A 72,089-nucleotide genomic window follows, 5' to 3' on the forward strand; every position below is an offset into this window, starting at 1 on the left:
GATGGGCGATGTTAAGTCACATTGCTTCCTTTCTGACAATTATGCTTACTCACTAGCTACAAGGGCGTTGTGATTGGATTCATGAATCCCCCGCATTACAGCTACAGTGGTGGTTAGGTTATTTATGGCCTCTTCTAGCTGCAGCTCAGCAAAAGAACACATGATGTACACTACAAATGATGGCTTGATGGAAACGTGAAAGAACGGAAGGTTAAAAGAAAGGATGTGGTAAAAAGAATTAAAGGAAAGGATGTGTGGATGGATGAAAACGGATGAGTGGGTGAGAATTGGTATTGGGTAAATGGATGGATTGGTGAAAGGATAATTGAAAAAAATGGTGGATAGCGTGGGTACTGAATGGATGAATAGGGGATTGTGAATTTGGGTGAAAGACTGGATAAGAAAAAGTAAAGCTTAAATCATGGTGGCTATGGGTGTATATAGGGGAAGAATCAAAGGACGATTGAATAATTGCCTGGAATAATAGCTTGGATGATTAAAGAAGGGAGCTCTTGTGCTGTAAAGAGAGCAGTGATGCCCCTCTAATCTTCTATAGCAAAAGCTCTACCTACCTGCCTAATCTATCTGCCTTACTCTGCAGTAGAGAAAGTCATGTTTCTTTACTTTCCTTATTGCACAGCGAATCAATTTGTTGGAAAGAATTTGGGATGGTGGGCGAGACTAGTGAGTAAAGTGGGACTAGTAATTGCCCGGTTTGATTTCAAGTTTGGTGTAAGGGATACTATGTTACTAACTTGCCAGATACAACCTATATAGCTCATTCCTTTCCTGTAGTGAAGTGCATCATTTTCTCCTTGTCTACCTACAGCAGACAGGATAAATATATCTGCATTTTATACATGATGTGTGATGTATCTTATTTATTCATCTGCCTCTGTGGAGTCAGGGTAGAAACTAAACTAAGTGAAAGGCATGTGCTCCAAAGTGCATAATGCCTTACTTGTCATAATGAGAGGTAATTCATTTTTATTTTTCCACTAAATGTGTCTGTTTCATTACTAGAAGAGCCTTTAAAAGAAAAAACAATGAAATCACTTTTTTAATCTGGCCTTATTCTGCCTTAATTCTTTTGTACTAGACAGTCAGTGTGGTTTATGTGAGACATGTGTAGGTAAACATATAAAATATTGGCCCTGTGACTATCCTAATCATAATCACATCAAATTCCAGTGTCGCTAGGAGACCAGCAATGTAGTGCTACTGTGCAACCCACTACCTATCATTTGAAGACGCGTTTGTGCAGAACATTGTTTACAATGTGTCTTTTGTTATTCTTCTTTTTCTCAATATAGCTACTCCTGCCTGATGATCAGCACCAACAAGGCAGGAGATAGTGGCCCGTCTTTGGCAGCAGAGGATGGGGAACATTCAGACAGAATACCAGCCTGGTGATGCTGGAGTAGGAGGAGGTTAAAACAGTTGCCTCGGACCCAGGACCCTGCAGAGCAGCATGCCAGCCCTCAGCCTACCAGCCAGTACATTGCTGGTGCTGCAGTCAGCAGTCAGGATCCCTGACTGCACCTGCTGCTGCGCCCCCCCACTCCAAGAAGGGCATTGCTACGATGCATACTACAGCGGATGGACGGAACAGAGAGCTGGCTCGCAAGTATTGAGAAGAGCCTTGACCAGCTCTGGACCCATATTGACAGTGAACTTTTTAAATACCTTTTCTTAATTTTTTTGTTTTGGTGGGAATGGCTTGTTGTGGGTGGAGAGGATAGAGAGGGATTTGGGCTGGACTTTTCAATGGACTTTTTTGGGGACTGGGTTATTTGTTCGGGAGAGGGGTGGGACTGTTGTAGTTGGAGAGGGAGGGTTTTCTATTTGTAAATAATTAAGGGGATACTTATTTTTACTTCATTTGCTTCTCAAATCTTTATTTTGCTGTCTTAGACTTTTAGTTTGTACTGCTATCTTTTAGTGTAGCCTGTTATTTTTAATCTGCTAAAAAAAGTGTATGTCATTTACTTAGGCCTTTGCTCTATTTCCCTCTGCAACTATCATTGACCACTAGGGTATGATTGCCCTCACCTATTTTACCTACAAAAGCCCAGTACAGCAGTAAAAGTTAATCACTAGCTAAACAAGTTCACTTCAATCCATAGTTCTTCGATTACCTGGATAGATGAAGCGAGGGAGTCTTCTTACTGCAGGTTTATTCTTAAGGTGGCAATTTAAGGGGGTGGTAGGGGTATAATTAGCAGGCTAGCACACTAACAGGGAAGACAGAAGGTGCCTCTCCCACCTATGTTAACTCCAACTGCAGGATTAATTAAAGGGTTATCTGTCACTGCCAACTAGATTGAAAGAAAACAGTAGGTTTGTGGGTCATATGTCATAACTTTAGGAAGACTGAGACCAGACTACCAAAATGACAGCATTGGACACACAACAAAGAAGGCCACATGATAATAAAATCTTGCAATATCAATTTCTTCTGAGCAGTTGTGGAGAGCTATACAACTAAGCTTAGGAAATGAAATCATGGAGTCAGGAGGAGTGGGCTCAGGTTCATGAGTGTTTGGACCAGGTTAAGCATTTACAGACACACACACAAGGCATGAATGAAGATGTTGATGGGGCCGGTGTGGAATATTGCTCAGGTAATAGAAGGTAGAAGGTCATGAAGTGAGTTGGTATTGCTTGCTCCACATCCGCTCCAGCAAGTAGGTGATTCATTTAGGGTGTAAAATTAGGTCACATCTCAATAAATCACACAGCCCTGGGGAAGAGGGATAGAGGCTCAATGAATGGATGGGAAAGGTGTGACAAAGACAAATACTACACAAAATAAACCACAACAATATTTGTTGGGCCACTGAGCAGTACACCATCATCAATCTGTTGTGGAAGGAAATTAAGGGATAAATAAGTATGACACAGTTCAGTAAATTAATTGGAAACAGTCCTTCTGCCCCAGAAAGACCCCAGATAGTATATCCTAAGTAGTATGTCCTCTAGTTTTGAAATGTGGAAGATTGAAAACAACCCACCCAGTTCTAAAACTTATAATTATTAAAAGGAAAATGATACTGTATTGCAAAATTGGGTGATGCATCTCCATTCTTCTTGGAATGTCCATCACCCTGGTGCTTGCTTGTCTGAACCTGTCTGATAGGTAAGATGGAGTCTTGAGCTTTCTAAGTTTTGTTTGTGCAGGAGATGACTGGGAGAAGGTATGTGTATTGGAAAAAAACAGTAGCTGTATTAAAGAGTAAAGGAAAAGGACAAAAGAAAGAAAGGTAAGCTTCATGAGGAGTCAGGAGTGTACCAAGAAGACTCAGAGGCAGAGCAAGAACATAAGAGGAGTTTCACGTTTGAGATGACAATGCAGCAAGCACATACTCAGCAACATTTCCAAATCAACACACCTCTCTCCAGTTCAGAGAGCTGAGTGAATACTAGGCCTCGGAGTCTTCACCATCATCATGGGTTCTCTTTGAAGTCGATAACTTTTTCCTTTCTAGCTGTTGAGGTAGTCCAGCTCTGAGTCCTTCATCTTCCTCCTCTAAATTCAGAGTAACACCGTCCCAGTCCCAAACCAAGCAAGGTAGACCTCTGAAGTGCACTGCTATTAAAGAACAAATAGATAAACAGAACTGGAGAATTTTTGTGTACATTTGTGTTTGGTAACAAAAGTGGCTGCTTTTTTATGAGGAACCAAAAAAAAAGGATTAAACCCTGCAGGTAAATTTCACTACATTTCAAAGGCCAATCACTTTCATCAAGAAAAAACAATCACCCATCAACCCCCAAACATTGCAAATCATCAGAAATGTGTTGAACTCCCGCCCTCATTCTCAGCCACCACATCAGTCATCACTCACAAATTCACAATCACAATCAATCAATATATCACCACTCATTGGTGCAATACTTACTTCGTTACCTCTTCCATTCCATGGACGGTGGTTGAACAAAATATCTCCTCTTTGATGGTATCCACACATTGGAATTAGGCATTGGCACTGGCAGTCTTTTAATCATTGATCTTCTAGGGCAGCCCTGCTAGGTGATGTAGAAAAATAGGATAGGCAATGGCATATGAGGGTGGCAGACATCATCTCCAACATCCTGAAGGGTATGTGGGGACTTTTTCACTTTATCCAGGTCCAACTCCAATCCGATCTTATATGTGACTATAAAATCAGTGATAGGACAGCATAAATTTGACACAAACATAATGCTGCACTAGCATATTTTTCTTTGGTGGCACTGGCATACTCAATCAGGGAAGTAGAGTTTGTCCTCAAACTCTGGTGGTTCTCACAGCTAACACACTTGGGCCCGTATTTATACTTTTTTAGCGCAGCATTTGCGTCATTTTCTGATGCAAAAACGGCACAAACTTGCAAAATAAAATTGTATTTTGTAAGTTTACGCCGTTTTTGCGTAAAAAAGCGGCGTAAATGTGGCACTAAAAAAGTATAAATATGGGCCTTGATTCTGAATAATCATCCTCTTCCTCTTTCTATGGTGTTTCCTGTGGAATAAAATGCTGGTTCATTTTGATCATGTTCAATCTCTCCACATGTTGAGGTGAGAGACTGCTCCTTTTCATTGTAACAACTGCACCAGCTGTACTGAACACACGTTCAGCAGATACACTGGCTACAGGACAAGGCAGAATCTTTATTGCCATCCTGCTGAGCTCTGGCCATTGGCTCATCTTCCCATACCAATGCACCAAAAGGTTTTGATCCACATACACCTCTTCCGGGTCATCCAGATACTCCTGATCATTCTCTGAATGGTCATTAGTGCTGCTACCTGCTTGACCGCTTTTTCCTTCACCTCTGCACTGGACTTAAGACCTGCCACTTGAAATCAAGCCAATACAGTGGTTGAGTCGATTCTTCTGTTGCAGTAGTCACTGGTTTTCTTGTTAGTGGGGTTGGCAGATCTGAGACAAAACTGCCCTCTCTGGAAGTTGAAGGCAATACCCCAGACTTGCTGAGTGGGACTCTAAGTTCCAGCTGTTCTTCTTCCAGTTCTCCTGATTGCTCAACAATCCACCCCTTGTATTGTGAAACATCCCCTTCAGAAAAAGGAATGATAGTGGAAAGACCTTTTTTGTAGCGTGGATCAAGTAGGCTGTCACATATGTACTCTTTGGATGAGATGATGTAATTTTTCAGCCTTGCATTACAAGTCTAGCAATAGCTTAGGCTATTAACCAAGGCATGCACTTCTGGGTTTCCTTTTGCACCTCCGAATGCGAACCTTTCAGACATCTCCTTTAGCTGCTCCTGCAGCAGATGCAATAAAGGGATAGCTTGAACCATTGTACTATCCTCCTTGCTAATATCTTGCATGAAAACCTGAAAAGGGAGAAGCATCTGTGTGAAGCATTTGACTAGGCCCCATTTGTCCGCATCCGTGGTCATAGCTTTCCCGATTGAATCAGCTCCTCTTTGAATGACATAGTTATTGATTTGTTTGTGCCACTCAAACAGACATTGCAACATGTAATAGGTTGAGATCCAATGTATTGGCACCTCCTGTATCAGTGCTTTAACTGGTACTCTGTTATCACACTGAATAATCCACAACTGTTTCTGAGTTTTAAAAGAATGGCTGAGATGAGTGCAGATGCATCTACAGGTGGTCATTATGTTGTTGACTATAGGGGTCATTGCAACCCGGTTGGACCGCTGCCAATGTGGTAGCCTGACAGCCACATTACGACCAGCACCACCAGTTTTCCTTCACAGGAGGGACTGGCGGTGCTGGTGGTCCTAATCCGCCAGGGCCGCGCTGCATGCAGCGCTGTCCTGGGGATTATGAGTCCCATCTCCGACGGTGGTTACATGGCAGTAGCACTGCCATGTACCTGCTGGCAGACACAGGGTGCAGGGTGCCCAGGCCAACCCCGTTGTGATAGACAGTGAACATCGCAATGGATGTTGGTGCACCCTATGCACTACAGCATTGCCACTGGCTCTATTTTGAGCAGGCATCAATGTTGTAGGTGATTTCCCGGTGACCCAGCAGGAAACTCTTAATGGGGCCGGTGGGAAGGCGGCTGCACTGGTGGCAACCTGACTGTTGGGTCTTCAGTGGACGGCCTTCTCCATTCGCTGAAGTCCTAATCGACCACTATTTCTTCTTTTTAAGAAAGTCTTGCCCAACCAGGTGGATGCAGTGCACCAAACACAGGACCTTGAAATAGCCACCATCTGCCATGGCCTTTACTAACGTACCGCCATTATCCATACAACTAATCCAACTCGAAGACCTATGGGCCGCAGCCATTCAGACACCTTGCTATTAAATTCCTCCAAGATGTTTGAAGCTGTGTGTTTTCTCAATGGCGAAGATGGCTACTATTGCATGCCGCCAAATGCTTTTAATAATTCCTTCAGGACCAAGACCTGTAGCTAGCTTTTGCTTTACCCACAGAAAAGAGATCCAGTGTGCAGTGATGCACATGTAATCAGTCACCTGACAACTGGTCCACATGTCTGTCGTCAGGTGGATAGTGTGGACAACACTTTGCTGCAAGGCTTGTCCAATCTATTGCACCACATTGTGATGTAGTGCTGAAACAGCAATTCTGGCAAAAAAGGTCCAGCTTGGAACCTTCCATTTCATGCTGAGGGCTGCCACAAACTCTAAGAATCCCACTAACGCCTTTCACAAAAGAAAAAGGGACGATGTCCAGCGCTAGCATTTCTGCCAGCTTCCCATTGTACAAATGTGCCATTGGGTGGTTGCAGTCTTAGGGCCCCTCCTGCCTAAACATGCCCGTAATTGTAGCCTGGAATTTCTTCTTTTGTGGTGCCACTGACATGGGCGACTTTTAAGATGTAGGTGGTGGTAGACTCAATGTGCGTTGTGGTGCAGTATGTCCCACATGGGTCCTGGGCTCACTGTCCCAGTGGAACTAAGCTTAACTTGGCTGAAGAAACCTAACTAGGGCAATACTGGACCTAAGTTGCTTTTGTGCCAGTTCAGGGAGGCGTTGGCCTGGCAGTTGGGCTGTTCCCATGAGGACTCAGGTCAAGACTGATTGCATATGGCTGGATCCAAACTTAGGTGTCGTGGTGGGTGACAAACAATGGATTGGGATGCAGCCAGATCTATTTCCTGTGGCTAAAATTAATTCAAGTATTCCATTCCTTGCTGTTTTTGTGATCACCATTAGACAGGCAAAACCTACAGTGTCATCACAATGTGTCCCCAGCGTGGAAGATTCTAGTTGTCTGGGCAAGCAGATGCAAGTGACACAACTGACAACTCACTCTGAGCAAACAAATAAATATAGTCTCAATGAAAATCATCAGTAGGAACAGGAAACAGCTGGAGGGAGGTGACAGTTGTACAAATGCAAACCAGTTAATGAAGACAGGAGCCTATATTTGATAGTGCCCCCTGGTTCTGCAGCTGCAACAAGTGTGATTGAGCATGTGTGGTGGGAGACACTGTTTCTTTGCACATATGTGACATGAGGGAAGATGACATCCTCAGTGATCCGTTATTACCATTGTAGACACCATTCAGTATGGAACTGAAGGCTAAAAGAATGCTGGTGATCCTTGGTGATGACTGTTTCTTATGATTATCGTGCTGTCAGACTGGTCAGTACTTGATACTAGTATATGTGAGGGGTTTCTAAATTCTGTATTTTTTTTGTTGTGTGTGATTTATGATCCACATCAAAAATATGTTTTTTTTTCCAAGGTTCAACCTTTTTCCTAATTTAGTGCATTTTGCGCAGTGTGGCAAAGCGAATAGCTCATCTCTCTTTCTTTTTGATCAAGATGTAATCATGATGCTTAAAATGAAGACCAGTATATTGCAAAACAATGGGCCTGATTCACAATCTGCATTCTGTAGTATGTAACTAGTACTGCAGTAGGATCACTCATGTAATACAAAATGTAATTCAGGCACCTATTGCTGGAGGCCTCTGCCTCTCCTATCTTTTCTGAGCGAAGGGCTGCACTATTATGGCAGAGATATCTCTACACACAGATGTACATTTTAGTAGTAAATATGGGAAGGGTAGCAGAAGTAGTGGGAAAATGGGGAATAATTGGGAGGAGTTTAGGAAAATATAAGGAAGAGTTTGGGAGGAACACGCTAGTACAAAACACACAAAAAACCAAGACAAATGCAATTCACAAGACACTTCAAATGTTACTTCAGCCCCAAATGTACAAAACAGGCTCAAGTGTACTGCAGCCCAGATGTGAAGTACGCCAAGGACCACAGAAGCCCATCCACTGGTACTGCAACATACTCCCATAGAAAACAATGGAGATACATATGGTGAAATTTTCATCTAACTTTAAGCCTCTGGGATCGGGCAGGGTTTGGGGAGTCAGTGCACTTTATGTTTTTGGGATGGGGGCATGCAGCTCCCTTCCCAGAGCCTTTTTAAGGCCCTGAGACCCCATCCTCCAGAACTATTTTTATAATTAAGGGAGAGGGGCAAGTGCCCTTTATGAGGCTTTGGGGAGCTTATCCCTGGGAACGTTGTCAAATTTAGGGGAAGGGGTGTGGGACCCTACATCCTTTGCCTTCATGAGGCACTGCGGACCCCAACCTCCAGATAATTTTCAAGTTTAAGGGAGGGGGCATGCTGCCCCCTTCCCAGAGCCACAGTGTGGCTGTGGTGATACCATCCCCTGGGCCAGTGTACTAACCACTTCACGGAGTGCAATGCTGTTTCTTTAGAGAAATATTGACCTGTAGTCTGCGGCCTACCACCCTGCATGCACCAGCTGTTGAGCGCGCCGTCAGACACCTTACTGGCGAATCCACTAGGTAGTTATAGTTAGGAGTTAGGGCCATGTTTCCATAGAAAAAAGTGTTTTTTGACTTGCCAATATCTTTGGTGCTGTTTGACAAATCCACTAAATTTTCTAAAAAAACGTGTTGCTGTGATTCTTGTTATGCACAGAAAGTTGTGGGGTGATCTGTGAAGCGGGAGCTGAGAAAAAGGGTGCTTGTGAAAAAAGTTGCATTTCCAATGTTTTTTCGCATAGTACCTTTAGACACATCTACAGCCCGAACCTCTGGACTGAATTACACCAAATTTGGCGGAAAGCTAGCTTTTGGTATACAGGTTGATCTTTTGCTTATTTGGAGTAAATCCAACCAGTAGTTTTTGAGATATTTAAGGAAATCTAAATTTGTATATCTGTGTCCGAGATGACTTAGCGAATAATGACAAGCTTGTGCAGGGAAATGCACAACTCTGATTGGCTGCCACCACTTCAAATCAGGAAGTGTTGGCAGTCATTTTGGGACTCGGCTTCAGCTGAGTCCCACTAAAAAATAACAAAAGAAAAGGGACCAAGGTAGAGAAAACCTGACCCCTGTAGCTCTGGTGGTGGGGTCAAAAATGGACCCCCAAGGGCAAAAAAGCATTTTCTTTTAAATGTTTGCAACGATTCTCGGCTGATCTACAGATCCAGCTAAAAAAATGTTTTAAACTGAAGCGTGGTATCCCGCATGTTAGAAATTTGGTCTCTAGTTGGCAGAGGTATACACCCTTGTCCAAGTAGGGACCACAATCCTAGTCAGGGTAAGTCACAACACAACCCAAATTATCCTGTGCTCACCCTCTGGTAGCTTGGCACAGGGCAGACAGACTTAGCTTAGAAATCAATGTGTAAAGTATTTGTGCAATAACTCATACAGTAACACAGTGAAAACACCACAAAAATACATCACACAGGTTTAGAAAAATAGTTAATATGTATCTGAATAAAATAAGGTCAAAACGACAATAATCCAGTAAGCACAAGTTGAAATATCACTTTTTAAAGATCTAAAAGAGTCTCAATCCTTAAGAATCAGTTGTGGTTTCTTTGTAACACACAGTACCTGGGATGCGTCAAAAATAACGATGCACATGGACTACAGAGGAGGAGATGCGTGGAAAAATAAGGTGTTGCATTGGATTTTACGGCGCAGTACTGACAATACATCATTTCTTTCCACACTGCAAGGTGATACGTCCATTACCAGGAGTGCAGCCTTGGTTCCTCACTACGATGCAGGGATATTTTGATGCCCAGGGATGATGTGTTGAAAATCCTTAACACGCTGGGAGAAGGAGCAGGTGCTACGCCAATCTGGTTAGTGATGAGGTGAAATTTCAGCTATAAGGCAGGCGCTGCATCAGATTTCCAGTTGCGAAGCCAGCGTTGCATCATTTCGGTTGGCGGTGCAGCGATTTTCCAGCTGTGATGCAGGTACGGCATCGATTTCTACAGGTGTTGCATCAATTTTCTGACGCACAAGGAGTTCTTGAAGAAGTAAAGTCTTTGTTGGCCCTGAGACTTCAGTAACAGGAGGCAAGCTCAATCCACACCTTTGGAGAGCACTTGAGGAGGAAGGCAGAGTCCTTCCAGCAGAGTCAGGAGCACCAGGCAGCAGGGCAACAAACAGGACAGCAGTCCTTCAGCAAAGCAGTCCAGATGAGTCTTTTGAGCAGCCAGACAGTTTATCTGACAGAGTCCAGGTATAGGTCAAGAAGTGTCTGATTTGTTGGGGTCAGAGACCCAGTTTATATACCCAAAAATGCCTTTGAATTGGGGAAACTTCAAAGAGTGGTTTTGAAGTGCCCAAGTTCCTCTTTCAAACCAGTTCTGTCTGCCGGGATCCCTGTGGGGGTTATCAGTCCTTTGTGTGAGGGCAGCCCACTCGCCTTTGAAATATAAGAGAGAGCTCCTCCTCCCTTCCTCCCCAGGGAGACCCATTCAGTATGAAGATGAATGCAGATTGACTGGGTGTCCTGTGTTTATGGTTGTCTGGGTGAAATGCACAAGGGAAGCTGTCAACCAGCACAGACCAGACATGGTTTGGAGGCATGCTGTAAGGCACAGATAGCAGTAAGTGCAGAGAAATGCCTACTTTCTAAAAGTGGCATTTCACATTTTTTTAATATTAACTCCAATTTCATCAGTAAGCAGGATTATCTGACAATACTAAACATGACAGACCTACTCCTTCCAGAACAGAATCTACCACTATATCAGGGCAGGTCTAATGCTAGTCTGTGAGAGGCGCAGGCCTCACAGTAGTGGAAAACAAATTTATGAGTCATTCACTACCAGGACATGCAAACCACATAAGTACATGCCCTACCTTTTATCTACATAGCACTCTGACTTATGGGTTGCCTTGAGCCTACCTTAGGGGTGACTTATAGGTAGAAAAAGAGGAGTTTAAGGCTTGGCAAGTACTTTTAAATGCCAAGTCGAAGTGGCAGTGAACTCTACACACAGGCCTACCAATGTCAGGCCTGAGACCTGGTTAAGGGACTACGTATGTGGGTGGCACAATAAGTGCTACAGACCTACTAGAAGCTTTTAATTTACAGGCCCTGGGCACATGTGATGCACTTTGCAAGGGACTCACAAGTAAATTAAATATGCCAATTGGGTAGGAGCCAATGTTACCATGTTTTTAGGGAGAGAGCACATGCACTTAAGCACTGGTTAGCATTAGCAAAGTGTCCAGAGTCCTCAAGCCAGCCAAAATGAGATTAGAAAAGGAAGAGGAAGGCAAAACGTTTGGGGTGACCCTTAAGAGAGGCCATTTGCTTGATCTTTTTCAAGTCCCCGGGTGGGCCAAGTCCTGCGGTCAATGTTTATTAGTAACAGGGGCAGTGCCCCCTCCATAGCCCCGGGGATTACCACATCCCGAGGCAATGTTCCACATTAAGAGGGGGCACATGCCCCCACTTGCCCCCGTGCTGCCCCGGGGACCACCACCTCCTCGGGCTGCATTTAAATTATGAGGGAGATGCCCGTCATCCTCCTACACCATCACAGGGATCGCCACCTCTGTGGGGCTTCATTCAACATTAATGTGGGGCCGCACTGCTCCCCCACAGCCCCTAGGACCACCATCTCACCTGGGCATTCTTTATATTGTGTTTGTGGGGTGCGTGGCTGCCTGCAGCCCTGGGGACCACCACCTCCCCAGGACAAATAGTAAATAATGTAAAGGGGGTCCATTTTGGACCCCAAACCATGGGGACCACCACCTCCCTGGGGCTTCTTCTACATTGGAGAGGAACCACGCGGCCCCACTCGAGTAGCCCTGGAGACAGTCATCCCCGAGGGCTGACTCCTGCCTATGCCCTGGGGTGTCCACCCCCAGGACATAGCTATTTGCTGTGGCTTGGCTGCAGCTTTAACAGCTGCAGCCAAGTCACATCAAACACTCCATAGAAATGTACTGAAAAAAAACAAAGGTTGCAGGGGCGTTATAGTTAGGAAATAGAATTAAAATAAAAAAACATATTAACTTACTGAAAAAAAGAAAGGTTCCAGGGATGGTATAGTTAGGAAATAGAATTTTTTTAAAACCTGGAATTCACTGAAAAAAACTAAAGGTTACAGGGTCGTTATAGTTAGGTTCTGAATTAACTTGTATGAAGTCATAGACATTCACCTTAACCATAACTCGTGCCCTAAGGTAACTACAACTCACTTCTTCGCCATGCACAGCTAATTACTCCACATCTTATATAATTGATGAGATCTTGAATGGCATCTTTGATATTATCACTGCAACATTTGCAATTGAATTATTGTTAAGAAAACTGTGCATGGCAAGGGTGCAGGTTATAGTTACCGTAGGGTGCAGGTTATAGTTACTTAAAAGAACGATGACTATAACTGCTGAATTTCTATGGTTTTGTATGAGTAAATTCAGAACCTTAGTATAATGTCCCTGTAACCTTTGGTTGTTTCAGTGAGTCAGTGAAAAAAAAAATATATATATATATATATATATATATATATATATATATATATCGAGAGAGAGAGAGAGAGATATCTCTCTCTCTATATATATATCTATATATGTATATATATCTATATATATGTATATATATAGATATATATACATATATTTGTATATATATCTATAGATAGATAGATAGATAGATAGATAGATAGATAGATAGATAGATAGATATAGATATAGATATAGATAGATGTTAGAAATGGGGTCTTTGGTTGACAGTCAGGTTACCCCTTGTTCAAACAAGGACCCTCACTCTAGTCAGGGTAAAAGAGAATCACCCTAGCTAACCCCTGCTTACCCCCTTGGTAGCTTGGCAGAGCAGTAGGCTTAACTTCAGAGTGCTAGGTGTAAAGTATTTGTGCCAATACACACAGTAACTTAATGAAAACTCTACAAGATGACACAACACAGGTTTAGAAAAATAGGAAATATTTATCTAAACAAAACAAGACAAATACGACGAAAATCCACAATCCACAAGTCAAGTTATCAATACAAATGCAAAAAGAGTCTTTAAGTAGTTTTAAACACACACTAACACTGTTAGCGTGAAAATGTACCTTGGGTGCATCAAAAATAACCCTGCACGGGCGAGTGTGCGTCAAAAACAGCTTGCGATGCGTCGATTTTACTCACGAGTGGGACCTTGTGTCGTTTCTCCTTTCATCGGGTCGGGCCTGTCATTCCTTCTCTCCGCAGGAGAGCGATGCATCAATCCGGTCAGCACTCTCAGGTCCGGGCAGGCCCTCCGTTGTTTTTACACGCCCAGCGGTACTTGCGTCGGAAATCCAGCCGCACGATGATCCGAAAACCACGCAGCGCGGGTTGCGATCTCCCAGCCTCCATCAGCGATGCTGCGTGTCATTTCTCCTGCTCCGTCCGTCGATTCCTCGGTCGCGTTTCCGGAGAACGTCGATTTTCAGCCGTGGAGCCGGCGGCACATTGTTTCTTCAGCCACAGATTGGAGTTGCGTTTATCTTTTCCCCGCACAACGCTCTGTGCATGGATTTCCTCCTCTTAGGCTGCCAGCTTCTCCTTTCAGGGTCCCAGGAACTGGATGGGCACCACAGGACAGAGTAGGAGCCTCTCCAGAGACTCCAGGTGCTGGCAGAGAGAAGTCTTTGCTGTCCCTAAGACTTCAAACAACAGGAGGCAAGCTCTAAATCAAGCCCTTGGAGAGTTCTTCTCAAGATGGAAGGCACACACAGTCCAGTCTTTGCCCTCTTACTCTGGCAGAAGCAGCAACTGCAGGATAGCTCCACAAAGCACAGTCACAGGCAGGGCAGCTCTTCTTCCTCAGTTCTTCAGCTCTTCTCCAGGCAGAAGTTCCTCTTGTTTCCAGAAGTGTTTCTAAGTCTGTGGTTTTGGGTGCCCTTCTTATATCCAATTTCTCCTTTGAAGTAGGCCTACTTCAAAGTAAAGTATCTTTTGAATGTGAAATCCTGTCTTGCCCAGGCCAGGCCCCAGACACTCACCAGGGGGGTGGAGACTGCATTGTGTTAGGGCAGGCACAGCCCTTTCAGGTGTGAGTGACCACTCCTTCCCTCCCTCCTGGCACAAATGGCTCATCAGGATATGCAGGCTACACCCCAGCTCCTTTTGTGCCACTGTCTAGTGTGAGGTGTAACCAGCCCAACTGTCAAACTGACCCATACAGGGAATCCACAAACAGGCAGAGTCACAGAAATGGTATAAGCAAGAAAATGCTCACTTTCTAAAAGTGGCATTTTCAAACACACAATCTTAAAATCAACTTTACTAAAAGATGTATTTTTAAATTGTGAGCTCAGAGACCCCAAACTCCACATGTCCATCCGCTCCCAAAGGAAATCTACACTTTAATCAGATTTAAAGGTAGCCCCCATGTTAACCTATGAGAGGGACAGGCCTTGCAACAGTGAAAAACAAATTTAGCAATATTTCACTGTCAGGACATATAAAACTCATTACTACATGTCCTACCCTAACCATACACGGTACCCTGCCCTTGGAGGTACCTAAGGCCTACCTTAGGGGTGTCTAATATGTAAGGAAAGGGAAGGTTTAGGCCTGGCAAGAGGGTACACTTGCCAAGTCGAATTTAAAGTTAAAACTGCACACACAGGCACTGCAATGGCAGGTCTGAGACATGATTACAGAACTACTTATGTGGGTGGCAAGACCAGTGCTGCAGGCCCACTAGTAGCATTTGATTTACAGGCCCTGGCACCTCCAGTGTACTTTAATAGGGACTGACTAGTAAATCAAATATGCCAATCATGGATAAGCCAATTACATACACATTTTGGAAAGGAGCACTTGCACTTTAGCACTGGTTAGCAGTGGTAAAGTGCCCAGAGAAACACAAACTGCAAAATCAGAGTCCAGCACACATCAACAACCTGGGGAACAGAGGCAAAAAGTTAAGGGAGACCATGCCAAGGATGAAAAGTCTAACAATATATATATATATATATATATATATATATAGATATACACATATTCGCCTTTATAACATTTCTCCACTCACCATCGGAAGATCTCTGACAACAAGCTTTACAGATTTTCATTCTTTGGTATGCAGGTGGCTCCATTCCAATTTGAGGGATGGAGACAGGTGTGTCTACACCTAGGTATATATCTCCACCATGATAATGGCGAACACCAAAAAGTGGATAGATACACCCACACCCAAGTATAGGAGTGTATCCATATCTGATGCATCAAATATATTTATCTTCTAAATTTATCTTTCTGAATCAGGTGCTTTGATTTTGTGAATGTCCGCAGCTTGTTAGTATCAGGTAAGGCTGAGATTTCATCCAAACAGTTATATCCCCAGGCAAATCCCCAGGCAAATAAAAGAACTGAAGAAGTAAATCAAATTTAACCACTATGTATTCAGTATTTTCAGAATATGTTTTAACTGCAATTATAGCCAGAAGCAGCAAGGTAAAAGAGTGCCGAAACAACTTGGGGCAACTGAGATCTTCTTGTGACCAAGCATCAGCTTTGAAAGGCCTGAAGGAGAAGTTCAGGAAACAGTAAATAATCTGAAAAGTGGCAAAGCTGCCAGACCCAGTGATATTCCACTAGAAATTTTATTTTGAATGATGCAATTGAGCGCTTGGCACTAATTATAACAAAAATATTCAACCACACTCTGTCCAATATAAACGTTAGCTACTTGGTCACAAGCTGTTATAACATTAATACTGACCCTGGATAAAGATTTAGCAAGTTCTAAAGGGTATCATCTGATTTCACTCCTAAAATGTGAATTACAACTATGTTTTGTGTATTTTAGCATAAAGGCAAAATACATTTATAGGGTCTAATAGATGATAGGCATTTTCTCCTCCGGGAGTTTTGGAGATGTTACCTGTGGATTATTTTATAATGTAGATAACCTATTTAGGCACTTTGTGAAATTTACCATCAATGCAACAAAAATATTTGGCTGGGAAAATTGGCAATCACTGTGAATAACCTTCAGCTATTTTGGTTTAGAAAAAAATATTACAACACTTCAGGCTCTCTATCAGATCCCACATGGTAACCTCAGTAACATAAATGGGTCATCTGATGCCTGTGTTTCCTGTTGAAAGGGAACTAGACACTTTCCACTCTCTAAATCTTTACATAGAGCCACTAGCACAAATGATTAGATCCTTAGGTGATCCCATTTAGGAGGATGTGTGAGAAACATTTAGCCCTTTTTGCAGTTCGTTTAAAGAAATGTACCTCAATTCCGGCTCAGACTATTTTGCATGTGAATGAGAACATGGATGAGTTTGGACTGATGTTAGGATATCTTTTGAATAAGAACATGTCATGAAGTGGAATGTGGACTTCTTTGCTATGGAAGAGGTAGAGAAGATGAACCATCTAGTGTGTCATATCATCAAAGATGTAGTTACATTGGTTTCTGTGAACTTTGATAAGGTTAGGAAGGATTTTGAACAGCTGTTGAAACATTGGAATAATCTCCATCTTACCTGTTTGATAGGGTAAGTCTGTTGCAAGTGTCATTATTGCATCAATTATTTGTTTTATCGGAAGCCATTCCCTTATATTTAGCCTGTCCTATTTTCACTGTTTATTTTTGTGTTGTTTTTTTTAATCAGTGCTTTCCAAATCTTTTGCAGTAAGTGCTTAGCAGTGTTTATTCAGCAGCCTCATTCCCAATATAGACAGGACATATTTTTTCAGTATTTATATAGCATGTTGTTTTTGCATTGATTGTTAGAAAGCACAGATCTAATTTAAAGGAAAAGTCATGCAGGATGTGTAGTATCTTCCCATTGTCAGTGTGCCTAATGGACATATGTTAGACTGTTTTAAGCATAGAAAGTATGTGTATTGCATTCTCCCTCACACGCACAATTCATTACACTCTCTTGCATCTCTCTCAGGAATATGTTTGGTTTACAATATTAGTGATGCATTTAAAAAGTAAGAGTGCTATATTCAAGTGTTTTGATCAACAGATTCCTATATACAATTGTGGTTCATTCACTCCTTACTGAATATTATGTCATTCTAGGGGTGGTCAACCCTGAGAGCTGCATAGTACATTGTGGAACCTTTAACATTTTGAGTTGTACCAAATTATTTGTAACCCTGCATTCTAAGGCAGCTGAAATTTCATGGTCACCAGTAGGTTTCTTTACTCTTTATCTGACTACATTAAAGTGGTGCTACTGTTGTGTAGACATTTATAGCTGCCTACTGTCCCCATGGCAGAGATAGTATTTTAAGTCAATCCAGACCTTTTCACAAACATTCAACTGTATTCGGGGACTTGACATTTGCTGTTAACATCATAACTAGGGACTCAAAAAAATTAGCTTTAAAGTGCATTTGGGTAAAAAGGCAAGATCATCTGAAATATTACACATAATAATGTAACACCTTGTAACTATGAATTTTGTTGGTATGTGGAAGTATTATGCCATGTTTTGACCACCATCCCATGTGCATGCTGATAGCACTTTTTTTTTTAAGGTGCACCTGTCATTTACACCTTGCACTGAATGTTTAAAGCCTGGGGGTTTGGCAGTTCACCAACTATCAATACTAACTTGTTGGAAAAGGGAGGTTTTCTGTGTTGGTTAACATGATAGTACATATTGTCGAAGATTCTTATGAACCAGTCATTTCAGCAATCTGCCAATCATATGCTGCCAAAAGATCAAATATGATTTTAATATTCCCAGATTCTCTACAGTGTATAAAACAATTAGATCAGAACTAAAACATGCTTCTAAACCCTGCACCTTTTATTCAAGCATAAAAAACTAAAGGAAACAAAAGGAAGAATAATTGATATTTTAGTGACATTCCTAAACAACAAAACTCAAGCAAAATACAATTAGGCTACTTTTTCTTGCTGCACCCTTGTATAACAAAGTTGCACTGTGTCGGCAACTTCAGGAAGAAATAAAAGGGAAACTTTTTTTCTCACCTTCTTTTCTTTGAATGGCATTTTAGTTTGTGTCATGCACATATGTATCAGTGTTTATATGTTTATACTAATAAGGGCTGTTTCTCTTTCAGTGGGGCTTTGTCAGTTATTATAGTTTGAGCCGAAAACAGGATAGCTTATAGTATAGTAACAAAGTTACTGCTAATGTCTATTGTACGGTTACCAACCTTGAACATTTAAGGGTGCATGAATGTCAAGGAAAAAGTTAAAAAGAGGCGTCCGCATTGTAAGAACTGCAAATTTATAGTTAGGTTCTGTAGCTAAAAAGTATTAGGACTTGAGTGGAGGCTATGGGCTATATAGAGCTAGAACCAATTATATCAGCAATGTTAACAATGTATGTGGTATAGGGTTATATGTAAATATCCCATGCCAAAATTCTGCAAAGACTCTTTCAGTCTCAACTAGGCTATGGTATTAGGAAGATTGTAGGATTCCTTACTATAGGCATTCACAGCCAATTTGAGTTTCTCTGTGATTTCCACAGTGCTTCCAGTATGTCCATAGTATACTTATTCAAGTGGCAGGCTGTTCTACTTGACCTGTGGGGAGTGAAACGCCCTTCTAGGGACACACTGATCAGTAAAATCGGAAATGGTCTATAGATGTAAACTGTGTTGGTTATCTTTGGTATTACCTTACGATACATGTGCTTGCCTTCAAGAAAAAAGAAGCTATTATTTTATATAGTATTATTGGTTCAGCTGAAAGTTTTCAGGTATTTCCTAAACAAGGACCTCATTAAGCTTGTGTTTATGAGCAAGCATTAAAAACCTACAATGTATTAAACATAGCACAAGTACTAATGCAACACTGAAAGGGTGGTAATCAATGGCTTCAGCTGAGCCACCTGTCTCTACTAATGAATAGTAAACAAAGATCTGGATGTCTCAGGATTGTGGCTACTGAAAATGTAGTTTTCAAGGTGTAAAAATGTCTTATTTTTCTGAACCTTACACATTTCGGGTAAGTGAAACTCAAGGAGCCATCACTGCAGAAAAATGAATAAAGTAATGATAAACTTTAGTGAAGCCTAACAACCATTGCACTTATTTACTGGTGGTAAACCACTGTTGTGCCAAATTCATTGTAGACATGGTTGATGATGTGCCCTATGAATGTTGCTTTAAACAAGTATGTCTCCAACTTAGCACAAAAAGAATGGAGCTTGATGCTTTGTGACACAACTCAAACATGCCTATGTTCTGCCAGTGTAGAAGAGTGTTAGACCTGTCCACCTTAGAGTGGTCTTCTCCCAAACGTTTTACCTTCCTTCTCCCTTTCTGCTGATCTGGCTTTTGCTGGCTTTGGGCACCTGTACACTTTGCCACTGCTAGCCAGTGCTAAAGTGCATGTGCCGATTCCTTAAAACATGGTAACATTGGCTTCTCCCCAATTTGCATATTTAATTTACTTATAAGTTGCTAGTAAAGAAGCACTATATGCATCCAAGGCTTGTAAATTAAATGCTACATCTGAGCCTGCAATACTTACTTACCTTTAAACCTTTCTCAACAATGCCATTGCGGGCCGTGTACAGTTTTTACACTGCCATTCGACCTGCCAAAATACACTTTTTTGCCAGGCCCAAACCTTCATTTTTAATTCCCAGTTTGAAGACCTCTGCCCTAGAGCATGACATAAAACAGCCCAGAGGGCAGGGTGCAATGTTTTTCAAAGCTGAACATGTGATTACAACTTTCACATGTCCTGGTAGTGAAAAACTCCTATATTTGTTTTTCACTATTGCAAGCCTACCACCTCCCATAGGATAACATTGGAGTTCCCATGTTAAATTTAATAAGCTGTAGTTATCAAATTGTAGCAGGTAATCAGCTCATGTTTGGTGTCTTTGGAATTGTAATGAAAAAAATCCTCTTTCATGGTAAAGTTGGATTTTAAATTACAACTTTAAAAATGCCACTTTTAAACAATTCACATTTTCCTGCCTTGGCCATTTTATGCATGCAGGCTGTCTCTAGGTCACATGACTGGGTGTAGCTGTGAGCTGGGCTTTGTGTATTCTTCTTAGATAGCCACACACAACAGAGAGCTTAGGTGTGCCCGGATAGGCCATCACTGGCACAGCCCTACTGACAATTGACTAGGCTGTGTTCTGCCTTCACACAAAGGGCTGCATATCCCCTGTAGTTAGTCTGGGGCCAAGACAGGAAAGGCAGGATGCCTGGGGACTTGGAAGGGAATTTCTCTACACTTCTCCCACCTTTTAGAGGAAGGGTACCTGGTATACATATTAGACACCAGACACCAACTTGTCAGTACACTTCTGGACCTGTGGATACTTTGCCAGGAAGAAGGACTGCCACTTTGCTGGACTAATGCTTGGAAAGACTGCTGCCCTGCTGTATTGCCATGCTGTCCTTCTAACCACAAAGCATACAATTTTGACTATATAACCCCGTAGAACCTGGGTTGTAACTAATGGAAAATATATTGAGCGGAAAACTCTGTGGAAAAATTCACACACAATAATTTGTCCCTCATTGATACAATTATCACTGAGTATTCAATATTTTAATAACATAAATTATTTGTATAAATATATTATGCAGTGCCTATACTTCTGTAACCATCCAAAAACAAGACCATGAATGAAAATTTCTGACCCAAAAGGAAATTAAAGAGAACACAGTTATTATATGTTACATCTTTTGGTACCTGTTTATCAATGCTAGAAAAATGTGAAGTAAGTCAGTTCCTTGTCACTTGCCCTTAATTGTTAAGAAAACTGAGGTGGTTATTCAAGCTCATTCAGTGTACCTGAAGGTAATCCTGGCCAAACAGAGTAATAGGCAAATGGTCTTTGAATTCTCCTAATGCTAATCTAAGAGCGTTCTCCTTCATTGGACTCTTTTGATACAAGTTGACACATGTAGGCCAAAATAATGTAAGGCCTCCCCAGGACTAAGGAAATCAAGTACACTTTAAACCTCAATCCTTTCACTGTGTTGGAATTGAAGTGGAAAAATGTGGGAGAACTGGCTAGGGCACTTCCCAACAACATTAAAGAAAATCAGAATGTGAGTCAGTGATACTATTTATCAGACAACAACTTGACTACACAGGATTTTGCTGTCAGATCTGGACCCTCCTGGATTCCTCCAAAAGGGCTGGGCATGTATATGCCAGGAGAAAGCTCACCATGAGTGAGAAGGACCTCTGTCTTGTGAGAGCCTCCTGCTGCCCTTCTACTTCAGTGAGAAGGAGTGGACCTGCATCTGTTGAACCCAGGACTCCAAAGTGGCTCCAAAGGCTAGTTGGCTGGTCTCCTGAGTTAAGTCTCAGAGACAGAAGATTCTGACAACCTTGAACCCAGCACCATCTGTGAGTCTACCTTGCGAAGTGGTGCCACCCCAATCCTGGACCATTGGAAGTGGGCCTAAAATGCTCTGCCATCTGCTGTGTATCCAGCAGAACTGATGCAACTCCTCTGCTGTGGAGCACAAATGCATCGCCGCTACTGAGTGGATCGGAACCATCACAAACACCTGCATTGCACCTGGCATGGCATTGCAGCCTGTTGCCTTCTCAGAACCACCATTGCATGACGCATCCTTGGCACACTCCGGCCCTCACATTTTTTGATGGTACCCTCAACAACAACTCCAAACTCTGCATTGCAGTCTCAGAGCTCCTCATAACCAATGCATCGCACTGACTATGCGACCCATACTCGATGCCAGACTTTGGATCGCAAGCCCTCATCAGCAGGGTTTTCAGTGATGACACAGGACCTCACACCACAGCATCATCGGAATCGATGCAACACTTTGGCTGTGCCACGCATCTTAAGGTGGATCCTTGCAATGCTCCACAAACCAGGATTTAATGTACTCTGCTCAGCGGGCCTAACGAGGTCCCTGTAGCCGGCCCATGCTCAATCATGGTCGGCCTGAACTTGTGACTTTGTGCTGGTCTGATGCAATGAGATACCCACAGTTTGCGCTTTGTGCTTTTGGCATTATTTTTACTGAAAATGCATATCTTCAGTCCTACTAATTGGATTTTTGTTGTTTCGTCCTTATATACTTATTACTAAGTACTCTATTTTTCTAAATGGGTAAGGGATCCTTGTGGTGTGGTTTCACAGTGTTACTGTATGAAGTGTTACACAAATACTTTAAATATTGCCTCTGAGTTAAGCCTGAGTACTCTGTGCCAAGCTACCTGGGCACTAAGCAAAGCTAATTTAGGGTTTGCTTGTGACTTCACCCTGAGAAGACTTTCTTACAGAATATCATTCAGATATACCACTTCAAACCCATCAACAATGCCTTGTAGCACATCCTCGACTAGATGCTGAAATGCTGCTGGTGTTTTGCCTAAGATGAAGTCTTCAATGTAAGTCTTCAGTTCTTCTTCATATACAATGAGGGTGTATATCTGACCATGAGGAATGCAAGTTCCTGGAATGGGATCAATAGAAGAATAATAGGGCTTGTGAAGAGGGTGAGGTATTTGCTCCTTCCTGGTCAAATGTATCTAAGTAATTCTGATACTGACAAGTACACTAGCCAGGGAAGTAGTTTTCTTAAAGGCATTGATTATTAAGTAGTTTGGAAACAAGGAGTTGGCTCAATGACTGTACATCTGAGAAATTATGATGAGAATGAATGATTGGTTGGTGCATCAATGATGACATTTGTAATGTTGTGGGCCCTGGGCCCACATACTATTCAAAGAAGTCACGCAGACACATGGTTGGGATACTAGTCAAATGGCTTTGAGCATTTGCGCTCAGACCCTTTTACTTTGTAGGTGCCACATCACTTGTGACTCCCATGTTGGGTGGGTGTGACGTGAGTGTGGAAGCCAGCCATCACAGAGTGGTTGTTGGAAACATTAGAATGTGTCCAGCAGGGCACCACATCCCGCCTAAACTTTATTTAACTTTATTGAAATGAAACAAACAAGTCCAAAATGTGGAAAAGAAATAAACAAAACAAAAACACCAATAAGTCTCTTAGGCCCTCATTATTACATTGGTGGTAAGTGCCTCTTACCGCCGCGGTGATGGCCGCCAACATACAGCCGCGATGGCGAATATCCATTCGCCATATCATGACACACACACACCAAACCGACAGAATACTGCCACATACACAAATCCGCCAGCCCAAAGGTTAGTGGTAAAGTGTTGGATCAAACACCCATACCGTTACACCAACAAAACAACGCCCACCACATTATGACCCATGAATCACCACTGCGGACATTCAGTGGCAGTAAACCATTGGCAGTACACACTTACCCACTCAGAATGGCCACCCCAAAACAAAACAACACAACATTGGCCTAAACGAAAATCACACACCTGACACTGATACACACACCACACACACCCACAGCACTATAAAAAACACACCCACATTACACACAACCCTTTACGAACACCAATAATCGCCATGAGACTAATACGAAGACCACTGAGACAACACCACAAACACCCATCCATTCGTCACGCACCCCACATCCCACACCCCACCACATCACTCAACACCCTTGGCATAACACACACCACACAACACCCATGTCCCCACTAAGGCACCCCCGTTTTACTGATGAGGAGTTGTGGGTCATAGTGGAGGAAATAGTCAGGGTAGAGCCACAGCTGTTTGGAGCACAGGTACAGCACATATCCATTGCCAGGAAGATCGAGCTATGACGGAGAATCGTGGACAGGGTGAACGCCGTGGGACAGCTTCCAAGAACAAGGGACGACATCAGGAAGAGGTGGAACGACCTACGGGGGAAGGTACGTTCCATAGCAGCAAGGCACCAGCTCACCATCTAGAGAACTGGCAGTGGACCCCACCTCCTCCCCCACAGCTCACAGCATGGGAGGAGCAAGTCTTGGCAATACTGCATCCTGAGGGACTCACTTGAGTAGCCGGAGGACTGGACACTGGTGAGTCAATATTTACTACTCATCACCCCCCATACCTGCATGCCAACACACACCCTCACCCCCATCATGCCACTCTGTCCCTCACAATGCACCTACACATCTGACTAACCCCAATGCCAAGCCCTGCATGCTATATCAATGCACAGACGCCCTCCCATCCCTGCATGTACACCCGTCACCAAAGCATGTACTGCATGGAGAACTAACAGTCCCACAATACATCACTATACACAAACAAAGGTGGCAGGGCAACAGCGACAATAGAGGGGAAGCTAGGGATGTACAATATGTCACAGACATGAAGCATAATACATCACTTACATCCCCAGAGGTGCCCCAGCCAATCTCAGCAGTGAGGAGGTTCCACGACTATCCAGTCCCCAACAGAAGATGCCACCAGTGATGACAGTGACTCTGGACTTCAGGAACTAGATGAACTACCTCACCCATCAGGGACTACTGGTCAGTCGGCCACCCCAGCCCACTCACAGTCCACCACAGAGCCTCCCCCTTCAGTATCCAACACCACAGCATCCAACCAATACCCCCACACCTCTGGCCCCAGGACCTGTCAATCAGCAGTGTGCCCACCTGTACAGGGACCCCAGTCCACACCTCACCCCCAAGACAATCAGGGAGCTGGGGTCAGTGGCAGTGGGCACACCGTTCAGGGGACACAGGCAGAGGGGAACAGGATACTGGGAGGACCGCTGTGCACCAGGGGTAGGACAGGCCCAAGGAACGGACTCTCCAGGAGACACTCACTAATGTCCTGGGGGTTTACCAACAAACCCAGGACAAGATGGGCCAGATCCTTACCAACATGCAGGAGAACAAGCGGCTGCAGGAGGAACACCCTCAGGAGATCAGGGAGGATTTGAAGGCCATCAACACTACCATGGTCTCCATAGCAAGAGTGCTGGCAGATATGGCCAACATCATGAAGCAATGGACAGCACACCAGCTGGCAACTACCACTAGCCAGTCTTCTGACCAGCCCACCACTTCCGCTGCAGCTAGTTGGGAGGAGCCCCTGCCACAGGACCCACAGGCCACCAGAATGCCTCCCCCTGCAGAGGGTGAAACACCCAGCAAACGTTCCATGCAACCCAGACAGAAGCCAGAGACTCTTGCCAAGACCAAGACCATCACCAGGAAATTAGACTCTCTTGAATGTCCCCCTTGTGTCCCACCCTGTCACCTTGTCCATTTTGAACTGCCTTTGCTCCCTTTCCTATGACCCCCTGGACACTAGACCTGTGCTACAAACAGACTGGAACAATACCCTGGACGTTCCTCAACCATCACCCCATTCCATTGCACTTTTCCATCAATTATTTGCACTGCAATAAACACCCTAGAACACAACTTGTGTGATAGTGTTTTATGTGATGAAAATGTGCATTTATGGAAACAGTCACATCATGTGCAAATGATCTGAACACTGTGATGGCATACAATTATTGACCTGTAGCTGTCTGTAGCCATCACATCAGTACACAGTTGTTATATCACCAACATCTGCAAAATGAGAAGCCATAGGTGACAGTAAGTAGAGATGCAAAGGAAGTGAATGCCATTGTGCTACAGCCACACAGAAAACATCAATAATCAGAGGAATGGTCAGTTCCACTGTCTCCCCTGTGTGTCATTGGAAGTATTGACGTATAACTGATGTTCTGTTGTCCACATCCTCATTCTCTGCCTCCTAATCCTCCCTGTCCTCAGGGTCCACTGCTGCCACAGGGGCATTTCCAGTCTCTTCCTCCTGCAGATAAGGCACATGTCATCTGAGGGCCAGGTAAATAAAGTGTTAACACCAGAAGGCATACACTGACATAAATTTGGTGGGGAGTCAGGCTCACCAATTAGCCACACCCTGTGCCTCTGTAGATGTGCCATCACATTTGGGATGCTGCTATTCCTCAGGACGAAGGCGTTATGCACTGACCCAGGATACTTGGCAGTGAAGTGGGAGATGTACTGGTCCACCAGGCACATCATTTGCACATTGAGTGAGTGGAAACTCTTCTGATTCCTGAATACCAGTTCATTCTGGCAGTGGGGGGAGAAACGCAACACGTGTACCATCAATCACCCAAATAATATTGGGTATATGTCCTATTGCATAGAATCCTGCCTTCACAGTGGCCAAATCTTCCACCTGGGGGAAAGCAATATAGCTGCACATGTGTTTGACCAAAGCAGACAAAACCCTTGCCAGCACGATTGAGAACATTGGCTGTGACATTCCTGCTGCCAAGCCCACTGCCACTTGGAAAGAACCAGTTGGTGGGAAATGGAGCACTGATAGAGCCTGCACAAGTGGGGGGATCCCAGTGGGATGACGGATAGCTGGTATCAGATCAGGCTCCAACTGAGCACACAGCTCTGTGATTGTGGCCCTGTCCAGTCTATAGGTCAGTATTATGTGCCTGTCCTCCAGTGTAGCTAAGTCCACAAGGGGTCTGTACACGTGGTCTTGTCTCCTCCTCCTATTCATCCGCAGTGGTAGGTATCTAAGGGACACAAGAGTGAGTAGGGTGTCACAATTTGAACAATGGAACCACCTCCTCAGTGTACATTAAGCATTGATGTAATGGGACAGTGGGAATGTCAATGTATGTGCAATTTGTAGCAATGACGCAGTGATGGATTATCTGAATGTAATCCACCACCATGAAATGGCGACCGCCTGCCCTGTATCTAGGGACAGGTGGAAGTGAGGTAACTCCGCCAATGTTAGGCATCATGGAGGAAGGCAGTCTTGCGCCGCTGTGCAATTCCTCATTGGCTAATATGGGGTCTATGAAGCGCATTGGCCAATGGGGATCAGCGGCGGCGTTGACTGTGTACACTGCCTCAGACGTGACCGCCATTTTCCATCTAAATCCTCACTTGATTCCTGACTTTCCACAGGACAACACCTACACTGTGTGTGCTACTGTGACCTGTGTCTGGATCCTGCCATGGCCTGTGTGACTGGGGAAAGGGCCCCTGCCTTCACTTCGGAGGAGTTGGAGCGTTTGGTGGATGGGGTCCTACCCCAGTACGGATTGCTGTATGGGCCTCCAGACCAACAGGTGAGTACACTTTGGAAACGATGCATGTGGGAAGGATGCATGGAGATGTATGTGCAAGCATCGTGTCATCGGGGAGGGATGTCTTGTGGTGGTGTACATGGTGTGCGCCGTCCTATGTGTGTGTCAATGGTGAAGGAAATGGGATTGGTGGGCCATATCTGTGACAGGCTGGATTGTATGTATAAAGGTTTCCTCCTGTCTGTATTACCTCTGCAGGTCAGCGCCCATCAAAAGAAGGGATTATGGCCTGCCATCGCCAAGGACGTGCGGACCCTGGGGGTCTATGCCAGGCGGAACAACCACTGTAGGAAAATCAATCAATCAATCAGGGATTTGTAAAGCTTCGCTTCTCACCCGTGAGGGTCTCAAGGTGAGAGGACCTGAGACGCTGGGCCCGGAAGACCGCTGAGGCCCAGATGGGGATGGCCTCACAACGACAGTGGGGTGCCCGTCGGAACCTGATCCCTGTGATGTCCCGCATACTGGTGGTGGCCTACCCAGAGCGTGATGGGCGCTTGAGGGCCTCACAGCAGCCACAAGGGGGTGAGTACAGTGGGTGTTAAAACTATAATTGGTAGGTGGCATGGGATGCTGGTGGTGGGCGTCAGTTAGTGGGTACCCCTTAATGCCAGGTCAGACACTGCAGCATGATCCAGCTCAAGGGTAATGGTTGTATTGCAAAATCTGGTACCAAGCTAGGTTGAATTCCATGTCAGGAGGGGTGTGGTTGGCAGGGGGTTGGCTCACATCTTGCTGTGGTACCTAGCCAAAAGAATGCCAGTGCGATGCATAGTGCTCACTCCTGATCCCTGTGTGTGACGGTAATGTGTATGCCATCTGTGGTGTTAGAGCTGTAATTGACCCAGGGCTCCCTTTTTCTCTCCCTCTCTTTTTTCTTCTATCATCCTGTCCATGTGTGCATTAGCATCATCTGGCGGAGGAGCAGGGGCACAGGCAACAGAGGGAGCTGCTTTGTACAGGACCCAGTAGGCAGAGTCCACTGACACCCCGAGGGAACCAGAGGGACAGAGAGCGAGGGGAGCACCACAGCAGAGACAGCAGGTGGAAACACTGACTCTGATTCCTCCTCCGATGGAAGCTCCCTGGTGGTGGCGGACACCTCTGGGACCACTCCAGCTACAGGTACAGCTGCCAACCCCATACCAGCACTGCCCTCCCAGTAGCCACTCACCGAGTTGCCAGTGCCCACTCACCCAGGAGGTTGGGCATATCCTTCACCCCAGGCACCTCAAGCACTGCCCCACTGAGCCCTGATGCCCTCAGTGAGGAGGCTATTGGCCTCCTGAGATCGATCTCTGTAGAGCAGTTAACCATCGTGAATGCCATCCAGGAGCTGGCATCCCGGATGCAGCAATGCAATGCATTCCTGGAGGGCATTCATGGTGGATTGGCGGCCCAACAGAGATTGTTCCAGGCTCTGGCCTCTTCTCTGATGGCAGCCATTGTCCCTATTCCTACTGTCCCCCCTCCAACTACCACTTCCCAGTCCCAATCTCCTCACCCCCAACCCATCCCATGCACACATACAGACAAGCATGCACACAAAACATCACATAAGAGTTGAACAGACAAACACAGTGTTAGGACTCAGACTCACACACGCACGCTTCTTGCTGCACCCTCACAAAATAAATCAGCATGTATGAAGAACAATGAAACATGTGATGAATGTGTTTACAGCACAGCACTTCCCTGTAACTTGTGAGGAACACTACATTGCATGTTTGTCTATATTGATAAAAGCAAGTGTTGTTCCATTTGTGAACTGTGTTCTAACTGGTTTAAGGAGACATCAAATTCCTTCATATGAATCACCAGAAGTGTTTGATGACTCATCACCAGCATGTATCTGATGACTCATCACCAGAACTCCTTCATCTGAATCATCGGAAGTGATTGATGACTCTTTACCAGCATGTGTCTGATGACTCATCAATAGTCTATAAATAGAACTACTAAGTTGTTTCTGTGCTTGGCTTCGAGTCTTCCTTCCCTCGCAGGTGTTCCCGTTTCAGATGGAGTGCCGGTGATTTCAGTGCGAGGCTTCATCGGAGCTTCCCTCTCTGGAGCGGTTTACTTTCGCAGCGGCTGGAGAATTTACGAACAGTATTCTATCTCCCTCAAATAATCTAAAACATTCTAGGAGAAGTTGGTTCGTGAGACATCCCCCTCTCGTTCCCCTGTTTTAAACCTTCTTGAGGTTAGTGATTTTTTGGTGCATTATGAAAAACATTTGTCGATGCTGAGAAAACCGTGATGAAAGACTATTTTCTAAAGACAGCTTGAGAAGTACTTTTAAAGGCAGCATTGAAGTTATGTGTTGTGAACTCCTGAAAGCATCACTCCATAACTATGCAAAATTAGACATTTATTATGATTATTTTTGGAGTGAGTCTAGTGTGTGAAAACGAATAACAAAAGACAAATTCATAAGTTTGAATTTATAAAGATTTTGTTGTGAGTTACGTATTTAATAGTTGAGCATTCAAGTGCTAATAATTATTGTGATTTTGCTGAAAGGCTTGGTGATTGCTCAATTGAATGATAATAATTATTGTTATGTTGCTGAAAGACTCCGTGATATTTGTAGTTCTGTTGGTTTTGATTTGTTTTTGCTCTTAGAAATTCCTGCACCAAACCCTGAGGCAACTTTCTTAAAACAACAGTAACGCTCCTTTGTGAACCAGTGTTTTTGTTTCTCTTCCTTTCCCAAATCCCTGTTCCCTATCCCTTTCCCCCAGAGACTATTTGCTTGTTCCCCGTTCAGTTCAGATACGAGAGAATAGTGTTTAGGGGTGAGGGTTTTATTTTCTTCACTCCCGCGGAACCTGGAATTGAGGTGAGTGGACATGGTCTTGTCAGAAAGCCAAGCCCACGAAAATTAAGTCCACCTGAGCGAAGATGTCTCAGACAGAGGTCAACATGGAGGATCTTGCGCGGGATCTGATGCAGGTTCGGGCTGAGGTAGCGCAATTGAGGAAGGAAAATTATTCCCTTAGAGAACAACTTGAGAGATGGAAGATTAGAGGGCAACCATTGTTAGGTGCAATTCCTAGAACAGACAACCCCTTTCTCAAACCACCAACCTTTGTTCTTAATAAACCTATTACACCTATGAAACTCACTGTAGTGACCCCTAAACCAGTTCCATTGGCTCCGCCAGAAAGATTCACTGGCGATAGTAGTAAATTTGATATATTCATGAGCCAATGTCACTTGGAGTTTCTGTGCAGGCCCGCAGCTTTTCTGGATGATGATGCAAAAGATGCTTTTGTCCTTTCGTACCTTGCAGGGAATGCTGCTAATTGGTCTATCCCCTTAATCCAAAACGATGACCCTCTTTTGTATAATTTCCCAGAGTTTCAAGCCCAAAAGAAGAAACTTTTTCCTCGATACACCTTTATGCAATCTTGTGATACTGAGTTATTGAATTTGAAACAAGCTAATAAAGACCTCTTAACATACGTAACCACTTTCAATAGATTAGTGTCAGAAACTCATTGACCATAGAGTAAAAGAACCTCATTATTTTATTGGGGACTTGGAGATGAGTTGAAAGATGTTTTGTCTCAGATAGTAGAACCGGCTGAAGATTGTGGCAAATTTTTCGATTTAGTCATAAAAATTGATCATCGATTAAATGAACGCAAAGGCGAAAAAGGTAGATGAGATAATACACGTCTTATTGTTGTATGTTCTGAGAAAAAAAAAGAGACTAAAAATCAGAAAAGAAGTGAACCAATGCAAATAGTGGGTATTCGTTCTCGGTTATCCATAAAAGAAAAAGATAGGAGATGTTCTTTGAAATTATGGCCCTCATTACAACTTTGACAGGCGGCGGAGGCCGCCCGCCAAAGTTGCGCCGCAGGAATACCGCACCGCGGTCTGAAGACCGCGGCCGGCATTCTGAGTTTCCCGCTGGGCAGGCGGGCGGCCGCCTTAAGGCCGCCCGCCAGCCCAGCGGGAAACAACCTTCCCACGAGGACGCCGGCTCGGAATCGAGCCGGCGGAGTGGGAAGGTGCGACGGGTGCTACTGCACCCATCGCGTATTTCACTGTCTGCTATGCAGACAGTGAAATACAAGCGGGGCCCTCTTACGGGGGCCCCTGCAGTGCCCATGCCATTGGCATGGGCACTGCAGGGGCCCCCAGGGGCCCCGCGACACCCCCTACCGCCATCCTGTTCCTGGCGGGCGAACCGCCAGGAACAGGATGGCGGTAGGGGGTGTCAGAATCCCCAAGGCGGCGCAGCATGCTGCGCCGCCTTGGAGGATTCTGACGGGCAGCGGAAAACCGGCGGGAGACCGCCGGTTTTCCTGCACTGACCGCGGCCAAAGCGCCGCGGTCAGAATGCCCTAAGGGGCACCGCCAGGCTGTCGGCGGTGCTCCCGCCAACCGCGAGCCTGGCGGTCACAGACCGCCAGGCTCGTAATGAGGGCCTATGTCTCTATTGTGGCAAAGCAGGTCATTTTGCACCAGAATGTCCTGTGAGACCCAAGATTAAGGCACCAATACCCAAAGAGACAGTAGCTTCAGTAAACCTTTCCAGTGAAAATTCAGAAAAACTAGATATCCCAAGGAGAAGTGAGGTATATCCTTTTGCCGAAAGACAAAAGACGTCAAAGGATTCCAGATATACTCATCTTAGACCTCCACATCATTTCCAGTGACCAGGATTTTCCAAACCCAATTAAGAAAAGTCCAATCTATTCTTCTTGATTCTGGGGCATCAGGTAATTTTTGGGATATTTCATTAGCCAAAAGATTAGTGATCACTTTTCTCCCCAAACAACAACCTGAGGCCGGTCGGGCCGTCGATGGTTCTGAATTATCCTCAGGATTAATAACTTATTATTCTGAACCTATTACAATAGTCTGTGACAATGGTCACTCTGAATCTACTAGCTTTGATTTAATTGACACTCCCACTTTTGGAGTTATCTTAGGGGTGCCCTGGCTTCAACGACATAACCTAAGAATAGATTGGGATACCAGGACTGTAACACTAAATTCTCCATTTTGTCTTCAGAATTGTTACCAAGAGGCAACAAGCTGGGATTCTCCCTTGTTATGTTCGGTCTCATCATCCACTACCGACAGTTTGCTTCCAGAACAATATCAGGAGTTTGCAGATATGTTCGATAAGGTTCAAGCAACCAGTTTACCACCTCATCGTAGTTTCGATTGTAGAAATGATTTGGTTACAGGTGCCACATTACCTTGTAGTAGAATATATGGTCTATAGGAGCCAGAAACAAAGTACTTAAAAGACTATCTAGACGAGCTCTTGCAATTGGCTTCATTTGCCATTCTACTTCCCCTGTTTCGTCTCATTTGTTTTTTTGTCCCAAAGAAGAACGGGGATCTTAGGTCCTGTATTGATTATAGAGCCCTCAATAGGGTGACCATAAAAAACAAGTACTAGCTATCCTTGATTCTGGTCCTTCATAACCAACTTCACAAAGCAGAATCTTTACCAAACTTGACCTTCCCGGAGCTTACCACCTCATCAGAATCCACAAGGGCGACAAATGGAAAATGGCTTTTCGCACAAAATACGATCTTTTTGAGTATTGTGTGATTCCGTTTGGTTTGTGTAATGCCCCTGTGGCATTTCAATTCTTTATAAACTATGTTCTTAGTGAATTCTTGGATCACTTTGTCATAGTCTATATAGACGATATTTTAATCTACTCACACAATGAAAAAGAACATGAGAATCATGTTTCCGCTGTGTTACGCAAATTACGTTAACATAATTTGTATACCAAGTTAGAAAAATGTAAATTTCATGTTCCTCAAATGGAATTTCTAGGGTTTGTTTTGTCAAAACAAGGGGTCCAAATGGATTAAAAAAAGATTGATGCTATTTTACAATGGCCACAACCCACAAACGTAAAAGAAATCCAGATTATACTTGGCTTTGCTAACTTTTATTGAAGGTTTATCTCCCACTTTTCTGACACTGTAGCCCCACTTACTTGATTGTTACAAAAAGGAGTACTTTTTAAGTGGACTCCTGAACCACAACAAGCTTTTGACTCATTGAAAGGGAGTTTACTACTTCACCCATATTAAGGAACCCTGACCCCTCTCTACCTTACTAAGTAGAAGCAGGTGATTCACAAGTGGCAGTAGGTGGGATCTTTTCTGAGCGAGATTGTGAAACTGGGAATATTGATCCAATAGGCTTCTTCTCTGAAAAACTTTTACCAGCAGAACAAAACTATGTAGTAGCCGAAAGAGAACTTTTAGTCATAAAATTGGCCTTTCAAGAATGGAGACATAATTTGTGGGGAGCACGTTTTCCCATCACTATTTATTCAGATCATAAGAACTTACCATTTTTTAGATCTGCAAAAGCACTTACCCCCACGACAAATGAGATGGGTTTCATTCTTTAATGAATTTGATTTCATAATTACTTATAGAGTTGGTACACAACATTTTAAGGCTGATGCCCTGTAACGTCTCCAAAACACCACAACACAATCAGATACAAGACTATTAACACTGATTCCAATGATTCCCCCAGAAAAAATTAGAGGTAGTTATTCTGACGAGCTCCCATTTCTAAACAAATTAAAACAAGAATTGCAGAAGGAAAATATAGAACAATGGTTAGCACATCCAATCCAATCTATTTCTGACAATCTATTTTATCATGATCAGGCTTTGTTTATCCCTAAGAATCTGAGAGGGCTGGTTATTCATCCTCCTTGAGTGGACATCCTGGAGAGCGTAAGTCTAATGACTTGCGCACACGACGGTTCTGGTGGGATTCCCTAGATGCAGACGTAAAGGAGTTTATACAAACATGTCCCGTATGTGCATGTAACAAATCCTCACACACCACTCCCATAAGAAAACTCATACCAGTACCCCCAGCTCTATGGCATACTTCTAGTATGGATTTTGTAACCGATTTACCAAAGGATAAGGGGAAACATGTATACTAGTGGTAGTGGATTTAGTCTAAAAAATGTTCCATTTCATTCCTCTCACTTAAATCCCATCTGCTAAAGAACTAGTTGAACCTTTTATAATGCATATTGTCTGGCTTCATGGCCTGCCAACTGTAATTATCTCTGATTGAGAAACACAATTCGTGTCTAGATTTTGGCAGGAACTATGTTCTTCACTTCGTATTGACCATCGGTTATCCTCTGCACATCACCCACAAACTGATGGTCAAACAGAGAGAACTAATGAAACCATGGAACAGTTCCTATGTTTTTTTAATTATCACCTTATCTAGCAGTTGGTTGCAAGCACTTCTCTTAGCTGAATTTGCATATAACAACAGCATTCATTCGGCTAATAACACGTCACCTTTTTATTGTAATCTAGGCTATCATCCCAGGTGCATACCATTCCTACCATCCCAAAAGGTACCTGCAATCTGGAATAAGACCTAAAAAAAACTAATTGACATGAAGGAAAAGGTGAAAGAACAAGCAGACAAACACCATACATCTGCAGCAACATATGCAGAAGGTGATCAAGTATAGCTAAGCACCCTTTATTTATCCATACCAGAGGTTCCTAAACTACAGCCTAAGTTCATAGGTCCCTTCACAATCTCCAAAGTTAACCTTACAGCTATGAAACTGTACCTTGCCAGTGTAAAATGCATCCAGTATTTCATGCCTCATTGCTCAAACCATTTGTCCGCACCACTCAACCTATTCCCCCACCACCTTCCATACTTAGGGATAATCATGAAGAATTTGAAGTTCATCGCATTTTTTATTCTTGTAGATGACAAGGGTGTCTCTTTTATCTAATTGACTGGAAAGTTTGCCCACCTGAGAAGCAGTCGTGGGAACCAGCCGCCCATGTCCACACCCCAGAGTTGGTATGTTCCTTTCATGCACAATACCCCTCCAAACCACGTCCAGTGAAAAGGCCTTTGGAGGGGTACTGTTAGGAATCACACTCACACATGTATGCTTCCTGCTGCACCCACACAAAATAAATCAGCATGTATGAAGAACAATGAAACATGTCATGCATGTGTTTGCAGCACAGCACTTCACTGTAACTTGTGAGGAACACTACATTGCATGTTTGTTTATCTTGATAAAAGTAAGTGTTCCATTTGTGAACTGTGTGCCAAGTGGTTTATGGAGACATCGAAATCCTTCATACGAATCATCAGAAGTGTTTGATGACCCATCACCAGCATGTGTTTAATGACTCATCACCAGAATTCCGTCATCTGAATCATCAGAAGTGATTGATGACTCATCACCAGCATGTGTCTGATGACTCCAGTCTATAAATAGAATTGCCAAGGTGTTTCTGTGCTTGGCTTCGAGTCTTCCTTCTCTTGCAGGTGTTCCCGGTTCATATGGAGTTTCCGTGATTTCTGTGTGAGGCTTCCCTCTCTGGAGCTGTTTACTTTTGCAGTGGCTGGAGAATTTACGAACAGTATTCCATCTCCTTCAAATAATTGAAAACATTCCAGGAGAAGTTGTTTCATGAGTAATCCCCCTCTCGTTCCCCTGTTTTCAACCATCTTGAGGTCAGTGTTCTTTTGGTGCATTATGACAAACATTAATCGATGCTGAGAAAACTGCAATACAAGACTATTTTCCAAAGACAGCTTGAGAAGTATTTTTAAAGGCAGCATTGAAGTGAAGCGTTGTGAACTCCTGAAAGCATTGCTCGATATCTATGAAAAATTAGGCATTTATTCTGATTATTTTTGGAATGAGTCTATTGTGTGAAAACGAATAACAAAACACAAATTCATAAGTTTGATTTTATAACGATTTTGCTGTGAGTTACAAAAGCGTGTTTAATAGTTGAGCATTCAAGTGCTATTAATTATTGTGATTTTGCTGAAAGGCTTGATGGTTGCTGAATCAAATGCTAATAATCATTGTTATGTTGAGGAAAGACTCTGTGATATTTGTAGTTCTGTTCTTTTTTATGTGTTTTTGGTTTTAGAAATTCCTGCACCAAACCCTGAGGCATCTTTCTTAGAACAACAGTGACGCTCCTTTATGATCCAGTGTTTTTGTTTCTCTTCTCTTCCCTTCCCAAATCCTTGTTCCCTATCCCTTTCCCCCACAGACTATTCGCTCATTCCCTGTTCAGTTCAGATATGAGAGAATAGTGTTTAGATGTGAGGGTTTTATTCTCTTTGCTCCTGCGGAATCTGGAATTCAGGTTAGTGGACATGGTCTTGTCACACAGGCATCACACTTCAGGCCACAAGCACTCACACAAACAGACAGTTGCACACACAACAACATCCACTGCCTCCACTCTCTCCCCCTCCTCCTCCATCACTGTCACATCCACACTCACACCTGCATGCACTGCATCAACAGCCAACACCACCATCACCACACCAAGCAGCACATACACCTCACTTGCAGACACCTTCACATCATCCATCCACGCGTCTCCTGCGTCCTCTCCCACTCTGTCTGCCCCCAAAGAGACACAAACACATGCACTCAGACTCCCAACAGCCATTCACCTTACATCAGCACACTTCCCATGCACCTGCACCCAGGTCCAGCAGACATACACCTCCAACAACCACTCCCTCAACCTCCAATCCCATTCCTCCTCCCTCATCCCGCCCCCACCGTCCCTAAGAAGCTTTTCCTTGCCCAACCTGCGCTCCCTCCCCCTCCACCCCCGTTCTGCCCATAAGAGCAGGGTCCCAACGACCCAGCCCAGCACCTCAGCCAAACAGACCACGGGGACAGTGGAGGCACCTCCTAGCCGTGGAGGCAAGAAAGGGAAGGATCCCGCTCCACCGCCCAAGAGAGGGAAGGATCCCACTCCACCAACTAAGAGAGGCCAGAGGCCCCCTCCAACAGCAGTGGACAAGGAGGCCTCATCTCCAGCAGAGGCTGGCAGGGTTTCCCCTCCAACAGCAGTGGGCCAGGAACTCCCACCTCCAGCTGGGACACAGCAGCCCTCACCTCCAGCTGGCACACAATAGCCCTCACCTCCAGCTGGGACACAGCAGCCCTCACCTCCAGCAGAGAGCATGTAGGCCATCCTACAGGGACTGCTGTACAAGGAGCCCCATCCACAACCAGAGGGCAAGTACCCCGCCTCAGAGGCTGTGACCTTGCACTCCCCAGCAAAGGGAAAAGGGCATGGAGCCCCTCCAGAACCAGTGGGCAAGTTACCCACCTCGGAGACTGTGATCTTGCACTCCCCAGCAAAAAGAAATGGGCATGGAGACACCTCCAGAACCAGTGGGCATGTTCTCCACCTCAGAGACTGTGACCTTGCACTCCCCAGCAAAGGCAAATGGGCATGGAGCCCCCTCCAGAACCAGTGGGCAAGTTCCCCACTTCAGCTGAGGTGCCCCCAACCCTCCTTCCACCTCAGGTGCCTGGCCATTTCCAACATGATGCCCCTGCACAGTGTTGTGTGGATTTCGTCAGGGAACAAGTTGGGGCTCGGACTGTGCCCTATTGCCATGTGGGCCTTTCGTACTTTGGACTAGCCATTGGCCCTTTCAGAACATTTACTCAAATTTCTCTTATCACATGGACAATATGGTGGCTGTTGGCATCAAATAACACTATCAGTTCTGGGTAAATGTTGTCTTTGCATTATTATGATGTGTGTCCTATGAAATTGGTTTTCCTCTGCAGCTGGTTGTGTGTATGGTGTGTGTTGTGCATGTGTGTGCCACTCTCCTTTTCCTCTCTTCCTCCCTTGTGTGCTAGGTGGCTGTGCTCATCATCGTCATCTTCGTCGGCATTGGTGTTCCAGGTGGAGCATGGTGTAGAGGAGCATCAAGAAGACTTGAAGTTCCGGTTCCATGGTGGCGTTGTGGACATCTCTGTGTCTCTCATGGTGAATCTTTCATCTTCTGTGTTCTGTTTCCACCAGGCTTTTGATGGCGTTTGTACAGCCCCGGAAATCATGGTGGTTTGCTATTTCATAATATGGTGGGCGGTACCTTGTCTTCCGCCTGGCTGTTAATGGCTGCCCCCGTGATAAGGGGTGTTAACACCCTGGCGGTTTTCGTGGTATATTGGCTGTCTACAGGATGTATCACCACAATGGTCATAATTTGGCGGTAATTACTGCCAGACTGTTGGCAGTGTTACTATCACTTTAACAGTCACCGCCATTGTCATGATGAACACCTTAGTCTCTTCAGGCACTCCATAGGGTAATACGGGATCACTGGGCAGGTGCATCTGGGAGCATCCGGACATCACGTCATGCATCCGTAATTTAACCAAATGACTCTGGGCATGAACAAGGGCTGAATGGAGTCCAGATCATTCAACAGCAAGTCAGATGAATTACAGTTCAAACATGTCCGATTGGTCAGTCTTGCCTGCTCTTACAGTGTTGCAGTTAACTGTTTAAACAGGGTTGCATCAGGAGCTTTGGTCAAATCTACTGCACAGGTTTCTTTAGAGGTGCCCTGGCTCAGTGGATGGCAATCCCACAAAGACTGGGATGACATTGCGATGTTTAGATGTCTTCCTCTGAGGCTTCGGTGCCCCCAAGTCCCCGTTGGTGGGGCTTCTTCAGACTCATCTCTCGTGCCAGGATTCCCTCACGCAGGAACTTCCTTGAGGTCATTTTTAGCTGGGTTGCCACAGGACCATGTAGGCTGTGTGGGGCCTCTCATGTGCCTTGCAACGGGGTCGCTGTGGAACTGCCAAAAGGACCACAGCCAAGTCCCTCATGCAGCCACAAAGGGTGGGTGTCTCATAGTCTGCGTGCTCTTGCCAGCAGGACTCAAGTGCACATGGGGCCTAACAGATGGGCTCTGGGTGAATGGTTTCCCATGGCACCAGGAATGCCTTGTTGGTGTTGATGTTTTGCAGGCAAAAGCCTCCACTCTGATAGTGAGATGCTCCTTAGGCGTTTCTGGTGATGCATGTGGTAATGATAACTTTCTTACCAATTTTGACAACTTGTGCTCCAGGCGTCTTGCTTGAACTGAAGTTGACTGGAAGGACTTCATAACCCCATGCGGCTCTTCTTCTTTGGCATATGCTGTCACTAGCAGAAATGCCATTTGCCTCAAGCAGCCAGTGACATGTAGCTGGATGGTTGCACTGTGAAGCATGGGGCAGGTATGCAGTTCACGTAGGCATGTGGCTTACATTTAGTACTCCCTCTGTCTTCAGTGATGTCACTGCACCCAGATGGCTGGTTTGCGTAGATGGATTCACTCTCTAGTGGTGGCATGAGTCCTCAATCTAGGATGCATTTCTTCACTCCTCTTGCGCACCTGTGGTTGTTGGGTCTTTCAGTGTGACAGGTCTGGTCACACTGTCTTCTCTCTTTTTCCACTCTTCTTCATGACTTGACATATTGCCACGCTCTCTCTTTGCTTGCTGGGATGTGGCATCCGCCCATGTGTCACATATTCATTACACATAGACTTCTCGCTACTAGAATCCTGTTCCTAAGACGGTGTACCGTCTTCTGTTGTGGCTTCTTACAAGTCCAGTCCTGTCAATAAGACTTGACTCTTTCTCCTTGTAGACCTCTCTCAGGTCCTGTCTTGTCAGTAGGAATTGTCTCTTTCTTATCACAGACCTCTTTTAAGCTCAATCCTATCAGAAGGACTTTCTCCTCGCGGACCTCTAGCAGGTCCTATCCCATCATTAGGACTTATCTCTTTCTCATCATGGACCTCTGGCAGCTCCTGTCCTGTTAGTAGGATATGTCTCTTTCTCCTCGTGGACCTCTTGAAGATCCTGTCCCTTCCTTAGGGATTTTCTTGATGCTCCACTTGCTGGAACATCTTCTTCCACCATCACTCCCGGGCATAGTGCTTGCGCCTCGAGGCTGCACCATTGTGGCACCTTGTCCTACCTAAATTTGGGTGTGCTTGGCAGGTTGAGTCACTCCGTCTGACATTTTCTTTGAAGGGTTAATGGTGGCCATTTGTTGCTGAGTGAATGGCTGGCACAGCCTCTTCAGGCAGTGGTGGGGCTATCAGGTAGTATCTTCGTAGGTGCCCTCACCTTGCATTTTGCGCGCCTGCTCCTTTTGCTTGCGGCGGTGGTCATTCACCATTAGGGGTGTTCGACTCTGTCTTCTCACTTGTGGTGGTGGCAGACAGCCACCAAGGGGGGCGCGTAGAGCACAGTACTCCTCGTGGCTTGCTGTTTAGCAGAGCTTGCTGTCTTTGGCTTTGCTGCTTGGGGCTTGGCTGCCTTGAGTTTCACTGCCCTAGCTGGGCTTTTCTTGACTGGGGCAGCTTTGAGTTTCTTGGTACTCTTTACGAGGGTGAAACAACGGTATTGGCAGAATAAAAGTCAATTCACGCTCTTAACTATGGCAGCAATGTGCGGCTAACATTGGGCACTTGGTGCTCACCTTTCCTGTCTATGCCTCAGTTTGCAGACCTCTGGCAGTGCCCCTCCCACTTCAGCTCAGCAAGATGATGCAGGTGTGAGAGTCCTCGTGTACCTTTTTCTTTCCCTGTGTCAGCTGCTTGGGAGAGGGTAGTGGTGCTTAGCTTTGTCTCCTCACTTTCACTGCGCTACATGTTGGCTTGCACCTTGCTTCAAAACAGCAGGCTTGCTCCGTGCTTTCTTTTTTTTGCTTTGCAGGCAGACAGCAGCTGGCTGCGATCCTTCACCTCCTTTTTAGTTCTCTTTTCACCTCATGGCCGATCAGAAGGCAGGTGGCTGCAGGGGCATGAGAATGCGGGCAGCTGCAGGTCCTTCTTTGTTAACGCTGGCGTGCCCACTGGGTGACCTTTTACTCACCTTGTCCAGTCTCAGTAGCTGTTGCCTTGGCAGCAGGTGTGGGGTAGCCTCATGATCCGGCTACTCTTCTCTCTCCCACAAGGAACAGCATAGCCACTGGCATCAAACATGCACAGCAGACCTGCTTGTCACCAATGTAATGTCATAGGCCCTGCGCCCACATACTGTTCAAAGAAGGCACACAGACACATGTTTGGGATACTGGTCAACTGGCCTTGAGCATGTGTAGTCGGACCTTTTTTATTTGCAGGCACCACATCACTCACGACGTCTGTGTTAGGTGGGTGTGGGGTGAGTGGGGAAGCCAGCTAGTGGCTAGTGGAAACACTAGAATTTGCCCAGCATGACCCAGCAAGAGTCTTGACACATAGGGGGTTATTCCGACCCCTGGCGGTCATGCCGGGGACCACGGAAGCACCGCCAACAGGCTGGCGGTGCTTCCTGGGCTATTCTGACCGCGGCGGTAAAGCCGCGGTCAGAAAAGGGGAACCGGCGGTTTCCCAACGGTTTTCCCCTGGCCCAGGGAATCCTCCATGGCGGCGCTGCTTGCAGCGCCGCCATGGGGATTCCGACCCCCTTCCCGCCAGCCTGTTTCTGGCGGTTTTCACCGCCAGAACCAGGATGGCGGGAACGGGTGTCGTGGGGCCCCTGGGGGCCCCTGCACTGCCCATGCCACTGGCATGGGCAGTGCAGGGGCCCCCTCACAGGGCCCCATACAGATTTTCACTGTCTGCTTTGCAGACAGTGAAAATCGCGACGGGTGCCACTGCACCCGTCGCACCCCTGCAACTCCACCGGCTCCATTCGGAGCCGGCTTCCTCGTTGCAGGGGCTTTCCCGCTGGGCCGGCGGGTGGCCTTTTGGCGGTCGCCCGCCGGCCCAGCGGGAAAGTTGGAATGGCCGCCGCGGTCTTTTGACCGCGGGGCGGTCATTCGGCGGTAACCGCATGGCGGGCGGCGACCGCCACCCGCCGCGGTCAGAATGACCGCTATAATTTGGTATAAGATGCACTATCAGCATTGAGTTAATTTTGAATGCTTATGTTATTTTGCTCTATGCGCAGTCACTGTTATGAGGGAGATGGTATAGTGGATGGGTTCACTTTAGGTGGTTTCTTGTATCATGCAATGACTATCTATGAGTGTGCACATTAAAAAAGAGGGGCTACAATGGTATCATTTATGTGATGTTAAAATGATAATATGTGCTGATGTTAATGGATATCTTCTTGACGATGGTAGTCATGACATAAATGCAACATAAGATTTATTACCTGCATCACAATAGATACAAATAAGGCAGTTGTTTCTATTTTCCAACAGTGATGCCGAAATTGATGTAGTAGAAGAACCACAGCTAAGACTGAATTTTGATAAATTATTCCTTTATTAAGTATTTTGATTTCTTTTTTGTTTATATTTTCCATGAAATTTTAATTCATGGAGGGAATGAGGTGTACTAAATCAAAATACTTTCGGAGATGGCCTTTCATTTAAAATCACTGAGGCATGGGATGATGGTCTAGGGGACAAAATTGATGACACTACTATGATGATTAATTGTTTTTGTGGTGGTTGTTGTTTCTTCTTTTAATAGAAAATGAACAAAAAATATGAAAAATGTATACAAATTTACAAAAATATATATTTTCAACACAATTAAGTATAAGGTGTAACAATATTAATGTACAAATGTGCATTTTTAAGTAAGAATATATTTTAGAGTATGGATTAATTATGTATTTATTTACGCATGAAATGTTCTAGGCCCTGATGAAGTCCCTGCATTCAGGATGAAACACGTTGACTGGGTCCTTGTGCAATTGGAGAAAACTTGTTAATAAAGAAATATGAAAAGTTCAGATGTGTATTGACGGGATTCCTAAAATATTTTATGTCATGACTATCTTTGTGGATTAATTGACAGTTCCTATTCCATGGATATGCGTTGAATTGAAATGATACATTTTTCTCTTCCACCTTGTGTAGTAAATTTAGGTTGGTTGGCAGTCAGACCCATGGGAGTGGGCTTAAGGCTCAATGGTTTCTAGGTTACTGACCACTGCGGTGCTCAAGTACCATAACTTCCTTTGGTTTGTGTACTCTTGTAGTACATGTGATTGTTTTGTATGTGTTTAGTTTCAAATACATTTTCAAACGTGTGATGTGCAATGTTAAACACTGTTGTGTTACAGGCTGTCATGTGTTCTCTTTCCCTGCCTATGCACAGAGAGACTCAGATGTGACCTTTAGTATTTCATTAATGGTATGAAATTTAGGGCGATATGTACAAAGCTTTGTTGAGGTCTCAAACAACCAGAATCACAGAATTATAGAATTGGGTCATTTGCAACTGCTAAAATGCTTTTTGAGAAGCACAAAGGCCAAATTGTAAATCAGTAACTGGTTATCAGATCGCAATTTGAGTTTGCAAATCTGTAATAGAAAAATGCATGTTTAGGGCATCCCTTCTAAATACCGATTTGTGTTGGTATGTATTAATGTTTTGTGACTGATTTCCGGTCCCAAAAAAACTAATATTTTACTGACACCTCAAAAGAGGTGTTAACCCATAAGCAAATGAAATGGGCCATCAAGGGACTTCTTCCCCTTCGAAAATGTAAACAAAATATATATTTTTGGAGAGTAGGGCACTTAAAAGTTTCTATTATATTCGTTAAAGGCATCCTATTTTCCTCTAAGGAAAAGGGGTTTCATTTAAAAATAAAAGTTTGCTTTATTAAAAAGCAATCACGGACATGGTGGTCTGCCGACCCCAGAAGGCTGCTATCCCCCTGATCGCTGAGATCCCTGGTGGGTTACTAATTGCAACCTACCTCATTAATATTTATGAGATAAGTAGATTTGCATCTCCACTAGGAATCACTATTTTATAAGTAACTCTTTAGTACATTAGGAATTGCAATTTTCACATTTTTGAATTGGTAAGAAGTGCAAGTTGGAAGTTGCAATTCCTACCGTTAGTACATCTGGCCCTTTACAGTTCTGCTTGCACTCTATTGATTGAATGTTTCTTATTATGGGCTCATGATGTTCTCAAAGGATGGACATCTGACTGTAGACAATTGAAGGCCATTTCCTTTGGAATGTTGTTTACATTTTTAATGTACTTTTGTTTTCTGTCCTAGTACATAATGCAACATTATTCACAAACAGGGAAGCACATTTATGTTCATCTGATGTGTTTTCTGTTTACTATTGGATAGGTCAATGCATCTTTTGCATCATGTCATAGGGAATGTATGATTTTTCAATGCATAAAAGCTGACTACTTGAGATGCTTGAAAGGTCTCTTTCTGACCTGTTCAGAGAGAAGACTTCATGTCAATCTGTTTATTGAGCTGCACTCAGAATATTTTTCATGTTTTTCTCTTCTGGGTATTTGAGGACTCCTCTGACAAATGCTCTTTGACTCATTATTTGCCTCGATTTGGACCATATTTGGTGCCTGCTAATTAACAAATTAAAGCTCAGCCTTCACTGCCATTGTAATGTTTACACTTATTAGCATTCTGAATATTTTTTTAAAAAAAATCTTTATTGTAAATCAGGAGGCCTTACAGAAGAGGGCCAAATCTCATATGTGCCTCAAAGCAATTACAACTTTAAGGTTAGCATGTATAGGCCTAATTCTATCCAAAGCAATGTGAAAGCCAAAGGGAAGCAGGGGAGGATAGGTAATAAAGATGGAGAAAGAGGGAAAGAGGAAGGGGAGGAGGGGAGAAAGAGAGGGGGGAAGGGAAGGGGAGAGGTAGGAGTTGGGAGGCTGAGATGGGCGAGAGGGAACATTGGTAATAATCTTGACAGATTTTAAGATGTCCAGGGTAGTCGAGGTAGGCAGAGTGGGCAGTAGTAGCAGAGTATTCGTAGCCAATCGAGTGTTTGGGAGGATCCGAAAGGATAATCACATAAGAGTGTGTATCATGGGGTGCTGGGAGTATGGATCTCCATAGTGCAGAGGCTGTTGCCGGCCTTTAATGCTATTGAGCATGAGAGTTGCGCCCTGGCCCGCTCCGTTGCTACCCGTCATGACAGTTAGGGGATAATCAGGTGGGGTGGTTACGCTGTGATTCAATAGAATATGGAGTGCAATACGGTCGGATTATTCACTATTGGTGATGCCTAAGCTCAAGAGCCTGCACCCTATCAGCTAAGGGAAGGACCTTTAAAACAAGGTCAGTAGTCCTGTGCTAGTTGGACAGAAAACGCTGAGTAAAGGAGAGGGAATAATTAGGAGGAAAGGAAGAAAGGAGAGAATGGAGGGAGAAGGAAGAACGATGGGGAGAGAAGCCTGACCAGTGGTTGGGTGAGAGCCGAGGGGAATAAATGAAGGCGGTCATAACCTGAAGAGTGTGTAGTGAGACTAGGCTGTAGAGAAAGGGTATTGGACTATAGAATTCCGCATGGGGTAAATGGTCTAGGAGCAGGGAGAGAAGAAAGGACGTGAGTGTATGAAAAAGCATCATGTTGGGAGAAAAAAAAGGTGCAGGCGGGGGTGGAGAGAGGGGTGGAGGGGGGTGGAGAGGGCTAGGGCACCATCAGCCCACCAGCAGATGGAGGGAAGTGGGGGGGCAAACGGGCAAAAATGGAGAAAAAATTATGGCGATTACGGTCCTGTTAGAAAAGGGTTCCAGACTGTAGTGAACAGGGCCGCCTGGTCCTGTAGATTGTAAATTACCCCTTCATGCGCGCCAGTTTCGATCATAGCAGTGATCCATTCTGCCAGAGTTGGGGCAGTGCTGGATCTCCAGTGTCTAAGGATGCAAATTTTTGCCGTGGCGAGTGCCGTGTGGAGTAATCTCTATTGCTGTCGTGATAGGGGAGGAGATGGTCGTGTGTCATGGATGAGGATGAGCGATGGTAAGAGCAGGTGATGTAGTGGTAGGGAGTCCACCAGGGTATGGTGCACCGTGTCCCATAGGGGTTGTAGCGATGGACAGTGGTATAAGATGTGTAGTAGGTCGCAGCGAGGTTCTGCACAGCGCCAGAAGTTCGCGTGTGGCAGTTTCAACAGGGTCCAGTACCAGTCGTGAAGGACTTTAAAAAGACAGAACTTCAGTTGGGCTTCCCGAGTGCCTCTATCAAGGGCATCCAGGATATCGGACCAGTCCGCCTCAGTGTAGATGATCCCTAATCGGGTTTGCCACTTGTGTCATAACTTTCCAAGGAGGGGTTGCGAGTAAATATGGCTCACTAACACCTCGTAGAGGCCAGTCATTATGCCTCTTTGTCGGCCTCACATTTGCAGATAAGCAACGAGGCCTTGATCACCCATGTGAAGGTTCCCAGCACCCTGTGCAGGCAGTGCTTAAGTTGGATATAGCACCATTCTTGGCTGCAATGGATATCAAACTCCTCTCTTAACTGTCAAACGACTTGAGCTGACCCCCTTCCATGATCTGGGCAATACAGTCGATAACGGCCATACTCCATTGAGGCCATCTCAGAGCAGTTCCCCCTATTTTGATGCTGACATTACCTTCTATGGGGGCTTGGGCATGCAAGGAGGGATGCACTCCCAGTAGGCAGTGAGCCTTTCACCATGCTGCCTGCGTTGCCATTAGGATCGGATTGGCTGGATTGGGCTGCAAGGAACCCACGCTATACATGCCTCCTAGTCCTTCGTGACGGGCCAGCAAAAGTTTCTCTGTGGACACCCAGTGTGGAGGGTCTGGTGTTCCGTGTAGCATATAGGCCAATTGGGGCAGCTGTAGGGCAAGGGAGTAGTGTTCCACTGAGGGGAGTCATAGACCCCCGCAGGATCGACGCACAAGTATTTTTGGCGGCATCAGTCGTGGGCGCGTAGAGCCCCAAACAAAGGCTCTCACCGAGGAGTCTATCATCCTAAGCGTGGATAGGGGCACTGGCAGGCGAAGCATGCCCAAGATGTATGTAAAGCGCGGGAGTGTCACCATTCTAACCACCTGCACTCTGCCCCACATGGAAAGACCCAAAAGCGACCACTTTGCGAAGTCATGCTTCATATGAGACACAAGAGGGTCTAGGTTGTCCCCAATCATGCGCTCCAGACCCCGATTAACAAGGGTTCCCAGGTACTTGAGGCAGGTCGGGCCCAATGGAATGGGAGGCCATGGATTGCAGCCCTCGTCGCTATCCTTGAGAGGGGCAACCCTTCACACTTATCTCAGTTCACCCGGTATCCAGAAAAGATCGCAAAGCCTTCTATGGTTGTCAGTAACAATGGTAGAGATCTCTCCAGGTCGGTCAGGTTAGTAAAATGTTGTCAGCATAGAGATAAATGTTTGAGATGCCGCCTATGAGGGGCATACCTGATATCTGCTGGGAGTGTTGGATGCTGGCCACCAGAGGTTCCATTGCCAGTAGGAACAAGAGCGGCAACAGGGGGCAACCCTGCCTCGTGTCCCTTCTGAAGGGGAACGGATCCGATAGAAAGCCCCCACTGTTGACTTGCACCGTGGGATGGTCATATAGTAAACAAACTTTAGAGATGAATTGTTCTCCAAGGCCAAAGTGCGCCATAGTAGCGAACAGGTAGGGCCATTCGATGCGGTTGAATGCCTTTTCTGCGTCAAGGGATAGGGCTAGAGCCTCCTCCGGCATGTTTAAAGATTCGTACAGAGTGTGGCAAAGATTATGCATGTGGTTTCTAGAGGTACGACCGGGGACAAACCCCACCTGAGTATTGTGGATCAGTGACAGAATGACCTTGCATAAGCGCGCCGCTAAGACACTTGCCAGGAGTTTGACGTCTCCATTCAAGAGAGATATAGGTTGGTAACTGCCGCAGAGTAGGGGATCCCTGCCCAGTTTAGGTAAGACAAGTACTGTAGCCTTGTTGGCCATTGCTTCTAGAGAACTCTCCCGACACGCCACTGCAAGCGTCTTGTGGGCAGCGACGACCGCCTCCTCCCCGGCCCATTTGTAAAATTCTGCAGGGAAGCCGTCCTCGCCCGGAGATTTGTGGTAGGGGAGATCCAAGATAGCTTGGGCTATTTCTGCCCTGCTTATTTCACCATCCAGGAGGGCTTGGCCCACAACCAAAAGACAAGGTAGGTTGGCTGCAGTGAGGAGGTCTCGATTTCAGCGGTGCTTGCCACCATTTCTTGAATGCAAGGATGTTGGTAAAAGGCCGCAAATTAATTTACAATGTCTTGTGGGTGCGTTAGTATCTCTCCTGTGGAGGATGTAATGGCTGGGATAACAGAGGCAGCTTCCCTCTGGCAGAGCTGTGCCGCCAACAGAAGTCCAGCCTTTTCGCCTTGTTCATAGTGGCAGCCGCGCAGGCGTTGCAGCGCATACTTGGCCTGTAAAGTGTAGAGCTCGTTATGTGCCATACGGGCTTGTTCTAGAGAACGACTTATCGCAAGAGATGGCTGGGCAGTATATTGTCTGGTGAGGCTCTGGATGTCATCTTCAAGGGTCCTCTGGCAGGCCGCCCTATCTCTGTTGGCCAGTGCCACATCACGCATCATGTGGCCCTTCAGGGTCGCCTTCGCAGCCGTGCAGAGGACCTGCTTGAAGGCTACAGTGACAGTGTTGTCAGCCATGTATGTGGACATGTGGGTCCACAGTTGCTCCTTCCCTTGGGGGGAGCGGTAACAATGGACCTCAAAATGCCATGGTTTATGACAAGGAGATGTGAGAACCATTTGGAACAACAGCTTTAATAGGGGAATGGTCGGAGAGCCCGCTATCTAATATACGGGCGTCTTGAAGTTGGGACAACTACGATGTGTGACACCATAAAGTAGTCCAAGCAAGACTGAGTGCTGTGGACGGGCGAGAGGAAGGTGTATTCTTTGTCCGTTGGATGGGTTAGTCTCCAGTAATCAACTAAACCCATGTCAGCCATCACATCTGCTAGCAGCGCCCTGTCATGGTTGTAAGGAAATGCCTCCTTGGCATGGTTGCCCCCTGACTTTTTGCCTTTGCTGATGCTATGTTTACAATTGAAAGTGTGCTGAGGCCTGCTAACCAGGCCCCAGCACCAGTGTTCTTTCCCTAACCTGTACTTTTGTATCCACAATTGGCAGACCCTGGCATCCAGATAAGTCCCTTGTAACTGGTACTTCAAGTACCAAGGGCCCTGATGCCAAGGAAGGTCTCTAAGGGCTGCAGCATGTCTTATGCCACCCTGGAGACCTCTCACTCAGCACAGACACACTGCTTGCCAGCTTGTGTGTGCTAGTGAGGACAAAACGAGTAAGTCGACATGGCACTCCCCTCAGGGTGCCATGCCAGCCTCTCACTGCCTATGCAGTATAGGTAAGACACCCCTCTAGCAGGCCTTACAGCCCTAAGGCAGGGTGCACTATACCATAGGTGAGGGTACCAGTGCATGAGCATGATACCCCTACAGTGTCTAAATAAAACCTTAGACATTGTAAGTGCAGGGTAGCCATAAGAGTATATGGTCTGGGAGTCTGTCAAACACGAACTCCACAGCACCATAATGGCTACACTGAAAACTGGGAAGTTTGGTATCAAACTTCTCAGCACAATAAATGCACACTGATGCCAGTGTACATTTTATTGTAAAATACACCACAGAGGGCACCTTAGAGGTGCCCCCTGAAACTTAACCGACTATCTGTGTAGGCTGACTAGTTTTAGCAGCCTGCCACAAACCGAGACATGTTGCTGGCCCCATGGGGAGAGTGCCTTTGTCACTCTGAGGCCAGTAACAAAGCCTGCACTGGGTGGAGATGCTAACACCTCCCCCAGGCAGGAATTGTCACACCTGGCGGTGAGCCTCAAAGGCTCACCTCCTTTGTGCCAACCCAGCAGGACACTCCAGCTAGTGGAGTTGCCCGCCCCCTCCGGCCAGGCCCCACTTTTGGCGGCAAGGCCGGAGAAAATAATGAGAAAAACAAGGAGGAGTCACTGGCCAGTCAGGACAGCCCCTAAGGTGTCCTGAGCTGAGGTGACTCTGACTTTTAGAAATCCTCCATCTTGCAGATGGAGGATTCCCCCAATAGGGTTAGGATTGTGACCCCCTCCCCTTGGGAGGAGGCACAAAGAGGGTGTACCCACCCTCAGGGCTAGTAGCCATTGGCTACTAACCCCCCAGACCTAAACACGCCCTTAAATTTAGTATTTAAGGGCTACCCTGAACCCTAGAAAATTAGATTCCTGCAACGACAAGAAGAAGGACTGCCTAGCTGAAAACCCCTGCAGAGGAAGACCAGAAGACGACAACTGCCTTGGCTCCAGAAACTCACCGGCCTGTCTCCTGCCTTCCAAAGATCCTGCTCCAGCGACGCCTTCCGAAGGGACCAGCGACCTCGACATCCTCTGAGGACTGCCCCTACTTCGAAAAGACAAGAAACTCCCGAGGACAGCGGACCTGCTCCAAGAAAAGCTGCAACTTTGTTTCCAGCAGCTTTAAAGAACCCTGCAAGCTCCCCGCAAGAAGCGTGAGACTTGCAACACTGCACCCGGCGACCCCGACTCGGCTGGTGGCGATCCAACACCTCAGGAGGGACCCCAAGACTACTCTAAGACTGTGAGTACAAAAACCTGTCCCCCCTGAGCCCCCACAGCGCCGCCTGCAGAGGGAATCCCGAGGCTTCCCCTGACCGCGACTCTTTGAACCTAAAGTCCCGACACCTGGGAGAGACCCTGCACCCGCAGCCCCCAGGACCTGAAGGACCGGACTTTCACTGGAGAAGTGACCCCCAGGAGTCCCTCTCCCCTGCCCAAGTGGAGGTTTCCCCGAGGAATTCCCCCCTTGCCTGCCTGCAGCGCTGAAGAGATCCCGAGATCTCCCATTGACTTCCATTACAAACCCGACGCTTGTTCCTACACTGCACCCGGCCGCCCCCGCGCTGCTGAGGGTGAAATTTCTGTGTGGACTTGTGTCCCCCCCGGTGCCCTACAAAACCCCCCTGGTCTGCCCTCCGAAGACGCGGGTACTTACCTGCAAGCAGACCGGAACCGGGGCACCCCCTTCTCTCCATTCTAGCCTATGTGTTTTGGGCACCACTTTGAACTCTGCACCTGACCGGCCCTGAGCTGCTGGTGTGGTGACTTTGGGGTTGCTCTGAACCCCCAACGGTGGGCTACCTTGGACCAAGAACTGAACCCTGTAAGTGTCTTACTTACCTGGTAAAACTAACAAATACTTACCTCCCCTAGGAACTGTGAAAATTGCACTGTGTCCACTTTTAAAACAGCTATTTGTGAATAACTTGAAAAGTATACATGCAATTTCGATGATTTAAAGTTCCTAAAGTACTTACCTGCAATACCTTTCGAATGAGATATTACATGTAGAATTTGAACCTGTGGTTCTTAAAATAAACTAAGAAAAGATATTTTTCTATATAAAAACCTATTGGCTGGATTTGTCTCTGAGTGTGTGTACCTCATTTATTGTCTATGTGTATGTACAACAAATGCTTAACACTACTCCTTGGATAAGCCTACTGCTCGACCACACTACCACAAAATAGAGCATTAGTATTATCTATTTTTACCACTATTTTACCTCTAAGGGGAACCCTTGGACTCTGTGCATGCTATTCCTTACTTTGAAATAGCACATACAGAGCCAACTTCCTACATTGGTGGATCAGCGGTGGGGTACAAGACTTTGCATTTGCTGGACTACTCAGCCAATACCTGATCACACGACAAATTCCAAAATTGTCATTAGAAATTGATTTTTGCAATTTGAAAAGTTTTCTAAATTCTTAAAAGACCTGCTAGGGCCTTGTGTTAGATCCTGTTTAGCATTTCTTTTAGAGTTTAAAAGTTTGGTAAAAGTTTGAATTAGATTCTAGAACCAGTTTTAGTTTCTTAAAAAGTATTCCAACTTTTAGAAGCATAATGTCTAGCACAGATGTGAATGTGGTGGAACTCGACACCACACCTTACCTCCATCTACAGATGAGAGAGCTAAGGTCACTCTGTAAACTAAAGAAAATAGCAATGGGCCCCAAACCTACCAAAGTACAGCTCCAGGAGCTTTTGGCAGAGTTTGAAAAGGCCAACCCCTCTGAGGATGGCAACTCAGAGGATGAAGATAGTGACTTGGAGGGAAATTCCCCCCCTCCAGTCCTACTTAGGGAGAGCAGGGCTTCTCAAGCCCTGACTCCACAAATAATAGTCAGAGATGCTGGTTCCCTCACAGGAGGGACCAACAACTCTGAAATCACTGAGGATAACCCCAGTGAAGAGGACATCCAGTTAGCCAGGATGGCCAAAAGATTGGCTTTGGAAAGACAGATCCTAGCCATAGAGAGGGAAAGACAAGAGATGGGCCTAGGACCCATCAATGGTGGCAGCAACATAAATAGGGTCAGAGATTCTCCTGACATGTTGAAAATCCCCAAAGGGATTGTAACTAAATATGAAGATGGTGATGACATCACCAAATGGTTCACAGCTTTTGAGAGGGCTTGTGTAACCAGAAAAGTGAACAGATCTCACTGGGGTGCTCTCCTTTGGGAAATGTTCACAGGAAAGTGTAGGGATAGACTCCTCACACTCTCTGGACAAGATGCAGAATCTTATGACCTCATGAAGGGTACCCTGATTGAGGGCTTTGGATTCTCCACTGAGGAGTACAGGATTAGGTTCAGGGGGGCTCAAAAATCCTCGAGCCAGACCTGGGTTGACTTTGTTGACTACTCAGTGAAAACACTAGATGGTTGGATTCAAGGCAGTGGTGTAAATAATTATGATGGGCTGTACAATTTATTTGTGAAAGAACACCTGTTAAGTAATTGTTTCAATGATAAACTGCATCAGCATCTGGTAGACCTAGGACCAATTTCTCCCCAAGAATTGGGAAAGAAGGCGGACCATTGGGTCAAGACAAGGGTGTCCAAGACTTCAACAGGGGGTGACCAAAAGAAAGGGGTCACAAAGACTCCCCAGCAGAAGGGTGATGAGACAACCAAAACTAAAAATAGTAAAGAGTCTTCTACAGGCCCCCAAAAACCTGCACAGGAGGGTGGGCCCAGAGCCTCTTCACAAAACAATGGGTACAAGGGTAAAAACTTTGATCCCAAAAAGGCCTGGTGTCATAGCTGTAAACAGCATGGACACCAAACTGGAGACAAGGCCTGTCCCAAGAAAGGTTCCACTCCAAACTCCCATCCAGGTAACACTGGTATGGCTAGTCTCCAAGTGGGATCAACAGTGTGCCCAGAGCAAATCAGGGTCCACACTGAAGCTACTCTAGTTTCTGAGGGTGGGGTGGATTTAGCCCCACTAGCTGTCTGGCCGCCTAACATGCAAAAATACAGACAGCAACTCTTAATTAATGGGACTAGAATAGAGGGCCTGAGGGATACAGGTGCCAGTGTCACCATGGTGACAGAGAAACTGGTTTCCCCTGGCCAATACCTGACTGGAAAAACTTACACAGTCACCAACGCTGACAATCAGAGAAAAGTACATCCCATGGCAATGGTTACTTTAGAATGGGGAGGGGTCAATGGCCTGAAGCAGGTGGTGGTCTCCTCAAATATCCCAGTGGACTGTCTGCTTGGAAATGACCTGGAGTCCTCAGCATGGGCTGAGGTAGAGCTAAAAACCCATGCAGCAATGCTGGGTATCCCTGAACTGGTGTGTGTGAAAACAAGAGCACAGTGCAAGGCACAGGGTGAAAAAGTAGAGCTGGAGTCTGGAAAAATGGCCCAGCCTACCAAGAGAACAGGAAAGTCAGTTGGGAAGCCAACTGCAACACAGCAAAAGAAAGGGAACCTCTCTTCTCAGGAAGAAGTTCTGCCCTCTGAGGGAACTGAGCCTTTGGAGCTTGAACCTTATCAGGTTGAGCTCTTAGGCCCAGGGGGACCCTCAAGGGAGGAGCTGTGTAAGGGACAAGAAACCTGTCCCTCTCTTGAAGGCCTTAGGCAGCAAGCTGCTGAAGAGTCCAAAGGCAAGAAAAATGGAACACATAGGGTCTATTGGGAAGATGGGCTCCTGTACACTGAGGCCAGAGACCCCAAACCTGGTGCCACTAGGAGAGTGGTAGTGCCTCAGCTGTTCAGAGAGTTCATCCTAACATTGGCCCATGACATTCCCCTTGCTGGACATTTGGGACAAACCAAGACGTGGGAGAGGTTAGTCAACCACTTCTACTGGCCCAATATGTCCAACATGGTTAAGGAGTTTTGCCTCTCCTGCCCCACCTGTCAAGCCAGTGGTAAGACAGGTGGGCACCCAAAGGCCCCCCTCATTCCACTTCCAGTGGTGGGGGTGCCCTTTGAAAGAGTGGGTGTGGACATAGTTGGTCCACTGGAACCTCCCACAGCCTCAGGAAATATGTATATCCTGGTAGTAGTGGATCATGCTACCAGGTATCCTGAAGCTATTCCCCTTAGGTCGACTACTGCCCCTGCAGTAGCCAAGGCCCTCATTGGTATCTTTACCAGAGTGGGTTTCCCTAAGGAGGTGGTGTCTGACAGAGGTACCAACTTCATGTCAGCATACCTAAAGCACATGTGGAATGAGTGTGGAGTGACTTATAAATTCACTACACCTTACCATCCACAAACTAATGGCTTAGTTGAGAGATTCAACAAGACATTAAAAGGCATGATCATGGGGCTCCCAGAAAAACTCAAAAGGAGATGGGATGTCCTCCTGCCATGTCTGCTTTTCGCTTACAGGGAGGTACCACAGAAGGGAGTAGGGTTCTCACCCTTTGAACTTCTGTTTGGTCATCCTGTAAGGGGACCACTTGCCCTTGTTAAAGAAGGCTGGGAGAGACCTCTCCATGAGCCTAAACAGGACATAGTGGACTATGTACTTGGCCTTCGCTCTAGAATGGCAGAGTACATGGAAAAGGCAACCAAAAACCTTGAGGCCAGCCAACAACTCCAGAAGTTTTGGTATGACCAAAAGGCTGCACTGGTTGAGTTCCAACCAGGGCAGAAAGTCTGGGTTCTGGAGCCTGTGGCTCCCAGGGCACTCCAGGACAAATGGAGTGGCCCTTACCCAGTGCTAGAGAGGAAGAGTCAGGTCACCTACCTGGTGGACCTGGGCACAAGCAGGAGCCCCAAGAGGGTGATCCATGTAAACCGCCTTAAGCTCTTCCACGACAGGGCTGATGTCAATCTGTTGATGGTAACAGATGAGGATCAGGAGGCAGAGAGTGAACCTCTCCCTGATCTTCTGTCATCAGACCCAAAAGATGGTACAGTAGATGGAGTGATCTACTCAGACACCCTCTCTGGCCAACAGCAAGCTGATTGTAGGAGAGTCCTACAACAGTTTCCTGAACTCTTCTCCTTAACCCCTGGTCAGACACACCTGTGTACCCATGATGTGGACACAGGAGACAGCATGCCTGTCAAAAACAAAATCTTTAGACAGTCTGACCATGTTAAGGAAAGCATCAAGGTGGAAGTCCACAAGATGCTGGAATTGGGAGTCATTGAGCGCTCTGACAGCCCCTGGGCTAGCCCAGTGGTCTTAGTCCCCAAACCTCACACCACAGATGGAAAGAAAGAGATGAGGTTTTGTGTGGACTACAGAGGGCTCAATTCTGTCACCAAGACAGATGCTCATCCAATTCCAAGAGCTGATGAGCTCATTGATAAATTAGGTGCTGCCAAATTTCTAAGTACCTTTGACTTGACAGCAGGGTACTGGCAAATAAAAATGGCACCTGGAGCAAAAGAAAAGACAGCATTCTCCACACCTGATGGGCATTATCAGTTTACTGTTATGCCCTTTGGTTTAAAGAATGCCCCTGCCACCTTCCAAAGGTTGGTGAATCAAGTCCTTGCTGGCTTGGAGTCCTTTAGCACAGCTTATCTTGATGATATTGCTGTCTTTAGCTCCACCTGGCAGGATCACCTGGTCCACCTGAGGAAGGTTTTGAAGGCTCTGCAATCTGCAGGCCTCTCTATCAAGGCATCCAAATGCCAGATAGGGCAGGGAACTGTGGTTTACTTGGGACACCTTGTAGGTGGAGGCCAAGTTCAACCACTCCAACCCAAGATCCAGACTATTCTGGACTGGGTAGCTCCAAAAACCCAGACTCAAGTCAGGGCATTCCTTGGCTTGACTGGGTACTACAGGAGGTTTGTGAAGGGGTATGGATCCATTGTGACAGCCCTCACTGAGCTCACCTCCAAGAAAATGCCCAAGAAAGTGAACTGGACTGTGGACTGCCAACAGGCCTTTGACACCCTGAAACAGGCAATGTGCTCAGCACCAGTTCTCAAAGCTCCAGATTATTCTAAGCAGTTCATTGTGCAGACTGATGCCTCTGAACATGGGATAGGGGCAGTTTTGTCCCAAACAAATGATGATGGCCTTGACCAGCCTGTTGCTTTCATTAGCAGGAGGTTACTCCCCAGGGAGCAGCGTTGGAGTGCCATTGAGAGGGAGGCCTTTGCTGTGGTCTGGTCCCTGAAGAAGCTGAGACCATACCTCTTTGGGACTCACTTCCTAGTTCAAACTGACCACAGACCTCTCAAATGGCTGATGCAAATGAAAGGTGAAAATCCTAAACTGTTGAGGTGGTCCATCTCCCTACAGGGAATGGACTTTATAGTGGAACACAGACCTGGGACTGCCCATGCCAATGCAGATGGCCTTTCCAGGTTCTTCCACTTAGAAAATGAAGACTCTCTTGGGAAAGGTTAGTCTCATCCTCTTTCGTTTGGGGGGGGGTTGTGTAAGGAAATGCCTCCTTGGCATGGTTGCCCCCTGACTTTTTGCCTTTGCTGATGCTATGTTTACAATTGAAAGTGTGCTGAGGCCTGCTAACCAGGCCCCAGCACCAGTGTTCTTTCCCTAACCTGTACTTTTGTATCCACAATTGGCAGACCCTGGCATCCAGATAAGTCCCTTGTAACTGGTACTTCAAGTACCAAGGGCCCTGATGCCAAGGAAGGTCTCTAAGGGCTGCAGCATGTCTTATGCCACCCTGGAGACCTCTCACTCAGCACAGACACACTGCTTGCCAGCTTGTGTGTGCTAGTGAGGACAAAACGAGTAAGTCGACATGGCACTCCCCTCAGGGTGCCATGCCAGCCTCTCACTGCCTATGCAGTATAGGTAAGACACCCCTCTAGCAGGCCTTACAGCCCTAAGGCAGGGTGCACTATACCATAGGTGAGGGTACCAGTGCATGAGCATGATACCCCTACAGTGTCTAAATAAAACCTTAGACATTGTAAGTGCAGGGTAGCCATAAGAGTATATGGTCTGGGAGTCTGTCAAACACGAACTCCACAGCACCATAATGGCTACACTGAAAACTGGGAAGTTTGGTATCAAACTTCTCAGCACAATAAATGCACACTGATGCCAGTGTACATTTTATTGTAAAATACACCACAGAGGGCACCTTAGAGGTGCCCCCTGAAACTTAACCGACTATCTGTGTAGGCTGACTAGTTTTAGCAGCCTGCCACAAACCGAGACATGTTGCTGGCCCCATGGGGAGAGTGCCTTTGTCACTCTGAGGCCAGTAACAAAGCCTGCACTGGGTGGAGATGCTAACACCTCCCCCAGGCAGGAATTGTCACACCTGGCGGTGAGCCTCAAAGGCTCACCTCCTTTGTGCCAACCCAGCAGGACACTCCAGCTAGTGGAGTTGCCCGCCCCCTCCGGCCAGGCCCCACTTTTGGCGGCAAGGCCAGAGAAAATAATGAGAAAAACAAGGAGGAGTCACTGGCCAGTCAGGACAGCCCCTAAGGTGTCCTGAGCTGAGGTGACTCTGACTTTTAGAAATCCTCCATCTTGCAGATGGAGGATTCCCCCAATAGGGTTAGGATTGTGACCCCCTCCCCTTGGGAGGAGGCACAAAGAGGGTGTACCCACCCTCAGGGCTAGTAGCCATTGGCTACTAACCCCCCAGACCTAAACACGCCCTTAAATTTAGTATTTAAGGGCTACCCTGAACCCTAGAAAATTAGATTCCTGCAACGACAAGAAGAAGGACTGCCTAGCTGAAAACCCCTGCAGAGGAAGACCAGAAGACGACAACTGCCTTGGCTCCAGAAACTCACCGGCCTGTCTCCTGCCTTCCAAAGATCCTGCTCCAGCGACGCCTTCCGAAGGGACCAGCGACCTCGACATCCTCTGAGGACTGCCCCTACTTCGAAAAGACAAGAAACTCCCGAGGACAGCGGACCTGCTCCAAGAAAAGCTGCAACTTTGTTTCCAGCAGCTTTAAAGAACCCTGCAAGCTCCCCGCAAGAAGCGTGAGACTTGCAACACTGCACCCGGCGACCCCGACTCGGCTGGTGGCGATCCAACACCTCAGGAGGGACCCCAAGACTACTCTAAGACTGTGAGTACAAAAACCTGTCCCCCCTGAGCCCCCACAGCGCCGCCTGCAGAGGGAATCCCGAGGCTTCCCCTGACCGCGACTCTTTGAACCTAAAGTCCCGACACCTGGGAGAGACCCTGCACCCGCAGCCCCCAGGACCTGAAGGACCGGACTTTCACTGGAGAAGTGACCCCCAGGAGTCCCTCTCCCCTGCCCAAGTGGAGGTTTCCCCGAGGAATTCCCCCCTTGCCTGCCTGCAGCGCTGAAGAGATCCCGAGATCTCCCATTGACTTCCATTACAAACCCGACGCTTGTTCCTACACTGCACCCGGCCGCCCCCGCGCTGCTGAGGGTGAAATTTCTGTGTGGACTTGTGTCCCCCCCGGTGCCCTACAAAACCCCCCTGGTCTGCCCTCCGAAGACGCGGGTACTTACCTGCAAGCAGACCGGAACCGGGGCACCCCCTTCTCTCCATTCTAGCCTATGTGTTTTGGGCACCACTTTGAACTCTGCACCTGACCGGCCCTGAGCTGCTGGTGTGGTGACTTTGGGGTTGCTCTGAACCCCCAACGGTGGGCTACCTTGGACCAAGAACTGAACCCTGTAAGTGTCTTACTTACCTGGTAAAACTAACAAATACTTACCTCCCCTAGGAACTGTGAAAATTGCACTAAGTGTCCACTTTTAAAACAGCTATTTGTGAATAACTTGAAAAGTATACATGCAATTTCGATGATTTAAAGTTCCTAAAGTACTTACCTGCAATACCTTTCGAATGAGATATTACATGTAGAATTTGAACCTGTGGTTCTTAAAATAAACTAAGAAAAGATATTTTTCTATATAAAAACCTATTGGCTGGATTTGTCTCTGAGTGTGTGTACCTCATTTATTGTCTATGTGTATGTACAACAAATGCTTAACACTACTCCTTGGATAAGCCTACTGCTCGACCACACTACCACAAAATAGAGCATTAGTATTATCTATTTTTACCACTATTTTACCTCTAAGGGGAACCCTTGGACTCTGTGCATGCTATTCCTTACTTTGAAATAGCACATACAGAGCCAACTTCCTACAATGGTTGTTACCCGCATCTATGGGGCCTGTCCTATCTAGTATCGCATCCCGAGCTAGATTAAAGTCCCCCCCTATGATGTAGTGGGTCATCCCGATTTCAGTCAGGAGGCAATTTAGTTGCAAGAAAAAAGGCTGCTTGGTACACAGAGCCCACGCAGAAGAACGTGTCCCCCACTTTCAATTTAGCAAATACATATCTCCTCTCCGGGTCATCCCACGTTTTGACGACCGTGACTGGTAGGATTCTGCGTAGTAGTATCGCTGCTCTCCATTTGCGAGGGGTGCCACCGTCAGCCTCACGTGGTGCTGGGCAACAACTAAAAAACACCCTTCCCACCCAGTCCTGGCGTAGTTTGCTGGTTTCCGCGTTATTAAGATGGGTTTCCTGAATTAGAGCTATGTTCGCCTTTTTCGATTGAAGGTGGGACAGCACTTTCTTTCGTTAACATAGTTCGTCAAGCCATGCATGTTCCAGTAGAGGATCTGTAATGGATGTGTCAAGTGGGGAGTGGTTCCCGACATGCTGACTATTGGAGTGGGTATGAGGAAAGGGGGGGAAGAGAATTACTACGCAGGACTGAGCGGATTGGGAGGAAGGGGAGAGGGAGTCCCTCACTGTGTGAAGCAGGGGCAGTAGCGAAGTCAGGTTTAAGGGTGAGGGAAGGGAGAGCTGGTGGACGTCGAGTGGTCCCTTACAGGAGGGGGATAGAGGTGAGGCAGAGGAAAAGGAAAAGGGTAGTGGGTGGATAGAGAAGAAAATAGGGTGGGGGAGTAGAGATAAGTGGAGAAGGAAAGAGGGAAGAAAAGAGGAGTGAGAAAAGAAAGAAGAAAGTGTAAAGAAGAGGAGGATAACTAAAGGTGAGCTAGGTGAGCTAGGGAACAAAGTCCCCTGTGGTCAGGTCTGTAGACTGCGGGTACTAACCTATGGAAACCCCATGCACAGCTGGTTGGACCCCGGCCGGGGGGGAGCAGGGGGTGTCCCCAACCGCCGCTTCTTGAGAAGCACACATAGGCGGTCATTTCAACATTGGCGGTAAAAGCTGCTTACCGCCATACAGAAGACCGCCAACACACCGCAGCGGAAAACCGCCACAGCTATTATGACCCACAGCACAGAAACCGCCAAGATTCAGACACCCACACAAGTCCGCCACACCAAAGGTCAGTGATAAACTGGCGAAAACAAAACCTCCACTGTCACGCCAACAGAAATAAGCCCACACTATCACGACACACGAATCCACGCGGCGGTCTTTCAACAGCGGTATTCCATTGGCGGTACACACCGCCGCGCTCAAAATACACACACTTTTACAAAACACAGCCACATTAGACAATTCCAAATACACACACCTGATACACATACACACACCACTTCCACACACCCAATACAATATATAACACACACCCACATCACCCACAAACCCCTACGACCAAAATTCACGAACAAAGGCCAGAGAGAGACACCACAAACAACTAACAAGCATCCACAGGCACACAAACACCACTACTCACATAACCTCCACGCACCTCACAATACACACCACTACATATCAGCACACTTATCACCCCACACACCACCCCACACATCACCTACACCACCCCATGGCACGGCAAAGACACCCCAGGTTCTCGGAGGAGGAGCTCAGGGTCATGGTGGAGGAAAACGTCCGGGTAGAGCCACAGCTATTCGGATCACAGGTGCAGCACACCTCAATTGTAAGGAAGATGGAGCTATGGTGAAGAATAGTGGACAGGGTCAACGCAGTGGGACAGCACCCAAGAAATCGGAAGGAAATCAGGAAGAGGTGGAATGACCTACGGGGAAGGTGCGTTCCGTGGTCTCAAGACACCACCTGGTGGTTCAGCGGACTGGTGACAGACCCCCACCTCCTCCCCCACAACTAACAACATGGGAGGAGCAGGTCTTGGCGATTCTGCATCCTGAGGGCCTCGCAGGAGTAGCTGGAGGAATGGACTCTGGTAAGTCAAATCTTAACTATTACATCCCCCACCCTACCTGCATGCCAACATATACCCCCACCCTCACCCTCACCCCCATCACTCCTACTCCTCACAAATGTCCCACTATCACAACCCACCCATCCCAACACCAAGCCCTGCATGCAACAACAACGCATGGACACACAGCACTAAAGCATGGCCACTGCACATACCCATACACCCCCCTAAACCATCATCACACAAGGTTCCACACAGGAATGCAAGCACTGGGGTACACGGTCACCCACCCTTTGCACACCATGCCACACACAGATGCAATAAACATCCTTTTATACCCCTGCAGGACCCCTACCCAACGTCACCGGACAGGAGGGTCCACACATGTCTACACCACCAACAGAAGAGGCCTACAGTGATGACAGCACCTCTGTCCAACTGGATCTAGATGACCAGCCTGGCCCATCGGAGACCTCTGGACAGTCGGTTCCCCACACCCAGTCACAGGCCACCACAGAGCTTCCCCTCTCTGGAAACACCAGCAAAGCACCCACCCAGCGGGCCCATACCTCTGTCCCCAGGACACGTCAATCAGCAGTGTGTCCACCACTACAGGGAACCCGGCTAACCCACCACCCCAACAACAACAGGGACCTGGGGGCAGTGGCAGTGGGCACACAGTCCAGGGGACGGAGTCCCAGGAACACAGGGGAACTGGGAGGGCTGCTGTGCGACAGGGGGAGGACAGGCCAAGGGAACCCACTCTCCACGAGGCCCTCTCCTCCATCAGGGGATCCTACCACCACTCCCAGGAGACGATGGCAATGGTACTGGTCAAGTTTCAGGAGACCCAGTGCCTTCAGGAGGAACAGTGTATGGGCTTCAGGGAGGAACTCAGAACCATCAACTCCACCCTGGGCACCATCGTAGGGGTGCTGAAGGAACTCGTGAACACCAGGAGGGACACTGTGGCACTACAAGGGGCCCCTGACACTAGCCTGGACGATGAACTGCCCACCACCTCCGCCAGCGCTAGTGGACAGGAGGCACCGCTACAGGACCACCACACCAGCACCCCACCCCCTGCAGAGGGAGAACCACCTCGCAAACAGTCCCTGAGATCCAGGAACAAGACAGAGAACGATGCCAAGACCCCCACCAAAAAACTTAGACCACCCTGATTGTCTTCCTACTGTCCCACTTTGTCACCCTGTCCATACTTAAACTGCCCCAGCTCCACTTCCTATGCCCATTTGGGCAATGCACCTGTGAGACTAATAGACTGGACTCTGCCAAGGACATTCCTCCGCCATCACCCCTCACCATTTTGCTACCCCCTCCAATTTTGAGCACTAAAATAAACACCCTTAAAGCACAAAACAATCTGGAGTCAGTCTGTGATTTCAGAATACTGTATTAGCAATTACTGTGGCAAAAAGCTCTTTCACTTGTAATGTCAACATACCTTTGTTACACAGCTCTAGTCCATGAGGAATCAAAGCAGATGTCACTCTGTGGGACCCGGATCTGTGAAATCGTAAAGGAAAGTGACAACTCAGTGACCATACACTGGGTGAAAATGACAGACAGTAGAGAGGTAGTAGTGTTTAAGTACATGTAGTAGGCAGGTTTGTATTCTTACCTGTGTCTCACTGGAAATATTGCTGAATCACTGAGTCCCTGTTGTCCATGTCTTCTTCTTCTGCTTCCTCGTCTTCACTGTCCATAGGCTCCACAGCTGCAACAACACCGCCATCTGGACCATCCTCCTGTGGAAAAGGCACCTGTCGTCGCAAAGCCAAGTTGTGAAGCATACAGCAGGTCACGATGATCTGGCACACCTTCTTTGGTGAGTAGAATAGGCATCCACCTGTCATATGGAGGCACCTGAACCTGGCCTTCAGGAGCCCGAAGGTCCACTCGATCACCCTCCTAGTTAGCCCATGGGCCTCATTGCGGTTTTCCTCTGCCCTTGTCCTGGGATTCCTCACTGGGGTCAGTAGCCATGACAGGTCGGGGTAACCAGAGTCACCTGCAAATGGCGAGGGACAACTGTTAGACACACAGTAACCTGGAGGGATATCCCCAGACAACCATTCCCACTGACTAGCCTCCATGTGCTCACCTAATAGCCACACACAGTGCCTCTGGAGTTGACCCATCACATAAGGGATGCTGCTATTCCGCAGGATGTAGGCGTCATGCACTGAGCCAGGGAACTTGGCATTCACATGGGAGATGTACTGGTCGGCCAAACATACCATCTGTACATTCATCGAATGATAACTCTTCCAGTTTCTGTACACCTGTTCACTCCTGTGGGGGGGGGGGGGGGCGAAGCCACATGTGTCCCATCAATGGCACCTATGATGTTGGGGATATGTCCCAGGGCATAGAAATCACCTTTCACTGTAGGCAAATCCTCCACCTGAGGGAAAATGATGTAGCTCTGGATGTGTTTCAGCAGGGCAGACAACACTCCGGACAACACGTTTGAAAACATGGGCTGGGAGATCCCTGATGCTATGGCCACAGTTGTTTGAAATGACCCATTTGCAAGGAAATGGAGTACTGACAGCACCTGTACTTGAGGGGGGATTCCTGTGGGATGGCGGATAGCTGACATCAGATCTGGCTCCAGCTGGGTACACAGTTCCTGGATTGTGGCACGGTCAAGCCTGTATGTGATTATCACATTTCTTTCCTCCATTGTCGACAGGTCCACCAACGGTCGGTACAACGGAGGATGCCGCCATCTCCTCACATGTCCCAGCGGACAGTGCCTATGAAGGAGAACAGCGAGCACAGAGTCAAACAACTCAGAGGTACGTACCCACAGCTTACACAGAACAGCAATCATAATCTAAAAAGTGGCCTGTATGTGTGTTGAGTCTAGGCCTAGGTATGTGTGCCGCAGTTGAAAATGAAGCCATGTGGGCCCCTGAAATGGCGGCTGCCTGACCTGTAAAGTGGGACAATGGGATGTGAGGTAACTGCGCTGGCGTTGTACACCGTCGCGGTAGGCGGTCGAAGACCGCGGCGCAATGCTGCATTGGTTAACATAGGACCCTATGGGTCCCAGGAGCCAATGACGATGTACGCCAGCGGTGATGGTACGCACCGCCGCGGACGTGACCGCCATTTTCTATCTGTTCAATCACTCGATACCTGATCTTCGACAGGAGAGGACCTACACTGCAAGTGTTGCTGTGACCTCGGTCTGGAAGAGACAATGGCTCGTGCGACTGGGGAAAGGGCCCCTGCCTTCAGCACGCAGGAGTTGGAGAAACTCGTGGATGGGGTCCTCCCCCAGTACACGCTACTCTATGGTCCTCCAGACAAACAGGTAAGTACACTGGGAGCATGCTGTATGGGCTATGCCTGTGTGGAGAGGGGTGGATGAAAGAAGGAAGGGGGGAGAGAGCGGCGTGCATGAAACGACGGTGAGTGCATGTGCCACATGGCAAGGGTCGGGATGGGGGCCAATCACTTTGACGGTGCAGTTGGTAATAAGTTTCTCTTCCCCCTGTACAACTCATGTAGGTCAGTGCCCACCAGAAAAAATATATGTGGCGTGCCATCGCCAAGGACGTCCGGACCCTGGGGGTCTACCACAGACGGAGCACCCACTGCCGTAAAAGATGGGAGGACATTCGCCGCTGGAGCAAGAAGATGGCAGAGGCTCAGCTGGGGATGGCCTCCCAACGTGGGAGGGGTGCCCGTTGCACCATGACCCCCCTGATGTTCAGGATCCTGGCGGTGGCATACCCGGAGTTGGATGGGCACTTGAGGGCATCACAGCAGCCACAAGGGGGTGAGTACACTCTCATTCTGCTGATTTTGCGCGCAGTGGAGGGGTCTGGGTGGGGGAGGTGGGCTGTGGGTTTCCCTAGACTAGGGCGAGTTCCGTAGGCAAGGTCCCTCCGTAAGGCAGTCCATGTGGCACCCCACTGCACCTCTGTAGAGTGCCAAGTACACCTAGTCATGCCCCTGTGTCATCCATGTGTGCAGATGTCATCCATAGCCTAGTAGGCCATTTCCCAGGAATTGAACAGTGGAGCCCAAGAGCGCGGTGTAGTGCTGGGCACTTCTGTGTCTGTCGTGTCTGCCAACGGTAGCGGTAATGCATGCACTCAACATCTCTTTCTTCTGTCCCCCCCCCCCTTTTGTGGTTCCCTGTTCTTGTGTGCATTAGCATCATCAGGCGGAGGAGCAGTGGCACCGGAGCACGAGGGGGCTGCATCCCACATGGCCATGGAGGGCCACACTACGGAATCGGACTTCACCAGTGGGACAGAGGGCGAGGGGAGCCCCACGGCAGGGACAGGAGCTGAGACCAGTGACACGGACTCGTCCTCTGATGGGAGCTCCCTTGTGGTGGCGGTAACATCTGTGCCCCCCCCCCATCTACAGGTACAGCCTCCACCCCCCCTTCCAGCACCGCCCTCCCAGCAGCCCCTCAGCCTTTGCCACATGCCCGCTCATCCGGGAGGGTGGGCATCACCTTCGCCCCAGGCACCTCAGGCCCTGCCCCAGTCAGCCCTGCTGCCCTCAGTGAGGAGGCCATTGACCTCCTCAGGTCCCTCACTGTTGGGCAGTCTACCATTTTGAATGCTATCTAGGGTGTCGAAAGGCAGTTGCAACAAACAAATGCATTCCTGGAGGGCACTCATTCTGGTCAGGCGGCCCTTCAGCGAGCTATTCAGACTCTGGCCTCAGCACTGATGGCAGCCATTGTCCCTGTGTCTAGCCTCCCCCTCCAACTTCCTCCACCCAGACCCATTCCCCTGTACCCCAGCCTATCCCAAGCACACCTCTAGACCAGCATGCACATACGTCAACACACAAGGGAAGCTCAGGCAAACATAAGCACCACACATCCCACAGGCACTCACACAAGCATCACAGACATGCAGACACACCAACATCCACTGCCTCCACTTTGCCCCCCTCCTCCTCGTTTCCTTTCTACCTCCCAGTCCCGTCTACACTCACACCTGCATGCACTACCTCTACAGCCACTACTACCATCACCAGCACACCCACCATCACACCCCGCTCACGTGTAGTCACCACCCCCACTACCATTCACACGTCCCCTGTGTCCTCTCCCAGTGTGTCTGTGACGCCCCCTCCCAAGATACACAAACACAGGCACACACCCACCCAACAGCCATCCACCTCACGACAGCCTCCAGCGGATGCACCTTCACCCAAAGTCAGCAAACGAACACCTCCTACAACCACCACCTCTTCCTCCACTCCCAAACCCCCTCCAGCTACCCGTCCCAATGTCTCCAAAAAACTTTTCCTGTCCAACCTTGACCTCTTTCCCACACCTCCCCCACCCTGTCCGTCTCCTAGGTCCCGAACTAGCACCTCAGCCACAACATCTCCGGGACCAGTGGTGCCTGTAGTCACCGGAATCTGGAGTGCACCAGCCACCAGGGCAGCCAGTGTGGCACGGAGCCACAGCACAGACAGTTCCCCCACCTGTGAAGCATCAGAAGTTGGCTAGTGCCCGGCAGGAGAGGGGGAAGACTCCAGCCACCAAAGCTGCTCCAAGGGGTCCAGGTGGAAGTGTGGAGTCAGCTGCGACACCTTCCAAGGTGGGGAAGGGGCACAAGAAACTCAGCAAGTCTGGGAAGAGCAGCATGGCGGTGAAGACCGCCATTATCCCCGCTGCCCAGGAGCCCACCGCCAGCACCAGCCCAGCTGCCCAGGAGGCCACCGCCAGCACCAGCCCAGCTGCCCAGGAGGCCAGCACCAGCCCTGCTGCCCAGGAGCCCACCGCCACCAGCCCTGCTGCCCAGGAGGCCAGCACCAGCCCTGGTGCCCAGGAGGCCACTGCCAGCACCAGCCCAGCTGCCCAGGAGGCCAGCACCAGCCCTGCTGCCCAGAAGACCACCGCCACCAGCCCTGCTGCCCAGGAGGCCACCGCCAGCACCAGCCCAGCTGCCCAGGAGGCCACCGCCAGCACCAGCCCAGCGGCCCAGGAGGCCACCGCCACCACCAGCCCAGCTGCCCAGGAGGCCACCGCCAGCACCAGCCCTTCTGCTCAGGAGCCCACGGCCACCAGCCCAGCTGCCCAGGAGGCCAGCACCAGCCCAGCTGCCCAGGAGGCCAGCACCAGCCCAGCTGCCCAGGAGGCGACCGCCATCATCCCCACTGGGCCATGAAGGACCGCCAGCACAAGCCCCGCTGGGCCATGAAGGACCGCCAGCACAAGCCCCGCTGGGCCATGAAGGACCACCAGCACAAGCCCCGCTGGGCCATGAAGGACCACCAGCACAGGCCCCGCTGGGCCATGAAGGACCTCCAGCAGCTGAGTCACTGCAAAGGAGCCCACCGTCTCAAGCACCGCTGAACAGGGCACCGCCGTCTTAGGCACCGCTGAACAGGGCACCGCCGTTTCAAGCACCGCTGAACAGGACACCGCTGCCTCAAGCACCGCTGAACAGGGCACCGCCGTCTCCAGCACCGCTGAACAGGGCACCGCCACCTCAAGCACCGCTTAACTGGGCACCGCCGTCTCAAGCACCGCTGAACAGGGCACCGCCGTCTCAAGCACCGATGAACAGGGCACCACCGTCTCAAGCACCGCTGAACAGGGCACCGCCGTCTCAAGCACCGCTTAACTGGGCACCGCCGTCTCAAGCACCGCTTAACTGGGCACCGCCGTCTCAAGCACCGCTGGCCCATGAGCGCCAAGGGCACTGACGCTACTGAGTCCGTCACGGGCAGGATGAAGCACTCTGGGCACCATGCCCCCTCCAGAACCAGTGGAGAGATCCATCCACTACCTCTGTCCTTAGCAGGATGAAGCACTCTGGGCACCATGCCCCCTCCAGAACCAGTGGAGAGATCCATCCACTACCTCAGTCCTTAGCCGGATGAAGCACTCTGGGCACCATGCCCCCTCCAGAACCAGTGGAGAGATCCATCCACCACCTCAGTCCTTAGCATGATGAAGCACTCTGGGCTCCATGCCCCATCCAGAACTAGTGGAGAGATCCATCCACTACCTCTGTCCTTAGCAGGATGAAGCACTCTGGGCACCATGCCCCCTCCAGAACCAGTGGAGAGATCCATCCACTACCTCAGTCCTTAGCAGGATGAAGCACTCTGGGCACCAAGCCCCCTCCAGAACCAGTGGAGACTGTTATCCACTTGAGAGCCTGTGGATTTGCACTCCCCAGGATGGAACAGTGGGCAACCCACCCACTGTAGAGACTTGAGAGACTGTGGCTTTGCACTCCCCAGGATGGCACAGTGGGCAACCCACCCACTGTAGAGACTTGAGAGACTGTGGCTTTGCACTCCCCAGGATGGCACAGTGGGCAACCCACCCACTATAGAGACTTGAGAGACTGTGGCTTTGCACTCCCCATGAAGGAACAGTGGGCAACCCACCCACTGTAGAGACTTGAGAGACTGTGGCTTTGCACTCCCCAGGATTGAACAGTGGGCATGTGGCCCCCTCGTGGATTTGGCGTCGTACACTCAAGCGGCTGAGGTGCCCCCCTTTCCCTCCCCCTGAGGTTCCTGTTTTTTTGCTATCTGATGCCCCTGCAGTGTTCTCTCCGTCATGGTCGGGGATCTTGTGTGGGCCTCGCCTATACCGTGTGGGCCCAGTGTTCCACAGACTTAATTGGAGCACTACCTGGACTACTATGCTTGGTGTATATTTTGTTAATGGTGTATATATATATATTTTTGGGTACTTGCTTTTAATATATTACAATGGTTACACTCATTTTCTATTGTCTTGGCATTCTTCCGGGGGTCTGGGGGTTGTAACTGTGATGTATCAATATGTATTAGTGTGTGTGTTGTAGTGGGTGAGGGTGGGGGTGTGGGTGTTGCGTGTGTGTGTTCCTGTTTTTTGCCTCCCCCCTCCCCTTAGTCATAGGTGCAGTACTCACCGTGGTCTTCGCCACCTGCGTTCGTGCTCCTGGTAGAGGAGCAGGAAGACTATCGCAGGGAGAATTTGGAGTTCCGGATCCATGGTGTCCTTGTTCCTCGTGGGGTGTGTAGAGGTGAGCGCTTTCACTTCGGAATCCTGTTTCTGCCGTGTTTTTATCCGCGGTGAATCCGCCTCGGAAAAGGTTGCGGATTGGTAGGTTGTGATACTGTGGGTGGTACTTTGTCTCCTGCCTGTCTGTTGGTGGTGACAGCCGCGCTGTTTGTTTGTACCGCCATGGCGGTCGGAGTGTTAAAGTGGCTGTCTTTGTTGGCGGTTTCCGCCACGGTCGTAATTGCAAATTTTTTACCGCTGGCCTGTTGGCGGTCTTACCGCAGCTTTAACACCGTCCTCCAGGGTTGTAATGACCACCATAGGCTGCCTAAGGAGGGAGGGGTACCGTAGAGGAATAGAGGAGAGGACGGTGGGGGAGGGTTAATCTATCTTGTGTAAGAGAGTTGAGCGCGAGAGAGAGAGAGGGGCGGGCCACCTGCACTGCCCGGGCTGTTTATGGGACCACAAGAATAGTAAGAATCGTGTAGTGAAATGCTGTGGGTAGTGCCCCCTGCAACTCGCTGGGGGGCGGTGTCTCGGCCTAGGCGGTCTATTGGCAGTATCCTATCATATTATTATGGCGGGGAATAAGCTGCCGCTGACAGGGGATGTTACCCAGAAGCTAGGAGATAACACACCCCCTATAATACAGCAGAGGACTGCTAGGCCCAGTTGTCTTGTTCATGCGGGGGCCTATGTCATATGGGTTGTAGGTGGAAAGGGGGGAAGAGGGGGAGCGGAGGGGAGGGAATTGACGTTGGGCAGAGAAAGACATTAACGTTAGACCTATAGGCTATGAGGTCAAAAACAGTATCATATGGAAAACATCAGATGCAAGGATGCATTGCTGGCATATGTATGGATAACATTTGCTAACAGGGTCCAATCAAAGTGCGGGTAGTGCATGCATAGCACCTGGTCTGGAGTAACATACATTATAGAGGCACAACCATAACATCAACGTCAACAACAACAAAGAAAGAATCCGGGCAGCTACTCATCCGTCAGCCGGGTCAGCAGCGGCCTTCTTGGACTTCTCGGCCGTACTCGGGGGCCCCAGTCGTCGCACCGTGCAGCCACTGTGTCATGCGTCAAGTAGAGGCTGGGATCGGTTTTAAAGGAGAACGAGATTTGTCCCTGAGAGTTGGGTGTGGAGCACCACAGCTTGTAAAACTTGGCCCCTATCATCATATGTCCTTGTGAGCCTCTCCAGGTCCCTGCCTCTGGGACAGTTTTCGGGGTCATATCGTTTCACCCCTCCCTGCTCTGATCCTGAAGGTGGGGTACAACTGTGTCCCGGGGGGGTTCTCGCAGCCGAGCCGGAGTAGCTGTGTCCATGGGTTGATGCTGAAAGGAGTCCAAGAAAAGCCACAGGTCCTCAGGGTCATAATCTTTGGATACTCCGTTTTTGGTGACCCACATTCTCGCAGGATCAAAAAGGCCATATTTCATCTCCAGTTGGCATAGGCCAGAGCCAAAAAAGCCTTCCGGCGTTCATTAGAGCCGTTATGCTGATGTCGTATCCTTCCATCCAGAAGGGGCCGTGGTTTGAGCTGCTTGGAGAAGTTGTCGGGCCTGTCCGTGTCGTAAAAGGCATGCTTTGATTGGGTGGGGTCTTGAGGCTCCATCCAGACGCTTCGGACGTAACTGATGTGCCCGCTGGAATTCCAATGGTGAGTCGAAGGTCAGCAAAGTCATTTTGGGGAGAACAGAACTGAGGAAAGCCTGGACGTCCAGCCCCTCCTTGTTTTCTGGGATTCCAAAGAAACTAACATTGTCTCTTCAGCTTCTGTCTTCCAGGTACGTTATTTTACTACGAAGGTAGAGGAGGTCCTGATTCCTGTCCTGGACTGTAGTCATATGAGATTCCAGGGTCCCCATGCGATGCTCCAACCCTGTCACTCTAGATTGGACACCTGCTATTTCCGAGCGCATGGATTTGGTCTCCAGAGTCATGGAGGATATGGCGGCGTCCATCCACTCAATCCTACGGCTGACAGCGGTGATCTCCTGAAGTATCCGGTCCATGGTCTTGGGCTGTTCCTTATAAGACATGGTGGGAGGCTGAGCAGGTGATGAGGATAGGTGGGGTCCCACAGTAGGGAAGACAGGTCACTGTATTGGAGGGCCTCGGAGAATAGCAGCTGTCGTGCCGGTCTGCCTGTAGATTTGTCCGTCGCTTTGCCACCGGACATCTCAGGGCCAGCTCGTAGAAGTAGCCCTGTGGAGCCTAGGCCTGAATGGAAAAAGGGTGGGTGTGGGTACTCCAATCCTGCCGGGTCACCCTCCCCTCTCAAGAGCGGCTGCGGTTAGTTACGTAGAGGCTGGTCTGGGATCAGTCCTCCTATCCTCGTCCAATGCGGAGCTGGCGCCGTCTGCAGTGCGCTGAGGCCCTCTAGCAGCACCAGCTGAGAGAGCTGCATTGGGGGTGTTAAGGGGAGATGGTGTTATGATCGCGGGCCCAGTAGGACAAGGAGTACTGTGTAGTGAGGCAACGTCAGATGGCTATAGCGCCCCGGTGTCAGCCATGAGATAGGGGTGAGGGCAGGCCCCACTTATCGGCATTGAGCAACTGTAGAGGAAAGGCCTGAGAATGTAGGGCCCCAAGGAATGAAGGCCACAGGCAGGGTCCCCTTACACCGCGGGCCTAAAATTGCTGGGTTCCCGGTCATTGGGGGAGGGGTGGGGGTCCGCATATTGGCGCTGTGCTCCCCGTTGTTGTGGCTGGTCTGCCAGGACCTAGTGTGACTCCTCCT

Source organism: Pleurodeles waltl, chromosome 5, assembly GCF_031143425.1.
Source record: "Pleurodeles waltl isolate 20211129_DDA chromosome 5, aPleWal1.hap1.20221129, whole genome shotgun sequence".
Classification (NCBI taxonomy): Eukaryota; Metazoa; Chordata; class Amphibia; order Caudata; family Salamandridae; genus Pleurodeles; species Pleurodeles waltl.